The sequence below is a fragment of the Chanos chanos genome, chromosome 10, assembly GCF_902362185.1.
Source record: "Chanos chanos chromosome 10, fChaCha1.1, whole genome shotgun sequence".
Classification (NCBI taxonomy): Eukaryota; Metazoa; Chordata; class Actinopteri; order Gonorynchiformes; family Chanidae; genus Chanos; species Chanos chanos.
This window is the reverse complement of record NC_044504.1, coordinates 4,234,397-4,305,840: the sequence shown is the minus strand read 5'-3', so window position 1 is coordinate 4,305,840 and position 71,444 is coordinate 4,234,397. Positions and strand designations below refer to the sequence as shown.

Sequence of the window (71,444 nt, the reverse complement as noted above, 5' to 3'; positions counted from 1 at the left end):
CTGGCCCGGATTCTACACGACTGGACAGACCAGCGCAGCGTGGAGCTGTTGACTAAGGTTTACCAGTCCTGCAGGCAAGGTACAACACACACACACACACACACACACATTCACACACACATTCACACACACACTCACACACACACACTCACACACAGACACACACATTCACACACACACACACACACACACACACACACACACACACACACACACACATACACACCCAAACACACACAGGGCAACCATCTGTTGGTAAAGTAATCTTCAAACAGTGTAACACAAACAACAACCTCCTAATCTTACGAAACACTGCATAATCTATAATGCCACCTCAGCAGAAAAAACACAGCCCGATACAAAACACAAACGCTGCAACACACAAATAAAAAACACCCTTACCGCCACAACACACACACACACACACACACACACACACTAATCCATAACCCTGTAATACATATTTACACTGACTTGTGAACATGTGCAAATAGAGCTATCTGGATCCAGATATCCAAGTTTAGGATTTTTGTTCCCCCTTTTTTTCCCAACAAATCAAGAGAGTCCAGTCAGACGGGAGTGAGCGTAATAAACACGCCCAGCTCACTCACGCTCTCTCTCAGTCTTTGAGAACATTTTGTTTCCTCTGAACATGTGATGGATGAGTGCTGATGTCGTTTACTCGCGTGTTGAAAACATGACCCTTGGTCATGTTTAGGGGTGTGCTCTTCATGACAGGCTAAGAGGGGAAAAAAACGGCAGAAAACAAACGGGCCCAGGATGATGACTCAGCTCTGGACAGGCTAACGTCACGGAGACAGACTTCACAAACACTCTCTTCACAAATAAGCCCCTACTGCCCGAAGCTAAAATATTACACCAAAAAAAAAAAAAAAAAATGTTATTACATAATTCAAATGGAGCAGAGATGCGAGGATGGCGGTGTTGTTGTAAGCTCGGACTCAAACCCGTTTGGATAAATAAAAAGTGATCCAATTACAGTGGCGTCTCCAGACGGCAACGGCTACACAGACTACAGTTTCGTAAATCCTCTCATTATTCTTTTTTCTTTTAATTTACATTGTTTTTTGTTCCCATTTCTGTACTACATCCTGAGGGTTGTCAAATAAACATATCTATGGTTCCCCCTCGCATCTAATTTACACAAATTTAATTCCACATTCAGAATAACTAAACAAGTATGCCCCTGTCTCAAAGAATTATGGTACATGCTTAATGTACAGGAATGAGTAGTAATACAGATATAAATACATGTATGTTAAAGATAAAATACATTTTTTAACAATAATTTTTATACATAATGTAGTACGACATAATAAGGATATCTGAAGTAAAATATATCTTTCTTTGCAGCCAAATCTGAAGCAATGGCATATGAGTAGGAGTAAACTAATGACTGATTACACACGTCAGTAATTGTGTTTTTTCCTTTTTACTCCCGATATGGCACCTTCACCGTGTGTGACAGAGTGACACTGAGATAGAGCACCCCTGTCCACATACTGAAATGAGAATAACGGGTCTTTTTATCTTTGCTCACAGTTAGAATCACTTGATAAACCTCTAACAGACCAGATCTGTATCAAACAGATACCAGTATATATGGTAAAGCCGTGGCGCCTTCCACCACAGAGCAATCAAGAAACTACCCGGTGTCAAATCAGCGTCCAAACTTCTCAGTGGTTTGCAATATGGTGCATTTTATGTCTGGTTAGTCTGTAATTATTGAAACTCAAGGCTCTTAGCCGTTCTGAGCATGCTCACTGTGGAATACTGAACCCCTTAGGCTCTTCTGAGCATGCTCACTGTGGAATACTGAACTCCTCAGGCTCTTCTGAGCATGCTCACTGTGGAATACTGAAACCATAGGCTTTTCTGAGCATGCTCACTGTGGAATACTGAACCCCTCAGGCTCTTCTGAGCATGCTCACTGTGGAATACTGAACTCCTCAGGCTCTTCTGAGCATGCTCACTGTGGAATACCGAACCCCTTATGCTTTTCTGAGCGTGCTCACTGTGGAATACTGAACCCCTTAGGCTTTTCTGAGCATGCTCACTGTGGAATATTGAACCCCTTAGGCATTTCTGAGCGTGCTCACTGTGGAATACTGAACCCCTTAGGCTTTTCTGAGCATGCTAACTGTGGAATACTGAAACCTTAGGCTTTTCTGAGCATGCTCAGTGCAGTGAAGATAAGAAGGTACAAGTAGTGAGAGAATGTGGAGGGTACAGCGGTGAAAAGCTGAGATTTTTTTGTGAGTAGGATCAGTGTGAGGAGGTGAACAGCTCTCTCCTGGGGGTGTGAGTGTCACTTAGATTTCAGATTGAACTCCTGCTCTGCAGCTGCTCCTGCAGATGGTCCTCCTCTCTGATTAAACTGGAAATGGCACACAAACACACTCCACACACAAAACCACGGTCCTCTGGCACCGCTATGTTTACAGCCACACACTTACACACACAAAACACACACACACACACACACACACACACACACATACAAAACACACACACAGACACAAAACACACACATACACAAAACACACACACACACGCACACGCACACAAAACACACACACACACACACACATACAAAACACACACACAGACACAAAACACACACACACACACATATAACACACACACGCACACAAAACACACACACATAAACACACACACACGCACACGCACACGCACACAAAACACACACACATAAACACACACACACACACACACACGCACACGCACACAAAACACACACACATAAACACACACACACGCACACGCACACGCACACAAAACACAAAACACACACACATAAACACACACACACACACACACACACGCACACGCACACAAAACACACACACATAAACACACACACACACACACACACACACACACACATACAAAACACACACACAGACACAAAACACACACATACACACACACACGCACACGCACACGCACACAAAACACACACACATAAACACACACACACACACACACATACAAAACACACACACAGACACAAAACACACACATACACAAAACACACCCACACACACACACACACACACACACACACACACATAAACACACACAAAACACACACACACACACTCAAAACACACACACACACGCATAAACACACACACACACAAAACACATCCACTGACTTACATACACACAAAAACACCCACCCACTTACACAGACAAATACACAAACACTCACACACACACACACACACACACACACACAAAACACACACGCACACAAAACACACACGCACACAAAACACACCCACTGACTTACATACACACAAAAACACCCACCCACTTACACACACACATACACATACACAAACACAAACACTCACACACACACACTCACGCAAAAATACACACATACACACCCCATGCCAAAACTAAACGATAAGGACTCCCTCACAGATTCACAGGTCTGTGTGTCTGTCTGTAAAACGTGAAAAAGTCCATTTCATTTGGTTTTGGTGTTCTGTTGACTCATAGTCTAGTTTCACAATACCACCATACAGTCAAAATTTCATAGAAATACATATAACAAAATGAAATGAAAAAAGATTAAATAAAACTGAGCAGAAACTTGCAGGTGAAACGTATGCCTGACTTACAAAAAAACTAAGGCTGATAAGTGATCTTTGCCATAGCTTTGTACCAATCTTTTTAACTGTCATATGATCCCAAATTTAAGATGGGTTTTTCTTCCATTTTTTTTCTTTTCCAAGATAATGAATTTATATGTAACACATTCTGTCATTCATTCTTTTGGTATCAGGCATTCACAGACATTTAAACTAATATGATACCAACTGGATCAAGATTAGATTCATTATGGGTCGTTTGGGTGTTTCTGCTCCCTCCCTAAGGAGCCATAGTATGGACTGTGTGGTAATGCTGACTACAGCAGATTCCTCAGTCAAATCCCAAGACTTTGTCTCTGAATCAATAGACCAAAAGAGACATTCCCAGATTAAATATATATAAAAAAAGATTGGCTCTCTCCTCTCTCTCTCTGCCACCCCCCCAACCCCCCCCCCACACACACACACACGCACACACACACACATCAATCACACCTCATCAGACATATTCATCATGCAATGGAGGTGTTAAATATAATTTGTGCTGAATACATTTGCTAATAACTTCTTTGACTTTTTTTTTTTTTTAACTCGTGATACACCTGACTTCCAATTCAGTCTCTCTTTTCTGGTTTACATGTGAGATCCTGCTGCCAAATTATTCTTTTACAACCAATACCCATACCGCAACTTAATCCATGCATGGCAACTGCTGCCACCGTTATTTAGTTAGGGCTAATACGTGATAAAAATGTCTGGAATATGTGCACATATGTATGTGGATAAATAAATAAAAAATTGTCTTAATCTGCCCCGTACCATCTGTACAGTGCAGATATACACTGTAGCGTCATACGTGTGTGTATATGTAAGCGTATTTGTGGTTATCTGTGTTTGTCGATGCAGGTGGTGGTGTGTTGCTGGTGGAAGCGCTGTTGAACGAGGATAATAGCGGTCCCCTCACGGCTCAGCTGTATTCTCTCAACATGCTGGTACAGACGGAAGGCAGAGAGAGGAAAGGCTCCGAGTACGTGGGCCTTCTTACCTCGGCCGGTTTCACCGACGTTCAGCTCCAGCGGACTGGCAAGATCTATGACGCCATTCTGGCTCGCAAATAGAGTTTCTGCCGCTTACGTCTGATTCAGCGTTCCGTCTTCGTTCGGTCAGACGTTTTGTGAATCGCGAACAGTTTTGGAGGGGAAAAAAGTGACCTAGATGCCCTTGTCCTTGTCCTTTGCTGTTACAGTGCAGCGGAAAGCCAAGTGGTGTTTTGAGATAGTAAGTTGTTTCAGGATTTCGTCCGACTGAAAAATGTGGTTTGTATTTACAGTTCAACCCTGTCCCCTTCATTTTTAGTCATTTGTGGTCTTTTAAACTGGTCTTTAAACAGAGAACAGAACTGGCTCCCAGATGAATGATTCTATCATTTGTGTCACTGCTATAAAATTTTCTTTTTTTTCTTTTCTTTTTGATACATATTGAAACATTTCTTCATGAATGTGAAATGTGCATGGCATTCAATACCCCCCCCCCAAATTTGATGGCTGGTATTGGCTTTCTGAACATGAGTGATGAAATGAAATAAACTCATTTGTCTTCTTCAAAAGGGGGAGGACTCTCCACAGTGCATTAGGTCTCTGTATTTTTTTCTCTCTCAAAGATCATTGGAGGCTGGACACTGCCCACTGAGTGACCAGCTGGCTCTATAAATATAGTTTAAATGGGGCAGTGGACACAAACTGCAGAAAGTGCCAAACACACATCTATACAAGAACAACAGATACACAACATCTCTATGTCTGAGGCTGACAGAACCAAGTTGGTGCTGTGTCAGATTTAAAATGAAAAGAAAAAAAAAGCTTTATTGTTAAAAGCTTCCTCTGAGCGACAGTGCAGTGTTAAAAAAAACCCCAAAACAAACAAACAACAACAAAAAAAAACAAAAAACAAATCAGCTTAAAAAAATTGAATGTCTGTGTTTATACAGTTGATTTAGCAAAAATCCATGAAAAACTCAGAGCATCCATACAAGTTTCTTGAACCCAACAAAAGTTTCTTTCTCATGAAGGAGGTGAATGTGGTAAAGAATGTCATTTGAGTTTATCCAAAACGCCTCTGCAAAATGCATTTCCTAACCCCATAGGGGCAAGGTCAATAGGTCATAGAGAATGAGAGTAAAATTCAATAAAATAAGATAAAATACTACTGTGAGATACAACTAAAATACAACGTCTATATGCAGCGTGTATCCACAGAGTCCACATCCTAAAGTGAATGACATTCAACAGCAGTGAAAAGTAAAAAAAACCAAAATGTGCCACATTTAAGGTTGAAAGATAATGTCTTGCCGCCGAATGACACGAGCGACAGACTAGACCGGGCTTGTTGTTGTGGCTGAGGAGGTGAAGGGGTTGACATTTGACCTAAAACATGGTACCTGTACATTACTGTAGTGTACAGGCCTGGCTAACCTACAAACCCTGTCAGTGCTGAAAACTGATGGAGTTTCATGTGGAGGTGGGAAAACTCAGGGGACATCCATCCATTGCTGCATTAGATGTCAGATTATTAGAGGAGAGATCAGAGGAGCACAGCATGAACCTCAGCAGTCTTGTGAAAAGAAGTAGGCAGTGACTCCACATGTAGTGGAAACCAGCTTAGCACTGGTTTCCAGTGGCAGTTATTGTTAACTTCATAAAGTTTTGTTTAGAAAGCAAGAATGGAAAGGCTACGTACACACAGCTTGATTGGCTTGTTACACAAAGGAAAGGAAGTTGCCACAACTCAGAGTCTCACTCTAGAAGAGTCTTGCTCTAGAAAAGTTGCACTTCCTAGCATAACAAACATTATCATGTTAGTTCAACTGACAACGGGTTGAAGGTAAGTACAACCGTTTATTTACACAAGTTGAGTAAACAAGAAAAAGCTAATGTGAATTGCTGCTAAGAAATTTTACATTTTTACAGGTGGATTCAATTAAACTTCTTAAACAGTTCTCAGCTTCCTCAGTCAGACAGTCTCTTCAGGAAGCCTAGAATTAAGTGACAGGTAATCCTTTATTGCAGACTTATCTGTTATTCAAATATTCAAATCGATTTGTGATTACCTATATTTTTTTCCCTTGTGCTGTTTATCTTCATGACTGATTAGATGTCTTACTCTAAAGCATATTCATGATAAATGTATTCATGAAAAGTATGCTTTAGGGAAATGTATTCTTTATTAGTGATAAATATTCAAGGCCTATAAGCACTTATAGTTCTTGAATATCCATCACCAATAAATGAGACAGTTCCAGATTCAAGACCATACGTTTCTTTAATTAAAACCTCAGTGTCAGACAATCTTATTTGGGAAATCACTTGCAATCAAACACAGTATTTCACACGAGACTTATTCGAAATGAGATTTAGTCAACGATGAGGGAGTGCTATCCAAATTCTGCACTTTAAGTCAACAGCTGAGGAAATGATAGACAAACACTACCTGGTTTGTCTTATGTCACACAATGAGTTGCCGTGTCTAGTATTTCTCCCTAGTGCAGAGAGTTCCATTAAAGCTAGTTTTTTTTTTCTTGTTTTTTTTTTTTTTTTTACCCGGAGAGAGAGGGACACGGGGTGTCAGGAGGACAACGCTAATAAAACACAGTGAAAGGGCTATCAAGTCATTTCCATGCTAATGATCTGGCCTCCAATTAATTTCTACATGCTTAAATGTTATGCAAGCATGAGCTGAGTTTCAAAGCGCTTCATTTGGCGAAGTCCATTAAATTTCCCCGATGCTACCAGGTTAAAAAAAAAGAAAAAGTCAACACAGGGCTGAGAATGTTTTTGATTTTAATGTGCTGTGGAGGAGCATTCATTTCGCTGACCAAACGCTCGATTTCTGTCTCTTTTCATTTCCTCTCAAACACTGTACGTGTGAACTAGTCTGACTTTTCACAAAGAATGAGGTTTTTCATACGTGTTCTCAATTAGTGATTTTCAGACGAATAGTCAAAATGTTTTCAAAAATACAAAGGTGCCTTTAGCCAGAATTCAAAATGACCTCATCCAGTTGACACAGTTTTTATTTAGTGAAGACAGTCCTGATCAATGGCATTCACCACACTCTTACACTCAGACATACAGACCAACGATGTGTTCTGCGTCCACAGATGACACCTCTGTGAGGGAGAAAGCCTTCAGGGGAAAAGTCGGGTCAGATCAAATTTGGGGGTTTGTTCATGAGTGCCCACATCTAGGGGTGAGAGAGTCTCTGTGAACCAAGCCAGGCCTCCTGTAAGCCTGTTTTTTGGCTGTGTATGGGAACGGGAACAACTAAAATAAAATGATGCAGTAGTTTCACAAAGCTGTGGTTTTTCTAAAGGGATATACATCATAGTTCTAAATCACGCACTGTAGTTGTGAGGTTTATGCTCATCCAACTGCATAAATTGCCCCCCAAACAATGCAATTATGTTTAGACTAGTTATTTAAATGGTGTGAAAACTGCAAATGTCAAGAATACGGTATACATCTGAGTAATTACACTATAAAACTAATATTATACTATACTATAAAACTAATATAGCATATTACTAATGCTACTACAATGATGATTTATTAAATCATTAAATTGTTATGTATGTACATGAATTACATCAGCATATCAATAGAAAAGAAATAATAAAATGTTAAAAAGAAACAAATTTATAAATCTGTCCTTTTTAAAATTAATTTCTTAAAATATTCTTCACATTTTTTAGTTATACTTCTGTCCATGGCTGTATTTTATGGTAATTTTTTTTATTTGTTTGTTTTAAATGTGATAATCTTCTCTATATAAAGCCGGTACTTCACTAATACACAACCTTGGGCCTTTTCCAGTAGTTAAAACCGAGACTGAAAAAGTGAAAATGATTACTGTAAAAATGATCATAGACTGAAAAAGTGAAAATGATTACTGTTATCATTGAAAGAGTGATAGAAACGCTCTCCCAAACATCAAGGGCTGTTTTTAGCATACAATACCTAGCTAGGCACTATACACAGACCACAGCTGGTTTCTATGGTTCTCATCAGCTTCTTTTCTGTTTTTTGGGTTTTCTTGTTTTTGTTTTTGTTTTGTTTTTGAGAGGAACTCCAGTGGGGAACCTGGCCTCCCCACAGAATGAGAGCTCCAGAGGACAAGAGCAGCACTTCCAAAGACTCTGTCTCTCTCCTGTCTTCACCCTGGACATGGACAGGAGGAGGAGGGGGTTGAAAGGGTGTCTGAGAGAGAAGGGTGTGCAATACAGCTGGTGGGTGGTGGGCTGGGAGGGTGGGGGGCATGTATCACATGATGGGCTAGACATCTAAAGTAATATCATAATTGATCTGATGAATACAGTCCAATATGATGAAACTATGATTAGGCTAAAGCCATACCAGTACAGCGTGTAAACAGTGTGACGATGTCTTTTTGTGTCTCATTACGGGAACATCGGTACCTCCTGCCTGTAAAATGTGTTTTAGAAGGACAAAGAGGGCAGGTGTAAGCAGTGTTTGTGAAACGGGCTTTAGAAGGACAAAGAAGATGTGTGTAACTTTTTTCGAAGGACGGGGAAGGTGCGTGTAACTTTTTTAGGACACAGAGCAGTCAGTTGTTGGTGATGGATTTGAATTATGAAACACATCTGGCTGTAGAGACTGAGAATGCTGAAGGTTGTTGTTATTTTGTGGGACAAAACCACTATTATCTGACAAACGAAACATTTTAAGTATCACTCTTCAAGACCTTTCTGTCTCCTATAGTTCCCAGAAAATAGACAAAGAATTCTAACCTTCTGACACTTCATAAGCTCTAACCACCTGTTGTCAACCAGAGAGTGGCCTCTTTTATCCAGTCTTATTTTCTCGCCAAGGTTTTTTTATTATTATTAATAACCCAAAAGGAGTTTATTTGCTTTGCTACTGTGACCCTGTGGCTCTGTTCTCTGTGCTCTGGGGCCAAGGCAGGGTTCTGTAAAGATGATTTTGTCTACTGTAAAAAGAAAAAAAAAAAACACTGCACAAATACAAAGTGTACTGAATTGAATTGTAATGTATTGCATTGAATTGGATTGAACTAAATTGGACTGAACTGACCTGGGGCGGCACGGTGGCGCAGTGGGTAGCGCTGTTGCCTCATAGCAAGAAGGTTTTGGGTTCGGTTCCTGGCCAGGGCCCTTTCTGTGTGGAGTTTGCATGTTCTCCCCGTGTCTGTGGGGGTTTCCTCTGGGAGCTTTGGTTTCCTCCCACAGTCCAAAGACATGCAGGTCAGGTGAATTGGAGACACTAAATTGCCCTTAGGTGTGAGTGTGGGTGTCTGCCCTGCAATGGACTGGCAACCTGTCCAGGGTGTTTCCCTGCCTTTTGCCCTATGAGCGCTGGGATAGGCTCCAGCACCCCCCCGCGACCCTAATCAGGATAAGCGTGAGTGAGTGAGAGTGAGTGGATTGAACTGAATTGCACTGTGGTGCACCTAATGACTCATCATGTTTTCCCTGAAGCAGTTATAGAACCTCCATGGCATCTCGCACACAACCTATACAATCGGTGAAGGGCTACTCCAACCTTTCTCTTTCTCTCATTCATTCTGTGGGGCCTAGCAGAATGTTCTCTGGGGTATTACGGTCAGAAGAGGCACACACATATCCTCACATGACCTGTACGCATCCCCATATGCTCATACTCATATATCTACACATCCTCCCATTCACAGAACTAAATAGTAACTCACACAAATTGACATAAACCAGAGGGTTAAGTAGAGTGCACTGGCTCCAGTCTTGGGTGTGAGTCTGAGGTGCTTGTTATCTATGGCAGACAAGGTCAAAGGCCCTGTGGAGCATGGGAATATCTTTGCACGAGAAATTGTTTTCTTTGGTCAGTAACAACATGACTCAGCCACAGTAACATCTTGTGTGGAAGGAACAGCTCCTCTCCTCTCCTCTCCTCTCCTCTTCTCTCCTCTCCTCTCCTCTCCTCTCCTCTCCTCTCCTCTCCTCTTCCTCTCCTCTCCTCTCCTCTCCTCTCCTCTCCTCTCCTCTCCTCTCCTCTTCCTCTTCTCCTCTCCTCTCCTGTTCCTCTTCGTTTGTACCAAGACTGAGCCTCAGTAAAGAAGATTACAACCAAAAACCATCTCTGCGCCTTTCGATTATTTTACCAACAAAACGCAAATGCCAAAAAATTCATTCATTCATTCATTCATTCATTCTTTCTTTCTTTCATCCATTCTTTCTTTTTTTCTGTCTTTTGTTCATTCATTTGTTCTTGTCTATAATTTACAGTTATTTATATTGTAATTCCATTGTTATTGTATGCCTGACTGTTTTAGCCCAAGGAGAAATCTCTAATGAGGCATCTCTGACAACGCTGTTTGTTCTCTGGTACTCACAGTCCTCTAAAAGAGACTACATATATCTCACTTGAGCCATTAACCGAAAAAAAAAAAAAGACAAATGAAATCATTTTTAATAAGTTTTCCATCTCAGGTTTTAGTAAATGCAGCACGAACTACCAACGGTTAGGTTAAATTCTTTCGACCTTAAACCCTACTACAAAATCGACGTGTAGAAAAGTAATTTCACCTTCTGAACCAAGGGCTTATTTGAGGTGATAGATTGACAGGCGAATGTGTGTGTGCTTGTGCGTGTGACACACAGGTCTCACACACACACACACACTCACTTACAGAGAGAGAGAGAGAGAGAGAGAGAGAGACGGAGTCACTTACAGATTCTCTAGACGTTAAGACCTTGAACTTTTGGCCTTTTTAAGCAGTGGGTAATAACTGTGAAGCTTCGTGATAGAGATGGGCTATCTCTCTGAGTCCTGTGACATTAAAATAGCACGAACAGATCGTCCCAAAAAAAAAAAAAGAGAAAGAAAAGAAAAAAGGGATATATGAAAAGTCAGGCGGCTTCAGACGCAAGCTCCCTAAGAAATCCGCCTTTTATCTGTTTCCCTCAATTACCATAATAATTGCCGATACATGAGGCAGAGCAGAAAGACTCAGAGAGACAGAGAGAAAATGAGAGAGGCATGTCAAAAAGACGAGACTCATTTACTCATAAAATATGGATGAAGTAAACACCTGACTCTCCCGGTCCAGCTCCTTCCTTGGTCACTGAAGCGAGAAATACAGAGAAATATGGTCCCCTCTGCGTGTTATGTGGTACTTTCCCTCCTGAATGCATAATGTCTGGCCTGCAGTAGACTGAACAGGGAGGCTGTGATAAACTGGTCACCAGTATCATTACGGCTTAACAGGAAACAGGTAGTTTTTGCAGAGTGCAGATGTGGTAGGCAGGGAATTGAGTATAAGAGTATAAGAGGACATCATGACGTATTTTTACCCCCCCCCCCCCAATCATTTCTCGCCTGAGAGAGAGAGAGAGAGAGAGAGAGAGAGAGAGAGAGAGAGAGAGAGAGAGAGACGTGTGTGGAAAAAAAGACATCTGACATGCATTGTATCTCTGCACTTCAGATTGCACATGGCCTGAGGTCAAGTGAACACATTCTGTCTGATATATGAGACAGCCGTCTGCGTCTCACAGACCCTCCATCCCTTGTTTTTCTTATCTGTCTGGAAAAAAAAAGCCAACCATTTCCAAACCCAAAGGCCACATATCAGAGCGAAATGGCATTGTGGGATTGAAACACCATGTCACTCATCTATCAGCCCCCAAAAAAACATTCCCATACTGGAGTTCAAATGCATTTTCTATACACCCTCTCCCAGTATAATTTCTCTCACTCTCTCTCTCTCTCTTTCTATCCGATGCACTCGCCCCTTCTCTCTCTCTCTCTCTCTCTTGTGTGTAAATTTTACCCTTGTGCATTCTTGCATTTTAGGGGAAAAAGTACGCACTTACACAAGCAAAATTCTTCCTTCTACTTCCTGAACGGTTACAGTGATGTGACACACAGCAGAGCTCTTGAATGAAATGAAACATATGCAAATACTTATTTAAATTGCTATAGAATGGAAACGCGTCGCATGCATAATGTATCTTGCTGATAACGCCTCTTGCGGCTGAAAGGTTAATTTACTGCGATTCCGAGTGCGGGATCATTAGACTATGATGTGTGGGGCTTACACTCATACAGGGGATTTCTCCGGCTGACGTCTGTGGTACTGGAGGAGAGAGTGGCTCCATATCCTAAAATCCCCACCCATCCTCGTCTTTTGTCACCCCTGACAGGCTGTAGATTAAGGAGTGAAGGATTTGCACATTTTAAGTCAAGTTGTGCAGGGACATAGAGTCACATGCAAATGCATATATATGTGTGTGTATGTATACACACACACACACGTAGACACACACAGGAAAGATGCTCTCCTAATCAGACATTCGTCTGGAATCAGCTGGTAAGAAGATATTCAGAAAGAATGTCTTAAGGGACACACTCTCACTCACACACACACACACACAGACATACACACACACACACACACATTCACTGAGAGGATCATGGTTTATTAGGCTGTGATGGGTGCAGAGCTCTGGACAGAAATATTGATGAAGAATGTTCTGGAATGCAGTGGCAGGTTGTGACGGAGGACAGAGGCAATGGGGGCTGTGGAACTGATGTGATATTTTAAAAATTTATCTCCCCAGATAAGTCCTGACACGCTGGCAGATTTTCACTGAAAAATATGATGTATGACATATTTTGGTATTTTATTATTATTATTATTATTATTACTAGTATTAGGGTATGAAGATGTTGCTGTCAAATTTTGCTCTAATCTAATGCTAAGGGTAAGGTCATTTGACGATATTTCAAAAGATAAAGTTGGTTTGATGTGTTTGATGTCAGGTTAGTTCTTTTATCTTTGAAACGAGCAGAGACTAGACCACATTCTGCCTTCACATCGCCATTTTCACTCTTCAATTTTATATTTCAAAAATGCTGATCTGAAGTGAGAACAAATGAACGCTTTTCTCTGTCAGTGAGGCAAGAATTAAAAAGAATATATGAGTTTTACTTGAATTTTGGACAGAGGTCTAGGTTTTGGGTTGCGTATGACATGTGGTTGCTTGTACCCAAAACTAAACGTAAAAGGATACGTCTGTACCACTCGCTTCCAGCCAAACTGTGAGCTGTTATGGTGCCTTTGTCATCTACGTCTGAATCAGACAGATCATAAAAATATGAACTAATAACCTCAAAAGCCTCCAGGCTAACTGTTGTGACAGCACATTGGTCTCAAATAAACACACAGAGCATAAGTCAGTAGAGCTTCTGAGCACAGAGGAATGGACTCCCCAGAGACTGCAGTACTGAGGAGTGTTTCTGCCCCATGGCGAGAAGTCTTGGGGGGGGGGTTAACATTTTTTGCCTTGAATGCTTTGCTGTGTAACTGAACTCTTTGCCGTTTAAATATCTATTCAGTGCAGTTTCTCGTAAATTGCAGGCTTTCCTGAATTTCAAAACAATATTTGGAACGCTGAATTTTGTAAGTGAAGTACAGAAAATAACCTTACTTGCCAAAAATTTCTCATAGAGGCCTGCAGGGATCTAACACATATGAAACGCCAAATACGTGTGTGTGTGTGTGTGTTGTGTACGTATGTTTGTGTATGTGTGTGTGTGTTGGTAAGAAGATGAGTTTATTTATATATATATATATATATATACACACACATATATATATAGCCATGGCAGACCTTCAGAGGCTCTGAATCTGTTCACATGGCCTGAAGCTTGAGAAAAGAGCTGCTGAGCATTTTACAGCCAACATAACAGTTACCCTGAGGATCTCCCTCACGTCAGAAACACTCAGCTTCACCTGCATCGCTTTGCTCCCCTGTGAGCCTGCTGATCGATACCCCTCCGGCTCACGGCCCAGTCCAGGCCAATTGCCTCCGCTCGAAACTGTCACGGCTCCAGCACCAGACGCCTCGCGACCCTGTCACGCTCCCTGTTGTTCCCACCTCTGTCCCGGCCTCTAACGTTCTCAATTAACGTGGGATAACATTGGCACAATTAGCCTATCGTTTCAGGGGGCAGTCCCACCGGCCGTCCTAACGCGCGACTGATCGGTAGATGAGAACTGACAGGTGAGTAAAGGTCAATGTAATTTGTTTATCTCGGACGAACCCTCTGCTTCTTTGTGACAACATCCATTACTTGAATGTCTCTCGAGCGAGTGGCGGTAAGGAGAGTGACAGTAAACTCCCGACGGGAAGGAGACAGGTTTGATCTCTTAATGTTTTTCTTTTTCCCCCTTATGACCTATTAGCATTAAAAACAAAGAGGCCAAGTGATAAAACCCCATCAGTGCCCAATACTTAAAATGATTTCAGAGATGGACAAAGCCAAAACAAAACAAAAAGTCGGATTCTCGATCCAGGCAGGTTCTAGCACAAATTTTGAACCTACTGTTAATGTTAAAAAGTAACATGACATATGTAGATATATCTGGGTTAAATTTATGATTGAATGTCATGTTTGGATTAAGGGGATGATGGTCAAGATATGCTGAAGGCTTCTGTTCATTATTCATAAAGATAAACTGAGATAAACCTTGAGATTTTGTCCTTTGGCCTTTTTGGTACTCCAGAGCTGTCTGCGAAGTAATGAACACCAGTGGTCCAGTGATAAGCATTTTTTGTTGCTGTAGTCCTTTTTAGAGCAAGGGAAAGGTCTCTTGTATGAGTGCAGGGGCAGGGAGAAAAAGAGAGGGATTTGAGTTCTCTCGCTCTGCAAGGTCCTGACACACAATGATTAACTGGCAGAGCTATAGGAGGAGATGTAGCTTTATCAGAACCGCACAGCAAGGTCCAGGAGTCGGTAACAGTAGGGAAAGAGAACCATTGTGTGATAATAAACTAGAGAGAGGCAGTATGAGAATCTTTGACTACAGCACATTAGCTCGGTGAGAAGTGGAAAGCATTGCAGTGAAGCAAAATTGCAGGCCTGGTAGTACAAGACCGAGGGGGGGAGGGGGAGAAAGGCTACACGGTGCTGGCTTCAAAAATGATCTTCTTTGAACTCAAGTTGTGTGTCGAGTGAATTATATTACTTTGTGCTGTGGTTCTTGAGGCCCCGTTCTCAAAGGTAACAACTTGATGATAGCAAATTAGCATCCATACAGGCTAGCAAACACCGCTCCAGCTAAATGAACAAAAGCGAGGGAGAAAGCCAGCTGACAATGTTCCATATTTGTAATTCACATTGGATCAATTGTAATTCCCACTCAGTGTGGTATCCATGGATACTGCAATGCGGTCACTTGTCAAATATTCTACACACATACACATCTAATGACCTAGGCTAGCATTAGCTAACACAGAGTCTTGCTACCCATGATACAATGATGTGTAATCAATTTTACAGCACTGTAAAATTGAAAGGGCTTTCATTCCTAATGTAATCTTTTGAAACACAAACCCTCACACATTCAATTTCTCTCTCTCTCTCTCTCTCTCTCTCTCTCGCATGTACACACACATACACACGCACACACACATCACACATGTAAACGCACAGAATCATATCAACCTATAAATTCCACAAGTGCAGTTTATTTGGTCGATTTGTATTTTAGCCTCATCGGTTTGTGCCTGAACCACCTGGAGAGTTTGTTGTGCGACTATGTAAAAACGAAGTTTGAGTTTAGAACATTTGCATTACATGCCGTCAGAGTCACTGTGGGGCATTTATTGTTGACTCAGAGAGACCGTGTACTGGAGCAACTGTACTGTTAAAATATGAGTGTAAACGACATTAAACGCATCCATTGCCAGGCTGATTAGAGCTTTAATTAACATGCTCAGTGCACTTTGGCACGTGGGTGGCTTCATTTGTGATTGATTGAACCCTGCCTGGCATTCTGCCTGTTTGTGTGTATGTGCGTGTTTGTGTGTATGTGCGTGTGTGTGTATGAGAAACAGTGAATGCCATCCTAGCAGCAAAGTGATTAATCTGAAACCCAACTCTCTCTCTCTCTCTCTCTCTCTCTCTCTCTCTCTCTCACACACACACTCTCTCAGTCTATAATTTGAACTCTTCATTTTAATACCACACTCTTGAGTGTCAGGGACACAAAATGGTGAATACAATTAACCTGTTGCTCTTAGAGATGTTACTGTGCCGAATATCATTTGAGACCACTAAACACCAATACAGGGGTGCACGGTGGCCTCACAGCAAGAAGGTCCTGGGTCCGGTTCCTGGCTGGGCGGGCCAAGTTTGCATGTTCTCCCCGTGTCTGTGTGGGTTTCCTCCCACAGTCCAAAGACATGCAGTTCAGGCAAATTAGAGACACTAAATTGCCCCTAGGTGTGAATATTTGTGTGAGTGTGTTTGTCTGTGTGTCTGCCCTGCGATGGACTGGCGACCTATTCAGGTTGTTTCTCGACCTATCCTTTCACCCAGTGAGCGCTGGGATAGGCTCTAACAGCCCACGACCCTAATTAGGATAAGCAGCTTTGAAAATGAATGAATGAATGAATAAACACTAATACACCTTTACCAGTTAAAGCTGCTCCAGGTCTACATGGCACCAGAACAATACAAATGGAGCAGGTGTGAAAGTTGTCTGCAGACCGCTGAATGCGCACGATCTGAGTTAAGTCTTTAGCAGGCGAGGAAAAAATTAATTCTGCACTTTGATATGAAGAACTGTGATGCTGACCAGCTTTTTTGGGCAGTGTACTTTGCAAACCTTACATACACAGCACAGGTGTCCACAGAAAATCAGCTGTTTTCAAGCTTACGTCTGAGCACCACGGCTAAAAAAAAAAAACCCATCTACTTTTCATTTTGCCGTATTTGCTGTTCAGGGAACACGAGCGTCTAAAAACAAAACAAAACAAAAAAACAAAAAAAAAAACCCATGTGCCCTGTTTCTCTGCTGGGCTCCGCAAGTTTATCAGTGCCTTTTGGGTACTTTAAGACGAACTGTGGCTAGTAAAGAGCAAATATGCCAAAAATATATTTGGTTATCAATTCATCAGAGTCATATTTTAGCTTTGAGCTATATCTGTTATCTGTAACACATTGTGCTATAATCAGACACTGTATCTGGCACATCAGTAGATGATTAATGGTAAGTTGACTGGTTTCACCTCCATGAACACATCTTTCTAATCATTTAATCTCTGAAATTAGTCTCAGAAACTGTTTTGCTGATACTGACAAAAAGACTCTGTCTTTGTTCCAGATATTACACAGAGTAAGAGAAAGAAATGGAGCTATAAGCACAGAACTGTTCATCTGTAAAGATTCTTCTAGTATGGCCTATTTTTTCTTTAATAGTGTCTGTGGGTTGTTAAACTGGCCAGTCTCAGTACAGCAGTTATCAGCTCATCCGCATGTTTACACAATTGACCTTCTCCAACACTAATTACGACCCCTTGTAAAGAACAGGAAAGCCAGGAGGGCATCATTTCTCCACAATATAATATAAATGCTGAGTGTTTTTTTTTTAATTATTTCCACATACTGTCACAATTTATGAATGGAATAAAGAGCACATGTTTGGATTTCAGTCTAACTGTATTTAAAATGACACACGCGTGACCTTTCGAACATTCCAGGTTCAGTCCGCGTGCGCTTCGAGGTGTAAACGGTACAGAAGCAGGAATGCTGCAGAACTGTCCATATTGGTTCACCAGTAATTGTGCCTCGAGCGGTACATGTACGCTATTTATCAGACGGTCACACTTCTCTGCAGTCTGGCCGCGGGCAGACTACTGGAGCTATGGCCACACGCCCGTTTTTCCCATTACCATCAAAAAACAGACCATACATCACCAGTGCTGTTATCACAATAAACCAACCTCACTTCACTACTAGTGAGACCATTTCCATTTGTGCTACGAGTTAATTTAACAGGGGGGGACATGTTTTGCTTGTAGGTTTCTAACGCTGTTTATATTATAATCAGAGCATTTTGTCGTCATTGAATACCTTTTCATGTCGTGTCATGGCATATCTGAGACAAACTCACTTTCAATAAATGAGACATTTGAAAAACATGTTTGTTTGCAGCACGCTTGCTGTTCTGAACCTGGAACGGCAAGTTAACGTCTGGATTAGCAATGAGCTTGTACGTTTTTCCTAACGGGCAGCGTGTTCATCACAGGAGAGATGGCTGACTCATCTCTACTGCTTTCGGCTCATGTGTCCCCTGACGGTCTAAGACTGAACAAGACTGACATTTTCAGAGGGCATGTCACTTAAACACACGAGCGGTCTTCATAGCTCTAAAACTTAGTCATGGAACATTTAATGCAGCGACAGACAAACCATCACGTTGAGAAACAACGGATCTTAAACACGCTCGCAAATGCCTCATGATGTTACTCAAGCGAGGAAGACCCCCGAGACTATGCACAGCAAACAAAATACGTACATCTTACATTGATTTTATGCGCCTGTGTACAATCAACTGTTCCTGGATGGACAAAAATTAGAAATGGCGTATTGGTCATGCAACTTTCGTTTAAGGGTTTATCGTGGTTGTTATTCACACACACATGTACATACACAAAAAGGAATCTGTTTGAAAGTTTTTTTTGTGTGTGTGTTTTTGTTTTAGTGGAATTATGCTTGACAAGCAGCAGTGATTCACATTATAAAATGGAAAACAGCAGTAGACCTTCCACCATGTGGCTTCAATAACTCCACGAATATTCTTTTGGATGACAGATCACAGAGCGCAGTAATTCTAACATTGTTATGCACTGAATGATGTTAGAACACAAAATAAATGATATCCAAGCATGTCTCAAGCAATTTTTCCTCCCCGCGGGAGAAATATAATTGATATATAATTTTTTGCCACCTTCTACTTCTTCGTAAAACTGCGATGACCACTGAGATTTTGTATCTTTGGCTTACAGTTTGTAAACTATAGGGAGGGAAGACGTGACAGACTACTAAACTATATTCAACACGCCATCAGATTGACAGCGTTGTTTAAAAAAGAACAAAAAAAAAAGAAAAAGAAAAAAACTACATAAACATTATGTAATATACCAAACAGTTCAAGTTTTCCCTCTTTCCCTGATCAACTTTCATAATCTTTTCATGAATGTTGTCCACAGGAACACAGAGTTCATTAGAACACTATTAAAAGTAAACCACGAGCAATTACTTTCAGCCACAGACTGCTCCTCATAGAGCCTGGGCGTCCGCTCTGCTGTTTCAAACACTTCAATTAGCCTGTTTAGTCCATTCCTCTTGGTTTATTGGGAAGGGAAACGGTGCTACGGTACTAAAGAACAGAGCTGTAAAAGAAACCATGAAGTATTTTGTATTTTTTTTTTTTACACTTCACTATGTAACGAGGGTCTGCATAAAATGACCTGTACTCACTTTTGACACGGTTGTTTTGGTCTGACATAGGCCGCAGGTAGGTGACATTTTCAGCTGCTTGATTCAAGACCAGGCGGTTTTTTCCCCCCCCAACACTACGTCACTAGAATAACGAACGATGCACTTAATAACCGACTTCGACTTATCAAAGGAAAAATTATGCTGCCATTCTCTGGTTCATAGTCAAAAAGGCAAAGTTTAGCTGTGATTTCTCAATAGGAACTCCACGTTACACCTCCGTACGGACCTAACCAGCTGATAGCTCTTACATGTGCCATGCGTTAGACATTTCTAATCGCGGCTGTTGAGTACACATAATACTGGGGTATACGCTTGTTGAACGTAATAGTCAGACATTAAAACATATAAACAGCAGAGAGAAGCGTTTAAACAATTGCACGGCGTGAGGGAACTCTTAAGGGAGCACGAGGGGCAGGCCAAACGAGAAGCAACATCTGCCTGAGTAAGTGAACGCTGAGCCCACCATCTGTTTCATTATACAGAAGAAGCACTAATGACATTGTAATTGTTCCTTTTTCCCTGCGTCTGATTGCATGGTATTGTTTGCAATTACGTAGGGGAGCCAGTAATTAATTGTGCCAATGCTTTAGTACGAGCTGTAGTTTTTGAAAAGAAGCTATTATGAATGTTTAAATAAGAGAACACCGGAGTTGGTTTTAGCGGCGGGGGCTGTTCTCTAGAGAATAACGGGCTTCTCTCCGCTGAGCTGTCTGGCAAATGCGTTTGTCTCTCAGACGTCTCCGCGGGCGGCGTCTATCAAAGCGCCGCGCGTGCAAGCTGCAGACAAACATGTCACTCACGGGAATCTCATTTCACATAAAGTTTCTGATTGAAAGTGTTCCTTCTTCTTCCTCTTTTTCTTCTCCTCGACTGCCTCCCCTCCTTATTCTGCATCCGAAGGGTACTGTTTCTCTTTTGTCGTAGATGAAAGTACCACACACACACACACACATCCAAATATAGCAGTCATTACTGGTGACAAACCAACACTTTTTGTATTCTTTTCAGAACAACTGATAGCTGTCCCCGCTGGGTGAATGGATGAAAAGTCAAATTTAACATCTGGCTTTGGGGAAGGAAAACAAGAACAAAAAAACACCAGTAAGGTTCTGTTAGGTCGACATGATGTGTCAATTAGTCTATTGGTACATGTTACAATAGAAATGAGAACAGAATAATCAGTGTTTGTGGACTTTAAAAAAATCGTTTGCAAAAAGTGAAAATCAGTGATTTTTGAAAGTCTACGTGAAATTTGTTTGCCCTAGTAACAAAACAAACGAATTAAAAGCTTAGCAACAACAACCACAACAACAACAACAATATAAAAACAAGGACAACAGACAAATTTGCTCTGAGTTGGATAGTTGATTTAATGTTTGGTATTCACAGTGAATAATAAAGTCTTCAAAAGGTTGACTGCACAATGACGTATTTTATATTAGTTTATTGGTCCATGACGATTCCATGCTGGCTCAATGGTCAGTTATGTGTTCCATGATAGCATGCTAGCTCGTCGGTCAATGACGTGTTTTACGTTAGCTCATTGGTCTCTTGTCCCGAAATAAAAACCTATGCAAATCAACACCATTTCATACTTTGGTTCAATCATTGGTGTAAAATGCTCCCAAAGGCTCCCAAAAGAAAGAAAGAAAAGAAAAGAAAGGTGGACCAAGGGGTACAAGCAACTTACTGTTTGTCACACAGTAATGCAACTTTGTCCCAAAGACTGCTCACCCTGTAGTCAGCTGATGAGCTAAGTGACAAAATTCAATCTTTCACACATAAATGGTGATAATAATTCACATATCATTGACTTATTCTATTAGAATGTCACACACACACACACACAAGCTGCACAGGACAAGGGGTGACAAGACTTGAAACTTTTCACATTCCACTTCCCTCTAATTTCCATCCACATCTTTTTCTCTCTTTTGGTTATGGAAAAATAATTACGACAATTTAAAACAGCAATTCCAAAATGCAGTATGGCTATATATGTAATAATAAAACCCCTTCAAAGAGCACTTTAGCATAGGAAGTGATTTCACGCATACAAAATAATTTGCAAACATTACAATGACTCATAAGGCTACGTTCAAATACCGTGTTGTGTGCAACATGTCCCTGAACAGAGCCGATGCTGTAATTCTCTTGTAAAACTAAAACAACCTAGACACTAGCATTTAATAGAAATGTTGGTCCCAAAGATGAAAAATAAGATCGAGCTTGTGCTAAAATCATTTACAACTTCCTCAGCGCCTGGACTCGGACAACAACTTAACTGGGGAGGGAGAAATCGTCATTTATTTTATTAAATTATTCTCCACAGAGCGGCAGCGATGCGTTGTGCTGAAGGTCATTTTCATGCGAGCGCGTGTCGTATGAGAGACTGTTTGACAGCTTGCATGGGTGAGATGGCCAGGGTCCCTCAGCCGTTCCTCGCTGTTTTGCAATGATCTGTCAATCAAGTTCGCCGGAGTTGACACCATAGCGCTGTTTTCAAAAGATCTAAATTTCATGACCTTGAACACTGTCGGTGGGTAAAAGGAAAGATTTGTTGTAAAATTCTACGCCAGTTTTTTTTTGTTTATAATCACTTGAGGGTAATACCGTGGTTTGATGTGTGTGCGGTTGCCTAAACCACCTTCACAGTGAAATCACAAAAGGCTGAAACGTGATCCAAGTTGCAGTTATGCCTCAATCTTCAGGTGACAATAAAACAAAGCTCCCGAATCTATCAACAGGCTTCTGGATGACAGGACAGTCTAAACTGGTCTATATAGTCTTTTGTTTTCTATTTCAAAGACAAACTACCTATATGTACACACACACACACACACACACAGAACATCTATACCTGAATGCATGTTTTACACTGATGGGGAAAGTGAACAGGATCATTTGGGAGTCACGTTCTTTTCTTACAAGAGCATTACACAGCCTGTGTGTTTTACAGGTCTGTAAAGAGTGTAACACCGTCTGTGTGGTTTACAGGTCTGTAAAGAGTGTCACACAGCCTGTGTGTTTTACAGGTCTGTAAAGAGTGTAACACAGCCTGTGTGTTTTACAGGTCTGTAAAGAGTGTCACACAGCCTGTGTGTTTTACAGGTCTGTAAAGAGTGTCACACCGTCTGTGTGTTTTAAAGGTCTGTAAAGAGTGTAACACAGCCTGTGTGGTTTACAGGTCTGTAAAGAGTGTCACACAGCCTGTGTGGTTTACAGGTCTGTAAAGAGTATACACAGCCTGTGTGTTTTACAGGTCTGTAAAGAGTGTAACACAGTCTGTGTGTTTTACAGGTCTGTAAAGAGTGTAACACAGTCTGTGTGTTTTAAAGGTCTGTAAAGAGTGTAACACAGTCTGTGTGGTTTACAGGTCTGTAAAGAGTGTAACACAGCCTGTGTGTTTTACAGGTCTGTAAAGAGTGTAACACAGCCTGTGTGTTTTACAGGTCTGTAAAGAGTGTCACACAGCCTGTGTGTTTTACAGGTCTGTAAAGAGTGTCACACAGCCTGTGTGGTTTACAGGTCTGTAAAGAGTGTCACACAGCCTGTGTGGTTTACAGGTCTGTAAAGAGTGTAACACAGTCTGTGTGTTTTACAGGTCTGTAAAGAGTATACACAGCCTGTGTGTTTTACAGGTCTGTAAAGAGTGTAACACAGTCTGTGTGTTTTAAAGGTCTGTAAAGAGTGTAACACAGCCTGTGTGGTTTACAGGTCTGTAAAGAGTGTCACACAGCCTGTGTGTTTTACAGGTCTGTAAAGAGTGTAACACAGTCTGTGTGTTTTAAAGGTCTGTAAAGAGTGTCACACAGCCAGTGTGGTTTACAGGTCTGTAAAGAGTGTCACACAGCCTGTGTGTTTTACAGGTCTGTAAAGAGTGTCACACAGCCTGTGTGGTTTATAGGTCTGTAAAGAGTGTCACACAGCCTGTGTTTTACGGGTCTGTAAAGAGTGTCACACAGCCTGTGTTTTACGGGTCTGTAAAGCGTGTAACACAGTCTGTGTGTTTTAAAGGTCTGTAAAGAGTATTACACAGCCTGTGTGTTTTACAGGTCTGTAAAGAGTGTAACACAGCCAGTGTGGTTTATAGGTCTGTAAAGAGTGTCACACAGCCTGTGTGTTTTACAGGTCTGTAAAGAGTGTCACACAGCCTGTGTGGTTTACAGGTCTGTAAAGAGTGTCACACACCCTGTGTGTTTTACAGGTCTGTAAAGAGTGTTACACAGCCTGTGTGTTTTACAGGTCTGTAAAGCGTGTAACACAGTCTGTGTGTTTTACAGGTCTGTAAAGAGTGTCACACAGCCTGTGTGTTTTACGGGTCTATAAAGAGTGTCACACAGCCTGTGTGTTTTACGGGTCTGTAAAGAGTGTCACACAGCCTGTGTTTTACGGGTCTGTAAAGCGTGTAACACAGTCTGTGTGTTTTACAGGTCTGTAAAGAGTGTCACACAGCCTGTGTGTTTTACGGGTCTGTAAAGAGTGTCACACAGCCTGTGTGTTTTACGGGTCTGTAAAGAGTGTCACACAGCCTGTGTTTTACGGGTCTGTAAAGCGTGTAACACAGCCTGTGTGTTTTACAGGTCTGTAAAGCAGGTTTTTGTTCTTTTCTGTCAGATGTAAAATGACAAAACCATCTCCCACAGACAGCTTTTGGAATAAAAATGAAAGTTACAGTGTTTCCTGCTGCTTGCTTGTTCAGTGAAAGATGAAATGCATCACCACCAAAAAACAAAACAAAAAAAATGAAACTAAAAAAAAAGAAAAAAAAAATCACATTTCTGAGTAAAGTAGGATAAAATAAAACTTATAAGTATGCTTGTTTGGACTCCTCTGTGTACGCTGAATAATTATCAACACTTGATGTTGATTTTGAAACAAAACAAGGCAAAACATCATTCTTGCCTGAAAAAAACGACAAGCACACTATTCTCCCATCTTTGGCGGTGAATACCTGTCATGTTGAAATGCACTAAGACAAAGACATCATAAAAAGCAGACATGAATGAAAGCATATTACTACTTAAGGACAGAGCTGGTGGTGCACTGCTTCCCTCTGTTGCTTTCTATTTCTTTCTTTTGATTTTTATGAGGGGGAGAGACCACAAACACAAGACCATAAGGGAAATGACAATTACACTGAAGTTTCAACTATCACCATGATAAAATACCAGTCCATTTGTTTAAATATATTCACCCACACAAAGGACTTAGACTCAAATTACACCTTTTATCACAATAGTAGAGGTGAGTTCATCTTGTTCTGGGATAATTTTCTGTTATGAAAACCTCGTATCAACAAATTGCTGAAGGGACATAACAACAATGATAATAACAAACAGTTCTTAAGGGGTATTTGTACCAAAATGTCGTACGCTCTTCCCAGCGACCAGCGGCTTTGTGTCGCACAGGTGACGTGTCTGTGTTTACCGTGTTCTTGGCTTTCATTAAAAGTTTGTCCTGGCTAAGCCAGCGAGTTTTGGAGCAGGGCTGATAACATTTGTTAGGAGCTTGCTTGTGCAGATGGAGGGTTTTGCCAATCCTGTCTTGATTACCACCGTTGGGAAATCTCAGCCTGATCCAAAGTCAGGAACCCATCCAGAGAGGCGGGAGCGCGGAAATGAAACCAAACGCGGCTGCCAAAATAAGACTTTTTTTTTTTTTCCAGAGAATCTCAAATACACAGATGACACAAACCTCTATTTCAGGAGCCAATTAAGGATAAGGATGCCCAATGATCAGTTGTAGGCTGTGGCTGCGAAAACAAATGCGTAATATTGTGTAAAGACACTAATGACTACAGGTTGGAATCAGCCATTAAACAAACATACTGCCCAGTTCAAATGAACTATACTGGCTGCTTACTGGGGTGCTGGTACATGAGGAGGGGCAACGGACTCTTTCCAGCTGAACAGGAAAGCACCATAACTGTGCTGTTTCTGTGCTGTTCTCAGAGGTTGAGCTTGACAGAACAAAACCAGATGAAATATTAAAGCCAGAGAAGAAATATCCACTCAGCTTCTAAAGAATTTATTGTTGTTGTTGTTGTTTTTTCATATTATGAATGCACAACATGATTCAAGACTGAACAAACGATGACTTGTGCCATTGCAAACACTGTGGGGACAAAAAAGATTTTGTTTCTTTTTGAAAGAGCTTTAGGCTTTGCTCTTCTGTTCACATCACTCTGTCACACAGTCAGAGAAGAGATGAAGTCACTCAAAACCTTCTCAATGGGAATGTGAAGGAGAGTCTGTCTGGGTACATCAACAAGCCTCGAACAACACGATGGACAATCAACTTAAATGACAAAATCGTGCCATTACAGAAATGGACATCTAAAAACCACAGTGACACACCACAGAGATGACAGTTTGACAACGATCGCAGCGAAACATGATGGTCATAATGGGGAGTTTTAACGCAGGTTGATATACCTGCTCAGGACAAGGTGCTTTTCACTTTGTGGAAGATCAGATGGCGGCAACAGCACTGTATTCGTCAGGGCTCCTCAAACCCGGGTTCTGGAGGTCTGGATTCCAATTGGTTTTTCTTCGTTCTCACCTCATAAGTGCAGGCAGATTTTTAAACACATTTCTTTTGTTTGCTTGTTTGTTTGAAATCTGGGACACTAGTGTGCGCACTCTTCATCTAATGAGGAACCACAGTGTGTCTGGTTTATGTGAAAATCAGGAGTACCCTGGAACTCCAGAACCAGATTTGAGGAAACCTGGTAAACCCAATCACAGTGGAGAGAGGACATGGCTGTGGCAACGCCAACAGTAATCCTTCCTATTGCAGCGAGCCCTTCTTCTATTAAAGTTCACAAAAATAAGGAAAAAAAAAAATCCAGTAACACAACGTGAGGCATTCCTCTCCAGATTTACAAGGAGCGTTACATCATCTAATAATCCAGCATACTAAATCCATCACGATGGAGAAACTGCAAACCCCCACGCACTCTCTCTCACACACACACACACACACACACGAATGCAGTACAACTGCTCAAACTCTGAAAAAGCAATAAAAAAAAACTATGCTGGGTAACAAAAAAAAAAAAAGGGTTTTGATGAAATTTCGATCACAAAAATCCATCTCATTCTGTGATGAATGATGACAGAAGAGCTCTAAGTTTTCGACGTTTTCAGTTCTGCTGATGTTTGTGTTGATAAGGTAACGAGTCTGCTGTTAGCACGCTAGGCTAACCAGGAGTCCCCAAGCCCAAGAAGACGGCAGCTCTTTTTCCACAGACGCTCCTGCAGCACTTCGTCGTAGGAGGCCAGTGAAGACTGCGTCCGTTGACCATTGTGCAAGTAGCAACCTCCGACGCCTTCCATATCTGGGGACACAGCTGCATAAACTCCAGTCGCTGCTCCTTGGGCAGGTGTCTGAGAAAACAAACAAAAAAAACCCCCAAAACATTATTTATTCAAAAATATGATCTACCTCCAACTTGAGGCAACAAAATAAAAGCAAAACTGAATCGACTGTAACCTGTGACTGTTTTTGCCAAATGATGGTGGGGGTGGAGAGAGAGGAAATTTATCCTGTCCTCTCTAAAAAAAAAAAAAGGACTAAATTTAACCTGCAAACTGTGATGGCGTTGCATCCTGGATTTCAAAGCCTATGCTATATCTGCAGCGTGGCTTCATTTGTGCTGTATCAAATGGATTTTGTTTTTTAAAAAATGTATTTTTTATTCAACATAAATGCTGTATAGTCCCTCCTATACTTAAAAGGGAGAAAGAGCACGAGAGAGAGAGGCAGAGAGAGAGAGAGAGGCAGAGAGAAAGAGAGAGAGAGAGAGAGAGAGAGAGAGAGAGAGAGAGAGAGAGAGAGAGAGAGAGAGAGGCAGAGATGCAGAGATGCAGAGATGCAGAGAGAGAGACAGAGAAGTGGATTGTGAGGTTTAGCTAAAAACACGCCTGCATCTCTCTGCTGTGTCTTCACAACAGGATCCTCTCCAGAGGTGAGCTGGAACATAACAAAATGCTACGTCTAACGAGCACTTTCTTGGAAAGCAGTCGATTAGGAGCTACTGTGAGAGCTTTTACAACTCGCCCTAATCAAAAACATGCCCCGAGACCCCCGTTCCTGAATGAACAATGATTCATTCTCAGAGCTTGGTTTTTATAGACTGCCTAACACCACGCCACAGGTGGGCTGATTTAATTCTCCTGTTCTTTTAAAAAAAGGATCCTATACACCCTTATAGTTCCAGTTTTGTGCAAAAGGCCAACACACACTGATGACAAGCAGATGAACATCAGATTTGGGAACTCCGCTTTGTTTGCTAGGTACACAAGGTCGTGGCCCTTCGTACACACGTGTTTGGACTGAATGCTGCCTCCAGCACACGTGATACACGCAAACTACAGACGCATGCACACGCATGCACACACACATACAAAGCAGAGTTCACAGCAGTTCAGTGGCTCTTTCATGTATAAATTCGGTTGTGAGTCAAATGTCAATGTGCAGGTAATTTTACAGACACACTACATCCTCTCTCTCTCTCTCACTCCTTCTCTATCCATGGCTCGACTGGTATTTCTTTCACGTTACATCAAACCAAATGTAATGTTGAAACTAGAAATTCATGGTGAAAATGTCTTGACCTGAATTACAGATGAAACAATAGCTCACACACAGAAGTCTACGGAGAGAAGAAAACAGCTGAGGACGGGATGCGGAATATTCACTCGTCTGTTTTTCTTTTTTTTTTTCTTTTATGGTCTCTCTCTCTCTCTCAGCTGGCGCTAACCCTGAGGTTGAGCGCGCGGTGCGGAGAACACATGCAGGGCAGGGTGGCATCTGGGAGCAGGTTCTGTGGGGCCAGAACCAACTGTCTGGCTGTCAATCAAAGCCTGTCACAGCTGATCTCCTCTGACATCTGCATCGCAGCAGCTGTGACAGCCCTCAGCTGCACTGGGACACTTGTCTGGTACACTGGGAGTATCATCTGTACTGGGACACTTGTCTGGTAGACTTTGAGTTTCATCTGCACTGCTGGGACACTCGTCTGGTGGACTGGAAGATTCATCTGTAGCCTTGGTAGAATCGTCTACGTAACGTGTCAGAAGCTCTAGGCGATTTGTCTGTTGTAGCTAGATATTCGTCTGTGGTGTAAGGAAATTTGTCTGTACTGTAGGATATTAGGTCTGCACTGTAGTGTATTTGTCTGTACTGTAGAATATTTATCTGTACTGTAGAGTATTAGTCTGTACTGTAGAGTATTTGTCTGTACTGTAGGATATTTATCTGTACTGTAGAGTATTAGTCTGTACTGTACAGTATGAGTCTGTACTGTAGTGTATTTGTCTGTACTGTAGGATATTTATCTGTACTGTAGAGTATTAGTCTGTACTGTACAGTATGAGTCTGTACTGTAGTGTATTTGTCTGTACTGTAGTGTATTTGTCTGTACTGTAGAATATTTATCTGTACTGTAGAGTATGAGTCTGTACTGTAGTGTATTTGTCTGTACTGTAGGATATTAGGTCTGCACTGTAGTGTATTTGTCTGTACTGTAGGATATTAGTCTGTGGTGTGATGTATTTGTCTGTACTGTAGGATATTAGTCTGTGGTGTGGTGTATTTGTCTGTACTGTAGGATATTAGTCTGCAGTGTGATGTATTTGTCTGTACTGTAGGATGTTAGTCTGTGGTGTGGTGTACTTGTCTGTACTGTAGGATATTAGTCTGTGGTGTGGTGTATTTGTCTGTACTGTAGAATATTTATCTGCACTGTAGTGTATTTGTCTGTACTGTAGGATATTAGTCTGCAGTGTGATGTATTTGTCTGTACTGTAGGACATTAGTCTGTGGTGTGGTGTATTTGTCTGTACTGTAGAATATTTATCTGCACTGTAGTGTATTTGTCTGTACTGTAGGACATTAGTCTGTGGTGTGGTGTATTTGTCTGTACTGTAGGACATTAGTCTGCGGTTAGGTGTATTTGTCTGTACTGTAGGACATTAGTCTGTGGTGTGATGTATTTGTCTGTACTGTAGGACATTAGTCTGTGGTGTGGTGTATTTGTCTGTACTGTAGGATATTAGTCTGCAGTGTGATGTATTTGTCTGTACTGTAGGATATTAGTCTGCAGTGTGATGTATTTGTCTGTACTGTAGGACATTAGTCTGTGGTGTGATGTATTTGTCTGTACTGTAGGACATTAGTCTGTGGTGTGATGTATTTGTCTGTACTGTAGGACATTAGTCTGTGGTGTGATGTATTTGTCTGTACTGTAGGATATTAGTCTGCAGTGTGATGTATTTGTCTGTACTGTAGGACATTAGTCTGTGGTGTGATGTATTTGTCTGTACTGTAGGACATTAGTCTGTGGTGTGATGTATTTGTCTGTACTGTAGGATATTAGTCTGCAGTGTGATGTATTTGTCTGTACTGTAGGATATTAGTCTGTGGTGTGATGTATTTGTCTGTACTGTAGGATATTAGTCTGCAGTGTGATGTATTTGTCTGTACTGTAGGACATTAGTCTGTGGTGTGGTGTATTTGTCTGTACTGTAGGACATTAGTCTGTGGTGTGGTGTATTTGTCTGTACTGTAGGATATTAGTCTGCAGTGTGGTGTATTTGTCTGTACTGTAGGACATTAGTCTGTGGTGTGGTGTATTTGTCTGTACTGTAGGACATTAGTCTGCGGTGTGGTGTATTTGTCTGTACTGTAGAATATTTATCTGCACTGTAGTGTATTTGTCTGTACTGTAGGATATTAGTCTGCAGTGTGATGTATTTGTCTGTACTGTAGGACATTAGTCTGTGGTGTGGTGTATTTGTCTGTACTGTAGGATATTAGTCTGCAGTGTGATGTATTTGTCTGTACTGTAGGACATTAGTCTGTGGTGTAGTGTATTTGTCTGTACTGTAGGATATTAGTCTGCAGTGTGATGTATTTGTCTGTACTGTAGGACATTAGTCTGTGGTGTGGTGTATTTGTCTGTACTGTAGGATATTAGTCTGCAGTGTGATGTATTTGTCTGTACTGTAGGACATTAGTCTGTGGTGTAGTGTATTTGTCTGTACTGTAGGATATTAGTCTGCAGTGTGATGTATTTGTCTGTACTGTAGGACATTAGTCTGTGGTGTGATGTATTTGTCTGTACTGTAGGACATTAGTCTGTGGTGTGGTGTATTTGTCTGTACTGTAGGACATTAGTCTGTGGTGTGATGTATTTGTCTGTACTGTAGGACATTAGTCTGTGGTGTGGTGTATTTGTCTGTACTGTAGGATATTAGTCTGCAGTGTGATGTATTTGTCTGTACTGTAGGACATTAGTCTGTGGTGTAGTGTATTTGTCTGTACTGTAGGATATTAGTCTGCAGTGTGATGTATTTGTCTGTACTGTAGGACATTAGTCTGTGGTGTGATGTATTTGTCTGTACTGTAGGACATTAGTCTGTGGTGTGGTGTATTTGTCTGTACTGTAGGACATTAGTCTGTGGTGTGATGTATTTGTCTGTACTGTAGGACATTAGTCTGTGGTGTGGTGTATTTGTCTGTACTGTAGGATATTAGTCTGCAGTGTGATGTATTTGTCTGTACTGTAGGACATTAGTCTGTGGTGTGGTGTATTTGTCTGTACTGTAGGATATTAGTCTGCAGTGTGATGTATTTGTCTGTACTGTAGGACATTAGTCTGTGGTGTGGTGTACTTGTCTGTACTGTAGGACATTAGTCTGTGGTGTGGTGTATTTGTCTGTACTGTAGGACATTAGTCTGTGGTGTGATGTATTTGTCTGTACTGTAGGACATTAGTCTGTGGTGTGGTGTATTTGTCTGTACTGTAGGATATTAGTCTGCAGTGTGATGTATTTGTCTGTACTGTAGGACATTAGTCTGTGGTGTGGTGTATTTGTCTGTACTGTAGGATATTAGTCTGCAGTGTGATGTATTTGTCTGTACTGTAGGACATTAGTCTGTGGTGTGGTGTATTTGTCTGTACTGTAGGACATTAGTCTGTGGTGTGGTGTATTTGTCTGTACTGTAGGACATTAGTCTGTGGTGTGATGTATTTGTCTGTACTGTAGGACATTAGTCTGTGGTGTGGTGTATTTGTCTGTACTGTAGGATATTAGTCTGCAGTGTGATGTATTTGTCTGTACTGTAGGACATTAGTCTGTGGTGTGGTGTATTTGTCTGTACTGTAGGATATTAGTCTGCAGTGTGATGTATTTGTCTGTACTGTAGGACATTAGTCTGTGGTGTGGTGTATTTGTCTGTACTGTAGGATATTAGTCTGCAGTGTGATGTATTTGTCTGAACTGTAGGACATTAGTCTGTGGTGTGGTGTACTTGTCTGTACTGTAGGACATTAGTCTGTGGTGTGGTGTATTTGTCTGTACTGTAGGACATTAGTCTGTGGTGTGATGTATTTGTCTGTACTGTAGGACATTAGTCTGTGGTGTGGTGTATTTGTCTGTACTGTAGGATATTAGTCTGCAGTGTGATGTATTTGTCTGTACTGTAGGACATTAGTCTGTGGTGTGGTGTATTTGTCTGTACTGTAGGATATTAGTCTGCAGTGTGATGTATTTGTCTGTACTGTAGGACATTAGTCTGTGGTGTGGTGTACTTGTCTGTACTGTAGGACATTAGTCTGTGTTGTGATGTATTTGCTTGTGGTGCAGAGTATTTGTGCTGTTATGCATTTGTCTGTGGTGTAGGATATTTGTCTGTGGTATAGTTTATTTGTCTGTGGTGTAGGATATTTCTCTGTGGTGTAGGATATTTGTCTGTGGTGTAGGATATTTGTCTGTGGTATAGTTTATTTGTCTGTGGTGTAGGATATTTGTCTGTGGTATAGTTTATTTGTCTGTGGTGAAGGATATTTCTCTGTGGTGTAGGATATTTGTCTGTGGTGTAGGATATTTGTCTGTGGTATAGTTTATTTGTCTGTGGTGTAGGATATTTGTCTGTGGTATAGTTTATTTGTCTGTAGTGTAGGATAATTGTCTGTGGTATAGTTTATTTGTCTGTGGTGTAGGATATTTCTCTGTGGTATAGTTTATTTGTCTGTGGTGAAGGATATTTCTCTGTGGTGTAGGATATTTCTCTGTGGTGTAGGATATTTCTCTGTGGTATAGTTTATTTGTCTGTAGTGTAGGATATTTGTCTGTGGTATAGTTCATTTGTCTGTGGTGAAGGATATTTCTCTGTGGTATAGTTCATTTGTCTGTGGTATAGTTTATTTGTCTGTGGTGTAGGATATTTGTCTGTGGTATAATTTATTTGTCTGTGGTGTAGGATATTTGTCTGTGGTATAGTTTATTTATCTGTGATATAGTTTATTTGTCTGTGGCGTAAGATATTTGTCTGTGGTATAGTTTATTTGTCTGTGGTATAGTTTATTTATCTGTAGTGTAGGATATTTGTCTGTGGTATAGTTTATTTGTCTGTGGTGTAGGACATTTGTCTGTGGTATAGTTAATTTATCTGTGTTGTAGGATATTTGTCTGTGGTATAGTTTATTTGTCTGTGGTGTAGGATATTTGTCTGTGGTATAGTTTATTTGTCTGTGGTGTAGTTTATTTGTCTGTGTTGTAGGATATTTGTCTGTGGTATAATTTATTTGTCTGTGGTGTAGGATATTTCTCTGTAGTATAGGATATTTGTCTGTGTTGTAGGATATTTGTTTGTGGTGTAGCAAACTTGTCTGTACTGTAGTATATAAGTCTGTGGTGTTGGATTTTTGTCTGTGGTGTGTGATATTTGTCTGTGGTGTAAGGATATTTGTCCATTGTCTAAGTTATTTGCCTTTGGTGTAAGGATATTTGTCTGTGTTGTAGGATATTTGTCTGTACTGTAGGATATGTGTCTGTGTTGTTGGGCATTTGTCTGTGGTGTAGGATATTTGTTTGTGTTGTAGGATATTTGTCTGTAGGATATTTGTGGTATAAGGATATTTGTCTGTGGTGTAAGAATATTATTCTGTGGTGTAGGATATTTGTATGTAGGATATTTGTGTTGTAAGGATATTTGTCTGTGTTGTTGGGCATTTGTATGTGGTGTAACAATATTAGTCTGTGGTGTAGGATATTTGTCTGTAGGATATTTGTGGTGTAAGGATATTTGACTGTGGTGTAAGAATATTATTCTGTGGTGTTGGATATTTTTGTCTTTGCTTTAGGTTATTTGCTTTTGTGTAAGGACATTTGTCTGTGGTGTAAGGATATTTTTCACAGAGACCATGTAAGATCATTAGGTATTCTACGAAATACTGAATCACACTTTCAGTATAAATCAACAACACAATAATCTCCATAACCTCACTGACAATAGCTCAACAAGTTAAGCATTTCTGCTAAAGCGTTCAGAGAAAGAACAGCAAGCTTTTTCATCAGTGATTTATCGTTCGTGCAGTCCCTCCCTTAAACGTCTTCTCAGTATTACTATCATAGCGTTATAATTGAGCTCTGAACATTCTCCGCTCTCAAAGCAAATCGCTCTCGTTTTCTCTGCCGTTTATGGTCCTCCTCAGCATACATTCCTAAGAGTAAACAGCAGCTGGCTGAATCACACTCGGGATAATTGCATCTCTTGATTTAGAGGAGACAATGTGACAGCCCCCATTAATGGATTCCATTCATCATCGGTGAGTGAGATAACAGACGTCTCGGGAAGCAAATGCAAGGCTGCTGTATCGTTCGTCTGAACGTGTGGGACTTTTGTCAACATGACAGTGGTCCCAGATAACTCTTCTCTTCTCTGGTAGACCTACTTGTCTCTTTATGACTGGTGACACCCTTTGAAACAAGTTGACTTTAGGCTAACAGCTCATGTATGGTTGTAGGGTAAGAAAAAAAAAAAAAAACCCACCCCAAAACGCTACTCCACAAAAGGTCACTTGTTTAAAGAACTACTTTGAATGATTCATAATAAACAAAGATGTGTCCTGGAATCAGATCTCTTGAACAGTCATGCTTGCTGAGGGCAACTCGACTGAAGATAGGAAACAAATAACTCTATGCGTCTTTTGGTAGAACGTTAATGATCTTTCCTTCCCCAGAAAGGCGGGGGCGGGAGATCCTAACCGAATCTTAGATGAAACGGCTGGGACTCTGACTAGGTGTGACGGGCAATAAACATGCGTTGCATCTTGATTTATGTACACCTTCCGTTTGAGCAGTTTTTAATGAAATCTTTATTCTGATTCTGCAGTGCTTTGTCATGGCCTAATCTGGAATGTGGCCTAGAGCTACTGTTTTTTAAACAGAGAGAGAGAAAGAGAGAGAGAAAGAACGAGAGAGAGCTAGTCAGACAGAGAGAAACACAAACAGAGAGACCGGGAGAGCACAAAGCCAGGCAGAAGCTCCCGTAAATAGTAAAGACGAATGTTATCAGTCGGGAGAGGATGCCGGTTTGACTCGTGCAGGCGGCCTACCCTGAAGAGAAGCCAGGCCACAGGTCTCTTGGCCAGTCGCGCGGGGCTCCAGAGATGGCGGTACAGATCCGTGTCGACCATGCCCGGGTCCACGGCGTTGACCGTCACTGGAGCAGCTGAGGCTGTAAGCATCTGCTGCAGGCGATACGTGAACAGGATCTGGGCCAGTTTGCTCTGGGCGTACGCTGCATGGGCACTGTAGCCCTGCCTGGGGACACACACACACACACAAAAAAACAAAGCGGGAATCAAACGACTCGGACAAAAACAAATTTCTCCAAATGCTTTCCTACACGGTGCTTTACGGCAACACACCAAAGTTCAAGAGCTGCCAGAGAACAAAAGAAAAAAAAAAACATTAAAAAGCTGATTTTTTTTTTCCCTCTAAAAAGAAGATTTAAGATTTTATTTTTTATCATAAAATTATGTTTTGCTTTGCTATTCAGTCCAAAGAAAATGAAATGGCACAATCTGACTTAAACCCCTTAAGAGTCACTTCTGGTCTTATTTCTGCCCCCCCCCCCATCTCTTTAATGAATGAACAGGACCAGTTCACTGTTTAAAATGTATTTTGTTTCTTTGTGTGGGAGTTTTACAGAATCTGAAAAGAGAGCTGTAATTCTGCCTTAACTAAAATGCGGTTTTCCAATAGCACGTCTTAAAGCAAAACAAAACACGGATTGATTGCATGGGCCAGAGAGAGAGACCCGGCCAGGCTCTGACTCTGAGCTGTAAATACAACGGAAACACCCTGGAAGAGAAGCTGCAAGCATTACAGGGTGTGAGCGAAGGGAGTATTTTTTTTTTTGGCAGGTTTTTCCGTCTCTTCACTTGGTCCTGTCTCACTGACACATTCGAGTTCACACGCCAGACACGTAGTCCTGTCAGTGTCCCAGCAGCCTCCAGTCACCTCCACTTAATGGGGCTCTCAAAAACACATCACTCTGCACTGGAGGGAGACAGAGAGAGAGAGAGAGAGAAAGAGTGAGAGAGAGAGACAGAGAGAGGAAGGGTGAGAGAGAGTGAGAAGAGTGAGTAAGAAGAAGAGGAGAGAGAGAGAGAGAGAGTGAGGATTGCACAGACAGAGAGAGAGAAAAATAAAACAGAGGGGCAGAGAGAAAGAGAGAGAGAGAGAGAGAGAGAGGAGAGTGACTGAGAGAGAGCACTTGAAAGGCTGGAGAAATATGACTGCTATTAATCTACCACCTCCCAACTTTTATGCAAATTGCTCCCACTCTTCCACGAGGAATAATCTGGTCTGGGATTTTTTTTTTTTCCATTTCATTTTAATTGCTGGTCTTAAATACCATGGGTAGCTCTTTTTTTTTTAGACTTTGTCACAGAAGACATGCAGCTCTTCATTTGAGTAGAGTGAATATAACTGACTGGTCATTCTTACAGGACAATGAAGACAGGCAAAAGGGATTTGAGGGGCAGAACATGAACATGACACTATTCTGCAGTGCTCTCTATTTCAATAAGGCTTCATGACTGATAGAGGTTCAGACACTGCCTCTCTGTGCGGGCTGAGTTCAGTGATGTCATGCGAAGATTCACCAACGACACGGTCACATGACCTCCCTGCCACCTGAATGATCTACGGGTCAAAGTTCACTGAACCACTAAACATTCTGTGCGAATGCTCACGAAGCATTATTTCAAAATGAAATCTTAGAAGAGAAAGAAACAAATCAATGAAAGCAAAGCAATAAGTCATGATACAAACACGGATGGTGTATAATACAGGACGTGATAAAGTGTAAAATGCTTTTGTACCATGTGCATGTATCTGAACTGCAGAGTCCCATTAGAAATTCAGTAGCACTATCCTCTCATTGTCTATCAACGTCTTCATATCCTCAACAAAAAAGACAGATTATTACACTGTCGTTATTATTATGTTGCTACAAACTAAGCTACTCTGTATAAAATTTCAAATATTCCACAATTTACAGTTCATACAATTATCTGTTTACAAATACATGTGTATTAGCGACAGGGACCAAAGAAAGTGGATGCTTGAAAATTGTGTGTGAGTATGTGTGTTACGTTATGTTTGTGTGAGTGTCTTAGCGTAGTCTGTCACCTGTGGAATTTTCCTGATGAAAACAGGTGTTGTAATGTGAACAGGTACCTGTAGAGCAGTTATGAGTCATCCAATTACAACAAATTAACATCCAAAACTTTGAACCCCGGGTTTCATTCAGAACAAAGAAACACATTTTTGAATGTTCCTAATTACACCCTCGCATGCCAACCTAGTCTGAACTTGTAACACATTATAAAAGCAATTAACACTTGACTGGATAATTTACACCTCCCCCTTTTCCATCAGTTTGGCAGTGTCTGTGGTGTCTTCTTTTTTCTCTCTTTAACACACCAATGTTTCGGATGAGCGGTCTGCCCTCAAGTCCGAGACATCCTCTCCTGATACCAACCACACTAGACTCTATAATCCATGTCAAAAGCTGCATCGTGATGTTCCAGAATGTTCTGATCATATTCAACATCGGGGTTTAAATATCTCACGCTGGCAGACATGACACCACTTTTTAGGAAACAAACAAACTAACTAAAAACAGAGGGGTATTCGCCTGGGGTATTCATCACTGTGTATCAACATTACACACAACCAGCCAGCCAGCCAGCCAGCCAGCCCATGGCTTAAAAGAATACACACCTCAACACAGGTTACCTGCTATTGCAGGGATGTTCTAAAATGTCACATTTAGACAGCACACAAGAGAACATTAAGAAAACCAATTTTACGTGTTTTCTGAACATGAAATGTTTAGCCAGCAGCAGAACTGATCCTACAGAGACAGACATTCAAAAGAAAAAAAAAAAACCCCAAAACTTAAAATATTCACTAGAAACTGCCAGAGCTGTTCTCTTCACAGTTTAGTCTATAGACTTACGTGCTTTGGAGGTCCTCCAGTGTGAGGTCACCAACATAGTGAGCGGAGGACGAAATGTTGATGATCCGAGCAAACAAGTCATCTTTCCCAGAATCCCACAGACAGTGTAGCAGGAGGTTAGTCAACAAGAAGTGGCCCAGGTAATTGACACAGAAGTGAGATTCAAAGCCGTCCTCTGTTCTTTTCTCTGGTACCAGCATAACGGCCGCTGCAGTGGAGATATTTAAACATAAACACGCAAACATATACACACACACACACACACACACACACACACACACAGGAAACATAAGTAAAATGTTTCCTAGATACACCATTATCAAAATGGTCATATATGCAAGTTTGTGCCGTGTGTTTTGAATTGATCTCGTTAATTAAAAAGAAAATAATGATGGGAAAAAAACCCTTCAAGCAGTGCTCCCATTTTCACAAAAAGGCTAAGCATTATGCTTTGGTAATATCATTACAGTCACCTTGACAACAGGATAAAGAAGGCTAACAGGATGGTCTGGAGACTTCGCCCATCATTAATCAACTCTAAAATGGTTTCACCCCCCCCCCCTCCCTGAATCTATGTGAGCACCAGCTAACTGCAAATAACCTCTTTCTTACAGAAAATGACCTGTCAGTCACGTTTTTGCTAACTGACTCGGTTTGTAACGTTTCTTTTCTCCTTTCAGTCATGAAAGCAGGAGGCAGGATAATCGGGATTAATTCGCAGCAATTTCTAATGGACATTAATCAGAAACAGCTTGTTATTAATCAAAAACAAACGTTTCCCGATGAGTGATTGAGGCTATTGCTCTAATTATTAACAGATGACAGGATACACGTTATAATTACTCAAAGAAAACGCAGACATTTACTTTAAACTCTTCAGCTGCAACACATACAGTGTAATTGTGCTAAGGGCCTGAAGAAGATAGCTTTTAATTTCAACACAAACGATAAACGAAAGCTTTATCAACAATAATGTTTGCATTTCCAGCTATTCGTTTCGCAGTCGCTATTATCCAAACATGCAGAACGTTCGTGCCGAGAAATCCATGCTAATAAATTAGCATCGATTTTTGTTCATTATGGAAATCTACCAGCTACGTTAGCAAGACAATGAATGACACTGTTACTCTAATATGTATGCATAGGCAGTTCGTGTGTGCTGATCGTAAAACACGCACCATTGTTGATGAGGACGTGTAGCTGAATGCCCCTTTTCTTAAAGTTCTGGGCAAACTGCCGTATGGACTCCAGGGAGGCGAGGTCAAGCTTCAAAAACTCAACTGTGGGGAAAAAAAGCGAACACATGAGCATGAAAACACGAAGAACCCACACAACTATCCCCCACCGTATTCTATGGTTTCCTCATATTTACGAGAAAGTAAACATCAACAGTTTAATGACTCTTTGTAGCTATTGCCTATGTAAACTGGAGTTTAAAAGACGACATAATCCGATCTTTTCTTTTTTTTACCTAATATGCAAATTTCTGCGTATATCGACCTATATGGCCTAAGAAATCAAGTAGCATAAAATAGGGGGAAGCTGACTTAGAACTATTTATGGGAACTGAATCATCATGTGACCATTATGTTGATTATGTGCATAACTGTAGCCTATGTGCATTCATGACCAGAAGATTATTTAAATGGCTAAAAAAGAGAGAAAAAAAATCACAAACTGCTCTAATCATCGGCCCACTTTGTAAAGGGATTAATTTCAGACCAATTTCTCAGTTACAACATCAAAGCGCCCTGTGCGTGCGCATTCATCTCTTAAAACGAGGCGCTTGTACAAAGCAAATACAGCCGGCTTGGCTAACACGTCTCATTAAATAACGACATTACTTTCTTTCATTCTGGAATCTTTTTCACTTCTGAATACGAGTTTCCAAAGAAACCACGAGCCACTGCGTTTCCATTTCCTCTCAATACGTGTGTAACGTCACCTTCTGTAGAAATGACTGTCTCGTCTCGAGTGACACGGTGGAAAACATTCAAGACAACTGTTAAAACGGTGAGACACAAATAAAAGATATTTTCTTTTTTAAGTAAGTAATCCGTAAATGGAGTTGAATGTGTTTTGAATAGTTGATTATGATGCAAACATCTCTGGGGCACAAAGTGGCAAAAGGCATTCCCATGACACTTGAGTGAGTTCATTATGTTCTCAAATACATTGAATTGAATTTCTGTTGCCGCAACAACATACGCGTCAGAGTTTTATGCAAAAGGAATCAAATTACGTTCATATATTGGTTTTCTATGGGATGCCATTGTGTTGGACTGAGAAAAAGAAATCACCCACATGCACAGGGTTGGCTTATATTACCTGTTATTCTCGGTGCCGGGGGGACAGGGGCACAGAATCTAAGACAACCTAATAGCAAAACGTCACTACAGCTTGTTCCGTACAATGTGTTCAACTGGACGCGCTCTCCCTTGTGAACTGTCGTGCATCATTGTAACGTCATGAACTGACAGAGGACGCGCAGTGTGAGAAAACCAGAAGACCATTCAGTGATGTCGAGCTGATGAGGCTTCAGATTCTATAAATAGTTGTAGGAATTCCAATATAGAATCTTACTGATACACACATTAAAACACACAGACATTTACATTCACTCGTTTAGCAAACACTTTTATCCAAGGAGACTTCCAAGACAGGCAGAAAACAAACCAAGCATATAACCATTAAGGAGATGCCTGTTGCATAAGTGCCACCGCCAAGTTCAGGATCCGACCACATGCAAATACAAAAAAAAAAAAAAAAAAAACGTTGAAGGAAAATGAGAGAGTGGACTACAAGTGGGCAAAAAGCTCCCATAATATTAACTGTCAAGAACCTCTGACAAGCAGAAGTATCACGTTTAAGTGCTAGGTGGTGCTAGTCATAGAGAGAAGGAAATCTACATTCGAAAAAAAAAAAGAAAAAAAGTCAATGTACACAAGGCAGTATCAGCGGCATAAATGTATGGTAATAGTGAGGAAGTGCTGTGAAGTCTTCATCATAGAATGATGGGTTGGAAATACAAAAAGCTATATCCAACAGTTACTGCAACAGAAAGGCTCTATTGTGTTTGTCTCTTGTTTCAGCCTCTGTCTTGCTTCTCTGTTCTGAAGTGGATACCAACTCGTAAGCTGTTTTTTTCACTGCTCCATGTGGGGAAATAGAAGGCCAGTCGCTTTTTATTCAGGCTCTGAGTTCCACATAATGAATTCACCCAAAAAGACATAGTAATTGCTCATCTCCAAAGTCTACCAGACACTGAACATTCACAGCAGTGTCACTAGAGCACTGCAGAGACTGGTGCTACAGGGAGTTGCTCACAGCTGTGGTCTATCAGTAGAATGTTAGCAGAGCTGTTTTAATAAATCATTACGGTGTCGAACGCAATGACACACTGTCTTATCAACTCGACTCCAATGGCTCCCATTTCCATACAAATGCAATACAACACAAAATTGTGCCTTCAAGCTTCCACATTGGACCTGGCCAATTGCGTTTCACAGTCATGGATGTGTGTGTTTGTGTGTGTGTCTGGGGTGGAGAGGGGGGTGTATATTATTTAACTGTTCAGCTTTGGCACATATTTTACAGTATGTAAAGGCAGAGGGCCGTTCCCTCTTTTGCTCGCTGAAGGGCAAGGAATTCCAGGCTAGGCAGCAGTCATTAACCTCGGGAAACCCAGCTTAAAATGGCAGCCAGACCCCAAGGGCAGCCTCCTCACTCCCTCTCTTCTCACACACACATACACACACACACACACACACACACACACACACATATACAGACACACATACAGGATGAGTGAAACCGGCTCACCCAGCGAACAGAGTAGACAGGGCTCCCTAAGCACTGTCCTCTTCTCACACACACATACACACACACACACACACACACACACATACACACACACACACACATATACAGACACACATACAGGATGAGTGAAACCGGCTCACCCAGCGAACAGAGTAGACAGGGCTCCCTAAGCACTGTCACAACACATGTGTAGACGCCGGCGGAGGAGTGTGGAGTGGTGACTGGGAGGTGCTGGGAGGCACTGGGAGGGAGGCTGTTAAAGCTGATGTTACTGACTTGCCTTTACTGCCTCTGGGACAGAGTTAACCTCATTTATGCTTTAGCACTGCCCAAAAAAAAGAGAGAGAGAGAGAGAGAGAAAAAAAACAAACCCAGACCCGTGTCTAATAAAGTAGCGGGGGAGCGGAGGTTCGTGTAACTCAGAGGTAAAGTGCACGTCTCATCATTACGCCTCACACGTTCGCACTCTCTTGGGCGAACAAACAGATCGACTGACTTCAGGCTCGCGCTTGGTTTTTGAGGAGGAAGTTGATCACTCTTGAATTACTATAGAAAATATTTACTTGTATAGAAACATATTTTTTTTGGTGTTCAGTGCCTTTTATTTAAGGTTACAATTAACATAGTGGTACAAGTACTTATAACTGCATTTATAAGATAAATAAGAATGTAAGGGCTGTCAAAGTTAACGTGTTTATAACGCGTTAACGCAATTTTTTTAACGCCGAATAATCCAAATCCTAATATGACCCTTTGAATCACCCGTAGTTCAAGGAAGGCTAGAAATCACCTGCCACATCAGTACCTTGTGAGAGGTTGTCTTCCATCTCTGGGCATGCTGTACAGAAATCAAGCTGCCTTATCATCTGAAAATGGAAGTAGACTTGTGTTTCTAAGCAACGTGCTTGGTGCAAAGGAGTAGGAAAAGTACATGTGCAGTATCCAAGAGTAGTATTTAAAATTTTGGAATCAGTCAAAACGCACAAAATCCAAAATGGCCAACCTGCTGTTGGGTGCAGTTAGTGAATGTGATTGGGAAAGTTGCTCTTATTGAGTAGACCAATCATTTTGGCCGCTTGATTTTGAATTGTTCTATCTTAAGCTGCTGTTGTAAACTCCTGTTGGCGAGGTAGGTTTTTTGTGAACTGCTGGAAAATAATAAATGGATCTGGATGAAGCATATTTTGTCCACTCATGTTTATAGACACATTGCACTTGGATAATCTTTCATTACGGTAAAATTTGAGTAGATCAAAATGTGCGATCAATTGCGATTAACTACACAAACTGTAGATCAAAATGTGTGATCAATCGCGATTAACTACAGAAACTCATGCGATTAATCGGGATTAATTATTTTAATTGTTTGACATCTCTAATGGATATTATTTTGAACTCTGCTCCCTGTTTCACCTCTATCAGAAATGACCTGGTCAGAACGAAAACATTAAAACTGAGCGTCTCTCTTCAGACAGTAGCCATGTAAGACTGTTTGGTAGATAAGTTATTCACTTTGTATCAGGTAAAGAAGATGAGCATAAATTAAAATAAAAATCAAAATAATTATAATTAAAACATTCACCGCGGGACGAAGGCGACCACTCAGAACAGATCTGTCAGGCGCTGGTGTTAATCTTACCCAGCGAGGGGTTAAAACGACCTAAATCACACCAGGGAAATTCAACCCATTCAGACCAGTAAGAGAGCAGCCGGAGCCCCTCATCGCTGAAGATGAGCCTGTGGCTTTGTCTCGTCGTGCGCCGCACGTACGCGTTCCCGGGTTGTCGAGAAAGGGCTGGGCGAATGACTCATGTGACCAGAAGACGTCTTCCCAGAGCCCAGTGCGCCGCGGCCTCTGTTCCGCGCATCACTTCACTTGAAGACGTGCCTTTTTAGCCGTAACAAGAGGTTTGTGAACCGCAAACACACCATACTATCCCTCTCTGTTAGGTTCTTGATGAAACCGTTGGCTCACGCCCTGGTCTGACATTTGCTGTTTACTTGATTCAGAGTTGCTTGTTTGTTTAGGTTTACATCTAAAACAGTTTGCTTACATCACGATTGAAGAGTGTGGACAAGACTGTTAAGGTTTTGCCACAGATTTCCATGCCAACATCACCTGTCTTTCCTTGTGAAACATCAACAAGTTGAACAGTCTTCATCACTGAGGCCCGTGTCAGACATACCATAATCACCAGAGTCTTCCTCAGATCTTTTCCTCTCGTCACGGTAACCAAAATAACTGCTGACTGGGCCTGTACAGCATCTTTAATCATGACACTAAGCATGATGGGAAACCTGCTTCATTACTTAAGTAACTCAAGAACCATGCCCCTAAGGAGGCACCAGCTTCCAATATACTAGACATCCCCACTCAAAGGTTTACTCAATATACTGCACATCCTTGCTCATCTACTCAAAGGTTTCTTCTACCTAACAAAACAAAAATGGCTGTGATTCTAGAGATCATTTACACGCTGTGTTTTGCAACAGATACACATCATTTTCAGTAGGTCATTTTCTAAGGCAATCTGCTCATGTCTTGGTGGAGACAGTTTCGGAGAGATGAGACAGAATGACACGCACCGCTGAGTGGACAGATGAGTTCGAGATGGACCTATCAAAACGACACACTCCGCTCATTTCTCCCGATATCAGACCGAAGCTCTGGCAAGGTCGGGAAAGACGAGGAGGGATCATTCAAATTTACACCCTGTCCTGATCTACCATAACTTTTCGAGGAACCACCATCATGTGCCCCTGGCGCAGCCGGCGAACCTCTGCGCAGAAACGTGCTTAATCGAATTAACGAGGTGGACAGCTGGGCGACTGAACAGTCAATTCTCCTTTAAGTGGTTTACAGACCATACAAATATCCAAACATCCACCGAAGACGAGCACAAGAAAGTGTCCACGTACAAACGGCATCAGAAATTAAATGTGAAATGACAGATTCGTAATGGAATTCCTGTCATTATAGTTGCCCTCTTGCTGAGACGAGCTAAAATGCAAAGCAAGTAATGAGCATCGTTAGTCGTTCTGAATTTGAATCAGCTGCATCTGAAATCGAATAAGGCCCAAATGGCACTTTATTAATCCCTCTGTTCTGAAAATCTTTTTTTTTTTTTTTTATTTTAATATGAGGTTGACATATCAAGGATTATTAAATTATCTTTTGTCTTCCATGTCAGGGATCCTTTGACAAATATGGGGGGAAAAAATGAACCGTTCACACACACAAACAGTATGAATCTATTTTTTTAAACATATATTTTTAAGTCTATCACGCTGTATGATGCCAGTGCCATACATGGAGGAGTAATTAATGATCTAATTAAGATGCAGCCTCAATTACCATTACAATTAACAATTAATCCTGCACTGCAGGGCTCAGGCAGAAATGCCTACAGGTTTGAAAGCACTTTAAACATCTGCGTGTTACAAAAATAAATAAAAAAAAAAAAAAAATACAGTGTCAGTTCTCTGACTCTTTTGTTTGTATTAGCTTGTCTGCGTCATCAACCCACAGACACAGACACGTACGCAAAGAGCAAAAATCTCCCCACAACTCTAAAATTCACTATCAACATTTTTAGAGGGAGGGGAAGGCAGGCATTCTTTAGGGTTTTTTTTTTTTTTTGCATCAAGCTTGGTTGGAAATCACGTATGAAGAACGTAAGTGACGTGTCACGTCCAAAGACACTCTCACACTGTGTCTTTCATCCTCTTTTCCCCCGGGGGGAACAATGTTAGGCTGACGGGAGAGTATTCCTCTCGGAAACGTACACGTGACTGATTTCTTACTGCTTTGTAAAATGCATCGTTCTTTTTCGGTCTGTAGCCGCAAAGGAAAGGAGATAAGGACGATCATTTGGGCACAAGCTAAAGATGGTTTTTTTTTTTTCCCCCCTCACCCCACTAAATTTGCTCAGTAGCTTATTTGCATTTGACAGGACACACAAATGTGTCCTGCTGTTGTCGGGTTGGTTGGTTTTGGATTCTAAGAAGTGTCAGTCGGTATGTAGAGCCAGGTTTGTCTTCTTTGTTCAGATGCTTCAGAGGTTTAATGTAATTTGGGAGGGGAGGGCGTGGTGGCGGGAAGCTAACTGCTCCTGGTCAGAGTCACTGAATGCGAGGCTGCCTGTGCCCGGCTGCACGCTGGGAGAGTGGAAACCAGTCAGGCACATTCTTTCTGGCCCGAAGCTCAAAGAAATCCAAACGTGGAGCCCGCTGTGCGCTCCGCGTTTGGTGCCGACGAGCGGGGCTTTCATCCTAAAAAACGCCCCGGACTGGAGCTGACCCGCACTGCCTTCTGATGGCACTCCACTTCCACATCCTTAATGCAATCCCACCCACACAAAGCCCAGCTCTGTTTTATCTATCTAGTCATTAAATACTTCCTGTTAATGCAAGTGTCTCATACTCTCCCATTTTTCCCCTGCCTCAGGACTATTTACTCTTTTTATAATATTATTAAGAAGCTGTTTGTTTATTAATATTTAATGATGAAACACAAAACGTGTTAGCATATATCTGATACTGTGTGGTTTAACCTTTCTCATACACTGCTATGCAAATTCACTCCTCTTCCTTGAAGACACTGGTGGTTCCCACGACCAGTTTATTAGCTGATGAAAAAAAATTTTTTGAAGGCATATGTTTGCGCCTGTCATTTGCCTTCCAACGCGAGAAGAAACCTTGTCATCACGCGATGATTTATCTTCTGTTTGCCAAGGCCCTGAAGCCTCCCCTGACAAACTGGCAGGGGCATCATTCCCGCGCAGCTGTCGTAGTTTCACGAGGCTTCACCCACAGGATGATTATCATTCTTCCCATGCCGAAGACACGGGGGCTGGGGCTGGGCGGGTGGTAGATGGTCAGACAGGCTCTGAAGATATGTGTTATTGTGCCGTAGCGGAGGAGGAAGAAATGCATCAGCGGAAAAGACGGGAAAAGACGTAGCGAACGATACCGCGGCGCGACCCCGTGCGTCGTTTATCAGCGGGCGAACGCTCTTTAGCCCCGACGTGACGGGACGCTCCGACTCAGAGAGGCATCAATGGTCAAACCACCTCCACACGTTTACCCCTAAACTTCACAACAAAAATTCCACTCGGATTTATTTGTGAAATGGTCTTTAACACGTGCTCTAAAGAATTCCCTGGGTCCGGGGCCCTTCCCGATAATCAGTCCAAGGCAGTGAGGCCGAGGTAAACGCTCCCTGAGTGGAAATAAAAAGGAGAGACGCCGCGAGAGGAATCTTGATTGGGTAGCTGACTGCTCCCCCATCCTGAGTCAGAGAAGTATTCATCACTGGACAGGCAAACAGCACTTTGCTTCTCTCCACTGGGTTAAATATTTATCTCTTTTCCACCCATTTAAACACAATCTGAGCAGAGACAGGGGAATAAAAATCCCCTAAAGAGAGTTTGGACTGATTTATGGCTGTCAGAAACACACAGGGAAGAAAACGGGCGTAGAGCAAACACGCGATATGACTCATGCAGACAGTTTTGATGTCTGACTGGAGAAAGATGGTCAGGTGAAGACTCTGTCTGAGGGCTTGAGCCTCCAAACCCGACGGCAAATAATGTTGTGACGGCCACTGTTTTTCTCTGTCAGTCCGATGAGCAGAGAGAGGCCAGGATATCCAAGGCTCAGTGTCCAACGCTGTCTTATCCGTTAGGCTGTGTGCTCATTCTAGATATAGATAAATCCAACTTAATCTAAGAGCTATGCCAGCTAAAAGAACCTGAGACGTTGGTATTCATCACTTCTTAAGAAGTAAGTTGTTGTTGTTGTTGTTGTTCTTGTGTGCAAGCTTAAGTTGCACTCCAAGTAAAAGTCCCTCTGGAAATTCAATGACTAACGCAGACTTTACCTTGAGCCCATAAAGCCATTAACATAAAATCTATTTACAACAGCAACGAGTGGGCAGTGCCTAGAGGCATTCTGGAAAAAAACCAATCAAGCTACATCTCCACCCCACACCCCTTTACCCTACACTGCCAACCCCCCCCCCCCCCCCCCCCCCCCCCCCCCCCGACACACACACACACACACACACACACACTGTGACTATCCTCCAACAGTCTGTGCCACAGCTTAAACAAACACAGTCTGACAATACACACTTATTAATGCTCTTCGTACCCATCGGAGATGACTGTGTGCCACACTATATTGGGTTTAAAGGGACAGCGTTTCCCCCTTACCGCATCGGGCCGGGTCTACTGCCCACAGGGGCTCATGGGAAAGCTGCTACACTTCTTGGAGAAAGAGAGAGAGAGAGAGAGAGAGAGAGAGACAGGGAGAGGCGTGCTAAAGTTGCACAGTAGGAGGGTTTTTTTTTTCTGCTTTGTTTACAGACCAGCAAACCCCACTTCTCATTTTTATCATAGAAAACCAGCATGACGGCTAGAAACACTCAGGAATGTGTTTGGACAGCCAAAACATAAAATAAACAAGCTGGATGTTTGGGAATAAGACATAAAAAAAAAGGGGGGGGGGGGGGTAGAGGAAGGAATTTCATGGCAACCAGTCTTTTAAGGGCATCTGTGTTATTGCGGCCTCGTGAGATTATAAAAGCGTGGAAGGAACAAGCCCTGAGATCCCCACACCCCGTACTCGTAACAGCATTTTCAGAGTTAGCCGTTCTTCTTTAACGGTGAGGAAAGCACAGCAACGGGATTAAAAATTCTATTTTAAACGCTGCATTTTACATCGGAGTCAAGAACAGACAAAACATAAAAAATAAAAGGAAGAATATCTAAACAAGATGTTGCCACAGTTTCTCTGCACTCTTGTACTGGGGAAAAAAGAAGAATAAATCAACATTTAATTTCAAGGTGCTGGAACTTCAAGATGTAAAACGCCTCCTTGATCCTGAAACCCCTTCACCTTGATTTAAATTTCTAAGGAACAACCTCTGTCCTTGCTTTTGGGTCCTTTTGGCGTTCTCTTGCTTTTGGAGAGAGTACACAATGTGTGTTTTCTGGCAGTGCGGTTTAATAAACAGTGTGGGGTTTTAGCTATTTCTGATGCAACACGAACACGTTTATACTACTTCCAAGAAAATGAAACCTTTTCTAATATTATTTTGTCATAACCGTTATTTTTTTTTTTCCTCCGTCAGTTCACGTTGAAAAATGGAATTTGGCATGATCGAGCGAGTGTGCCAAAGCAATGACGTTTGTTGTTCGATCAAAAAAAGGAAAAAAAAAACAAAAAACAAACAAACTGACATCATTCCTCCAGGGCAATAATTCAATACTGTAATAAAAAAAATAAATGAATAAAAATAACAATAATAAAATAATAATGAAAAAAAACCCCACAGCTCTTGGCATGTTTGAAGCTTGTGAGTGATTGTGATGTGTTTTGCCCTGCGCTCTGGACCTAACTCAATCAGTCAATGTATCGGAGCATCTACCTGGAGATAAGACCCCGGCTCTTAACTATAATGGATTGGGTCAATGACTCTTTCTTTTCTTTTATTGTGAAGAAAAAAAAAAGACTGACACAAAAGGTTACAGAACAAGCCCTTAAGTAAGTAAAGGCTAAGGCAGGTCTCCAATCTTAATTTCAGGTAGCTTCAACCTTGGAAGGAAACTAAAACTGCACTCAGGCTGTCAGTATGGACCATAAGGTATTGTACCGCCAGGCTAAATACGTTTCATGGCTTTTGGACGGCCTCTTTGAAAAGCGAACATACATTTCTTGTTTGGTTAGGTTAAAAAGGTGTTAAAATATGTTTTAAAGCAATTACGAACGACTGGCAAATGTTTGTTCACGCTGTGACTTAGGAGATATTTCAGATTCCGGAATATTCCCTAAAGCTCCGCTATTAAACACACGCAGAGTTCTACTGAGTCAAGCCACCACTGACGTCTTCCGCATTAGAAAGCAGTGAGCAACTGGTCGACGTATGTGTCCTTCTGTTATCCCTGGCAAAGCTATGGCTTTTCCCATGTCCAAGGGAGATGAGTGAAAATGACCTTCAGCGTGTTTGTCCATGCAGAGAAGCTAAAGGCTTTGTGTGCAATGCTGATATGATGATACAAGGGACAACACGCAGTGTGAGACAGGTTAATGAGACATTGTGTAGTCTACTCAGCTCTGAGTCTATAGAGCCCACTGTCCTCCTACTTGACCTTCTAAATGCTACTTATTGACATTTTCGCCTGTTCAACACGATCGCTGAGAAACAAGTGTTTGAACGTATTAGCATTCACCGGACGGCTTCCTTTTTTTTTTTCTATTTCGTTATTTTTTTAAGGCCTCTTTTCTCTGAGGAAGGCTCGTTAGGGCCTTGTTTCTCGTGGTCCCTACATGACTTGAGGAGATTCATCAAGGACGCTTGGCGTGAAGTCCACACGCTACATACCAATGAGCGAGCGGGGCCTCGTTCTCATTTCGGACACGACCGCCTGAAAGAGTAGAGCTATACATCTTCATCTAAAACTCCACTGAAGCAGCTGTACAGTGCAAATACGGATCCTTTATCGAGAACTGACTGCAAAAAAAGGCAAGAAAAAAACGGATCCTTTATCGAGGACTAACTGCAAAAAAAAAAAAAAAGGATTGAATAAAGATTCATCCGCAGAGTACATCAGCATGAAAACTGAGGGTTTTTTCTTTTTCTTTTGGAAGACAGTTCCTTTCTCAACCATATTTCCATATCTCCCGAGAATGAATACCTCCTGTGACTGCTAGAGAAAATTCCAAAGAGGTTAAAAATTATATATATATATATATATATATATATATATATATATATGCACGCATATGTAGTGGCTTTTCAACTTGGCCTTTTTAACATTTAATGCTGAGGCAGTAACATATTTTGGTATAAAAGTACACATTTTCCAGGAAGCATGCTTTCAAGAATGATTAAACAATGCTGAAAACAATCCTTGTTTTTGAAACATCAAATCACATTGCCTAAAACTGGCTTTACTTCAAGTCTAATTCATCCCCCACTCTTTCTGTTCATTAAACAGCATTGAGTAGAGAAGGCGTCGACAGTGCCAACACTGACCGAATATAAACTGACACCATGATTAATCAGACAGGCTTACTTCAAGATTGATTAAAAAGACGTCAAAGCTCTGAGAATTTGCTATAAACCTATTTCACTGGTTTCCAGTATCAAGGGTTAGGCAAAAAAAGAGAGGGAAAAAAAGAAAACATTTGAGCCAGGTGTGGATCTGAGAGAGCTTACTGCTTCAAAGGACTGTAATGTCTTTGTAATCGCACACAATTCACAGTTGTGATGTTTGAAATTCCAAACTCAGCTGAACACATTTTTCATAAAAAAAAATGTGGGCTTGACAAATTCCAGTAAAACTAAAACTCTGTCAGTTGAAGGACCATGAACAACAGTTTGCCATTCTAAGTCAGCTCCTCTATGTTTTTTTTTTTTTCTGAAACTGCATTTTGGTGCCTTGTGAATGATCCATGACACACAAATTTCCTGACCAGTGAAAAAGAAATAAACTTCCGCTATGAACAGGTATGAGCACCGTCTTTGCGAGAGGACTAATTCAACTGAACTGGAATTAAAACACAGATAATATAGACCAGAGACACAGCTGTGACACACCTACTTAAAAAGAGTCTACACAACACGGCAGGAAACTATACCAGATTCTATACTGGTGCTGTAACTATTTTATGGCATTAAAAAAAACTATTTTTTTTCCCTTAAACTTCTTTATCTTGCTAAAACCCCGCTGACAGAGTGTAGTCTGAATACCTTTTCTGGGCCTCCATCCACTTCCCTCTTGCTACAGACAGCAGCTGAATGGAAGTTAATCACAAAGCACAATAAGAGGAACACATCTTTGCCAGTGTGGAGTAGAGTGCTGATTATCTCTCTGGGGGAAAAAAAAGTAGGGGAAAAAAGAAGAAAGAAAGAAAGAAAGAAAGAAAGAAGGAAGAACGCACCCTTTCTGTCCTTACTCTCCTCTTGGATCCTCTTCACTGCTGCCAGTCCTTCCTCTTCGTGACTGGAGGCTAAACAGAAAGGAAGGACAAACAGATCGTCTACTAACGGCTTTCACTCAGTGCGGTTTCTATGCCTGTCAGTCATCTGGTGTCTATCTCAGTACCTGCTAAACCTCACAAACAACTGTCACCATCTCTCTCAACACGAGTATGGGGGGGGGGGGGGGGGGTGTTACAGTTCAGTCAACTGAAATGAGAACTAAGACTTACAGGAAGGTCAAGTCCTACGGAGTGGTCCCAGAACAGTATTTATTTCATTACAAAATGTGCCGGGGAAACACTGCAGACAGATGAAGGAAAATACAGGCTTCTGATGGTTTTTAACATCTACCTGAGTCAGCTCCTTTGAAATGAGTGTTGAAATGCATTTCAATGCTGAAATATAGTCCTGGGAATGACAGAGTGTGACTAGGGTGTAAACAGCTAGAGATATATAATATAAGAGTTGGTAAGCATGCTTACTTCATCAGGTAAATTACTTTGAATAGATAGTAAACAACAGATGAACAATGTCCGGTGATATAAAATACTTTACATTTGTTATAGCCGAACAAGGAAATTAGGGAAATCTAATTTTAGGGGGACGTAATAGCTAAATATAAGAAGGCTAAATCAGCTGAAACATTCAGAACTAAATCTGTTGCTTATCTAAGACACAAAAGAAGAAGAAGAAGAAGAAAAAAAAAAGACAACAATTTGGTGTCAAGTTCGAAATAAGAAGAGTCGCCAAACATGAGATATGCCCAAAGGCAATAATTTGTCTGGTAATATTTTTGGCTTCTGGGAATTAAAAGTATAAGCTAATTAACTAATCCTATTAATGATACTACTGCTGAGTGAGAGAGGGAAGCACAGTAAGAAATCATGATCCACTCTCATGTATGAGATATGCTAACCAACAGAGAACGGCAAAGACTAACAACCTCCTACTTTTGCTATTGCCTCCACTATATGACCATCCTAAATACATTTCAAGACCCTGAACAAGGTACAGTTCCTATAAGGTGTGATTTAAAATGTATTTTTTTTAAATGATTTTTTTTTTAAAATAAATAGATAACTGTGAAATATTGTTCCACACTGTGTGACTTGAGAGACGTTTCACATTTCAGTTTCCAGAACATTCCCTAAGGCCAGACTATAAACAGACTGCATAAATTCAAAGGTGTATGATCGGCACGGAAGGGGAGGAGTGTGAATACACTGACGATTGCAGAATGGTCAATTTCCTCTGAAGTGCAAATAAAACGAAAACACCACGGAGGGATCGGTGAATTATAAAACGTGGAGGGCTTTTGACTTGAGCACGATGAAATACAATGGGAGGAAGGCTTGAGAGCGCTGATAGAACTTAACATGTAATCTCCTTAAATCTGCCAAATAAGGACATCCACAGCTGCCTGCGAAAGATGTCAAAATGCCCAAAGCAGTCGCGTTGACTGTGAAAGTAATTATTTGTTTGAAGATCAATATTTGGCATTTTAATTGATATACCATCGTTTAATGCCTTATTCTCGTGAACAATAAAAATGCTGTTTGTTTCTCTGTCTTACTGATATAACCTGGCTGTTGCAAATTCATCGGCCCTCGGTGAAAATACTTCACGGCTCGACCAAAGAGAAGTGGCGAACAAGTCATTAAATCAAAGCTCCGTGATTCTCATTAATGGCTGACAAACGACTGATCATGATGTTACAGTAGGCCTACATCGAGTCCTGTCTGTGTCTGAGACACAGGTTCTCCCACTGAGACGACCAGCGTTGTCAACAAAGGTTGTCTCTCACTGATTTGTATTCTGGAAGAGACGCCGTCGCTTTAGTGTTTCACTGTGTCATGCCTCTACGGCAGTTAAATGCCAGTAAATCTGATAGCCCTACACATGTTAAATATCCACCAAGGCCGCTCACTACTACGCATTCCCGGGATAAGTGAGACTTCGACCAGTGTGAGAAGTTCATGGTTCGGAGCAAAGGAGATTAAAAGAAATTCCGAGACGTAGGCCTACATTCTGCCGAGTCACGCTTTCTGGGTCGGATGTAACTGAACACTGTTCGCTTGGCAGTTTTTCTTGGATACCGTCTACTTTTGCTGGACCTTTGTAAGTGCTGTTTAACATCATAAAAACAAGACCCTTTCAACTAATCAGTCTTAGATGGACTCTTAACGACTATTACTATGAGAACAGAAGAGTGGTTTATTGATTGACTGTATCGGAAGGTGATTTTTTAACACTGTACCTATGATCACGTGCATTCCAAGGCTTGCCAACTGCCTGGCGGTCTCGTATCCCAAGCCTCGGGAACCCCCGGTCACTATGGCAACCCTCCCGTTTTGTCTGGGCAAAACTGTGTGAGGCAAAGGAAAAGAAACGGACATCTGAGACAGATGGTCGCTTTACGTTATCGCTTTATCGTCGCTATAATTAGCCAATACTGGTGGGATGATCTATGAAACATTCAAAAAGCATTTACCGGGACTCACTAAAGATCACTTCATTAAACACTCCTCACTGTATTGTCCTTACACAAAAGGTTCCGGTAACAGGAAGAGAGGAGTTCACATGGGTGAAATGCTAAAATAAATAAATAAAATAAAATAAAAATAAAATGCCCAAGAGCGAGGATGACGCTGATATATCAGGAGAGGTAGTCTGGATTTGGAATGCCATTAAAATAATGAAAAGGTTTTAGGCTGTACTAAATATAGGCTATTTGACCTCCATGTCATATTTCATGATTTTAATGTGTGTAAAGATGTGTAACGCTCTCAAAGCGATTTTGTTGGGTGGGGGGAGGGGGGGGGGCAGGTGAAGGGTGGGAGTTTGGGTCTCTAGCGTCCCTGTGTTTGACACATTCTAAATGAATGAAAATCTATCTTTCAGGGATTTTTCTGTAGGGACGTATTGTACCGCGGGAGGTTTCTATGGCCCTCTCATGCAATAAAAACCAGGATATGAGCTGAGTCATTTGTGACAGCTCAATAAATGGGGAAAACCCCCCATTAAATTACCTTGGCATTAATCCTACTTAAACCTTGGCTCATTTAGAATGATGTTTACAGAGACTATTCGGCATTAAGACAGTTTTAGCAAGCGTAATACATCAACCTTTCTGAGCGACAACAGTGACTCATGCCAAATTTGTAAGTCAGGGAGGAATAGTGACTCATGCCAAATTTATAAGTTTATTAAATCCTTATAAAAATACGATTTTTTTTTCTTCTGAGTCTATTTATAGAACCTCCAGACTCACCTTGACCGTGCTATATTTGATAGCCATTTTGACAGTACCAAAAAACTTCAAGAACAGTACCAAAACCAGCCAGACCAGTTCCAAAATCAGATCCGCGTACTGCACATCAACTCAGGCTGATCAGAACGGCAGGAAATCTGACAGCCTCTTAAGCGTAATTAACTGAAACTGCTTCTTCGGGGTTTCTCAAGCTGTTCTAAGAAACTGACCTTGTAGCCGCACAATTCAGGATAAGTAGCCTAAATTAAACACACTAACTGACATTTCAGTGGAAGTATTAACCTTAAGGACCATACGGGGCACAGGAAGTGTGACCTTACGTTCAGTTTGAATTTGTGTCACACGAAGCATCGGGATAACAATACGTTTTAAACTATGTACTGTTTACATATTTATTTTAGTGAGGAGCGTATTCATGGTACAGTGAACACGTTATACGGTATCGCATAACCTGGAGGGTCCGGTTTATGCTTTCTCTAAACTGAAAAGCAGAGTGTCGCACGCAAACCTGGCAAAGTGAAGGCGCTGTTTAGGAGCTGGTGTAGCAGAACTTTTACGCCGATTAAATACAGCCTCAGCAGCGGCAGAATGTATGCTAGTACCGACATGTTTTCGGGGGTTTTACCACTTATCCCCGTAATCACACTGATCAATGGATTTCCTGTTGCCCACAGTAGACCCACACGTGTAGCAGGCTTTCACTTCCCCTCCTTGTTCTTCCCCTAAGCCTCACAGAGCTGTGAGGAAACATCGGCTTTGTTGATAGTTCCGCTAGAAGCAGAAGTAGAACTTGCGTGTCCGTTTCTTCACGAACCATCAAACGTTTAGAATGCGATTCGACGAAGAGAAGTTTATAACTGTTAGAACAATACTGAATATGTCTCTCAGTTTAAGTCATATCTCGATATGAGTATGATACACGATAAGTAGCTACCATATAAAATATAACCGCATCTTTGATCCTTATAGCTTTTCCTGACTGTTAGCCAGGATAAAAGTATTATAATTAGCTTCTTTCACCATTATCCGGGATAACTTAGAAGCCAATACTGATCCACTGCTACAGTCTTTGTGACTCATATAAAACTCTGGAGGTCAGTTTCACTGAAGAACTGAAGATGTTCTCACCACCAAATAATTGAGGCTTAGTCAGCACAAGTTCAAACGTCGGTCTTATGGAAAAGCCGTTCTGTGTATCTCTCTGATTTGCTGATTTGTTTAGAATCACTGAAGCATTGTTAGGCAGCCATCATTTGAGGAAATTGCATTACACAGTACAGTGAGGCATTGTGGGAGGCGATGGGACAAAGTGATTGCAACAGCAAACATTTTATGTGTGGAATAACTGAATTTCACCCCAGTTTTACTGTTTTAATTTGAATCACCTTTTCGTAAAATCAAGGGCAGAGGACAGAGCGAAAAATTAGTCTGAAAGGTTATTGACATAGCTGAAAGTAACTTGTCTGGCATTTCTGAGCAAATTCATTGATTGATTTCTTATGAAAAACAAGAAATATCAAGACATTTCCACTTCTGTCACATTATGATTCCTAAAGCAGGGGGCAGGGATCCGTGCAAGTTTGCCTCATAGAGGAAAAATGAGTTCAAAATCATTTATTTCCAGAGGGAAACAAAGCACTTAGCAGTGCAGCACACGGTTTGTACACAGAACAGAGCATATGCTTGCACAAACATGGTTAATCTGCTTTCTTTCCTCAGTGAGAGACACTATAAGAAAGGCCACAGGAAGCTCCCTAGCCATGGAGTTCTCGCTAAAATAATCCAGACAAGATCTGACATTTAAAAAGAAAACCATAACAAGATGCAAAAAGATTGCCTTTGGATAATTATTACCGAGTTATGCCTGTTATATTCTGCTACCTGCGAAGTTGGAACATAATTCCTAAAGACAATATAATTCCTAAAGAAAATAATCCAAGAAGAGACTGTTTGGCAATAATCTGGGAGGAAGCATTGAAGACTCAGATGTGTTTGATGAATGAAGAGGAGTGTTTACAGAGCTGTTTAAGAAGAACAATGAAATTAAATGAGGGTACATTTCATTTTCTGTCACAACGTGGAACAGCACTTCAGTATCAAACAAACAAGCTTCAGAAATCCAGTGTTAAACTCTTGTGTTGACTGACTAGTCAATGCAGGGATATCTAAACCAAAGATTTTACACTGCATAATAAACTGCACTGTAATTCCAAGGTTATTACACAATTAATGCCTTTGTAAAACTATCCCCATATTTGCAGTTAATATATGTGATTGTTCATTTAGCAGATGATTTTTTTTTCATCTATTAAAACCACTCGCTGGAGATACAGACTCTGAAAACGAAAGCGTACCCAAACGCAGCAGCCTGCCCCTGCTGGGACAGTTAGCCCGTCCTGTGTTCTGCGTCTCTGTGCGTGAGGCGGACGTTTGCGAGACTGAAACCTTGTGGTTTTGGTGGAAGCTGATTAGCATTCACATCCAGTGAGGGGTCACCTTGCACCAGCCCGAGAGGACAAAAAAAAAAAAACCCAGCTCCTCTTGCCTGGAGTAACTTATCTGCTTTCTCTATCTGCTAGATGATAGAATGGGTGGCCTTGCTGGCACTCTAGTGTTGATAATTACCTTTCCTGCCTCCTTTTGCTCATGATTGCTTTTTAGACTGTAGGTCTGGGGCTCAGAGAAGCCATCTCTCACCAAAATGTTCAGATCTATCAATTGTGCCAGCAAGTCCCCTGTGCTCCTTTCTCTTCAACCGTCCCCTCTCACAGAGAGAGAGAGAGAAAGAGAGAAAAAAAACCCCATCTAGCTGAACATGAGGGTTTTCTGCTTCCCTGCTCATAAGGGTACCATACCGTGGCACACGATCCCCCAAAACACCAATATCAGGGTCTACAAAAAATAAGCGGAGGAGAAAACATCAAGCCATCTTAATCTGCTCAATCTCATCAGATGCGAATTACATAAATTGCTCCAAGCAGTCCACAATCAGAAGTGAACTTTTACATAAGAGGGATGACTCATGTTGTCTATTTATACTCTCTCTCTCTCTCTCTCTCTCTCCTCTTTGACTGAATGATGGACTTGATCATATTTCCTTTTGTCATGGGTAGCAGCCTGAGTAAGAAGGATTCGTTCCGACAGCCGAACAACACGCTCGGAGGTTGTGGGAACTGGAAATTTGTGTTTCTGAATATCTCTCCTGGGAAGTATCCTCCTAGCCCACTTTCTATGATTGTCGCTTTATTGCATTTCAGGAAGTTCTCAGCACGCCCCCCCTCCCTCTTCTCCACCACCAGCAAACCTCACTTCACCTGTCTCCCCCACCAATCCAGGCCAGGCATTTCAAAAACGGATATCCAGTTATCTGCCCGCACCCCCCTCCCCTCTTTGTCTGACGAATCATGGGTAGCTTCAGGTAACTGAAAGGCTGTTTCATTCATTCACTTGCCGCTTGCTGTCATGTGTGAGCTATGTGTGAGTGATATTATTAGAGTTGGTGTGAAAGCTAGAGAGAGGTCTTTTCCATTCAGCGAGGGTGGTTTTTTTTTTTTGTCCTTTAAGGCCTTTTGTGCAGATGCGCTGGGGTGAGCTCTGTGTAGTGTGGGCTCTGTTTGTCAGGAGGGGTATTTGATTTGCAGGTCAGGGAGGGGAGGTGCACGGTACCTCCCGTCGCTCTAAAGAGCAATACGTCTCCTGTCGGCTTTCCACTCCAAATCACTTTTCACTCCAGCTGCTGTCACTGTACGGCACACCAACACTGCTCCTGTCTGTTCCCATTTTAACTCTCTAAAAATGAACCCTGGACCAGGAACGGCCGAGAAATTACAGAGATGTTGACAAACGAGGGAGCAGCGCTACCCTTGCTTTATCTACATCTGGTTTGTTCTCTTTTGTCCAAGTGAACATGCCTCACCACAGGGATCTCTCCTTGGTCTTATTTAATTAACCCGATATTAATAAACCTGCCTAAATGTTGCATTAAGACCTGCTGTTGTATTAAACTGTATACATTTGTAACACTGTCCTTCTGAAGTGCTGTGGAGCGAGATGCAAACCAGAGCATCAATTTAACAGCATTTTCTCACACTCCGAGTGGGGCGGGAATAAAAATATCATACGTCTTGACATGGTAAACTTTTTACATCCGTCACTTTTATGAGCGCTTTAAAGTTAAAACACGTGTGTCCTTTCTCTAAGCAGGAATTTATGAGGAATTTCCGGCTTGTCCTTGATTTGTCCTTCACCGCTCCTTAATGGTCCGTCTGGCCACCAGTACAGGCTTCTTAGTATACAGGACGTATAAAATGTATACTGTGTAGGCTTTTTTTTTTTTAATATACACACATTGCAGAATCAGTGGAGAGAAAATGCATGCATGGATGGACAGTGGATGTAACTGCATCAGCCCTGCTTCAGCCAATGGACTTCAGATCTGTTTAAGTTAATGGGTTTCAGCTCTGTTTAAATAAAGGCGAATGAGAGGATGGATGACTTCACCACACCACTGAGTGTCTTTCATCTGTTGCAAAATAATGTCATTATGCTGCATGTTTATACCGTACTGCAACCGCATTGCTTGCAACGATGCATCAATATTACCCTCTCAAAGATTATCCTATCACAAGTTTAGGATTTATTGCCTGCCTGATATTCTGTAAAAAAAAAAATGTATGTAAAGTTAGTTAGTACATGAATATCGGACCAGAGCCCGTGCGGTGAACGATAAAAAGGAGCGAATATCAGTAGTAATTCAAGTAGTAATGTGTAATATTTGTTGCTGGGCTGAAGCAATTAAGGTATGTTTAAAAAAGAACAGGGCTAAATTCTGCGCTTGAGATAGTATGTTTGTGTAAGTATTTTATCGCTTGAGTAATCTTAATGTTGCTCTTTATGAAGTATAAGACAGCTATATGCTTTAGTTAACTAGGGATAAAAGTGGGAGCGCGGTCAGTACCAGCGCCGGCTTTGGAGACCTCACAACGAGCCGTTTGTGCGCTCCGGAATTTTTGCATGCACCATGCACGGTTAGCAAAACGATGGCGAAAAACACACACGGACACGGATACGCACACAAACACGCAAATACATAGCCGACCAAGATTCGACTGTTTTGCCTGAGCTTGTCTGAGCGAAGCCGCTGTTAAGTTTAATAATATGAGTCAGAGATTCGTTTACCTACACTGCCACACATTTGATCGATTATTACGCGTGGATGACATGCAAATATATTTCCTAAATTTAACTGTATCTTCGTTAACCAGGTTCGTTGATCAGTCTTTACGGTTTATTTGACCCATTCTCTGATACCGTTTATTTCGCTCATTAATCACTCTATTACCTTTCTGCTCTGATAAGCGCAACGGAAAGGGTAAAGCCACAGTTTCAGACAAAGCAGTAGTAAATTTTCTGTGTGTTTCTTAAAGATACACAGATGCTCTGTGAAAACAACAGGGGGCATTTCATAGGTAATCTACACTGTTTCACCTTTGGTGGACTACTTCAGCATCAAATAACATGTCAGTCCAATCACTTCATTCGATAAACCACAACACAAACAACCGTCATCGGAACTCTCGTAATTAGCCTACTTTATTTTTCACAAAGATGCTTCCATAAAGGGTTTTGTGATGTTTAGGGCAACAAAACATCGAGGGGGAGCATGGACTTACCGGGGTCACCCTGACTTCATAGCCAGCGTTTGGGGTATTCTGTTCCAATGATCCTGACTCAGTCTCCAAATCAAATACCGTGATCACAATCCACGTCTCTGCATATATACCAAAGTATAACATAAAGGATGAGCAAAATTGCAAAAATAAACAAAGCGACTAAAATAGCCTTTGTCACTGGAGAAATGAGAGACTGCATGTCAGCAGCCTGCGCAGGAAACGGAGCACAATTCGCAATAATACTTAGAGGCGCATTGATGGGATTCGTCTGCCTCCGACAGTTGAAGACGAACGCCTTGATATCTGCTCCGATTCGTGATGATGAGTGGAGTCCAGAAAAGACGCATGGATTCCTTCGTGTAAGGTTAATTAAACGGCCAGACGCTCTGTGCTTCGACAGACATCTCAGTGTACACACACACAGACTCTGACACATGCAAGCGGCTGCACTATGACACAGAGGAAAGTGACAGCGCGCTGATGAGAGATGCTATGCTGAGTTCTCAAACGACCTGACAACGCACTGTCGCTGCAGTACCTTGTCCTCTGACACAGACAGGGATGCAACAGTTTCCCTTAGACCCCTTGACAACTTCATTGCGCTACAGTGCCTTTGGGATTCTGAAAGTGACTGCATTGTTTCCGTTAAATTCTCACAGAAAAGGTTTTGATAACAAACTGTAAACATGAGGTATAATGATGATGATGATGATGACAACAACAACAACAGCAACAATAACAACAACAATAATCATAATAATAACAATAAGAAGAAGAAGAAGAAGAAGAAGAAAACGAAGAACATCAAGAAAAAAACATGACGACTGTGCCAGCAAAGAGACATTTTTGAGATTTTACTTGATCATCCAGTTGTCATTTCACAAAGTCAGACCAAGTAGCATTCGTGTCCCGGGGGTGACATTTGATGAGACGTAGCAGTTTGGTTGATTAGATCTATAAGGAGAATATTCTAAGTTTAAAAAATGGGTTACACGCGTTTAACTTGTCTGAGGACCTTCTAGGCTATTGAGGACGAAGTGCTCATAATTTGCTACACGTTTAGCTTGTGGGTATGTGCACGTGCAAGCAACAGTGTTGGGACAGTTTTGGTCCACAGGACACGACGTTAATTTTATCACCGCTAGGTGGCACATTCGTTCCTACAAACTTCTGCTGGGATTTGTGTTAATTCCTGCCTTAGGCTAATTTGTTTATTAACCATTTGTTCACGATGTTAGACTGGTTCCCCTTCTACCCTTTGAATATGTGCCAGACAAGAAGTCTGAACGAATTTAGGTACTTAATGAAGTTCCGATTTTTTTCGAAACATGCAAACCATTGTCCTGTAACACTGACGTTTTTAGCTTGCGCATGCCATGTTTGACCATTAACAGCCAATTCTCGAGATTTTATCCTTCGCTCTACTGTTAGTATGTCTAATAAAGAACGTTGTAGGGGTCCTGCACTGTTTGAAACCAGAACATTTCAGTTTAAAAAAACGCCTGGCACATTGCCAAAGCGTATTCTCACCTAGGAGTTTGTTTTAAACGTGGTATAATTTTTTAAACAAATAATGTAGCATAGCAAAGTTTACTTCCAGAAGTACCCTTGGGATAATGTATGACTGAACTTTTTTTTTACATGATTTCATCATTTCTAGAGAAATTCTTACAAGTTCACGATGTTCTCAGCGACGCTCTTATGCTTGGTACACCTAAAGACATGCATCCCGCCCGGCAAACCTCGAAGTGGGAGGGGCCGTAAGTGTGCACTGGCAGAGTTTCTGTAATGTTCAAACAAAAGGTTGCGTGAAAGTTCCAGGCGAAGTGTTTGTTTGTTCGCCTTTTTTTCAGCAGTTGACGAAAAGAAATCTAAGTTATATACTTTTCGCAACTTTCTCATTTTCTTATATCAAAGTGAGTTAGTTATAGTCAATTCAGTCACGATGATGTCATGCTTTTGGATTTTTGTCCTTGGAGGTCTTCTAGCAACGGGAGTGAATTCACAAGGTAAGATTCTCAGAGTACGCAGTGCTTAGAGAAACGGACTTTGTATCATTTTTATAACTTAATTAAAACCCCTCCTTAAATAACATAGAAAAAAGAATACAACAACGGCCATCAGACAATTTAATTCGGTTTTTTTTTTTTGAGGGTCATAGTCTACTTGCTTAATGACATCATAGTTAAACCATTGTTCTCATCCAATATATGCTTAGATCAGAGTGCCTTTAGTTTAAGCTAACCTTAAGCTTCTGTTGGCATCTGAGTTTATACATCCCTTACATGTTCTCAAAACTGAACAACCAAGCGTTGGGCAGTTTTGTGCCCACACATCATTAAGAACAAGCAACAAAGTACTGCACATATTGTAAATCCAATGGTAAATGCTATGTTCTTTGGTACTTTGTCCTCTTCATATGTACTCATACGTATACATGTATGTAGGTTCTCTTTGGATCATGTTGTACAGGAGATAATTATCTCGCAGTAAAAGCCCAGGAGACCCCTTGTTATGCCAAACATGTGAGACATAGGTTCACTCCCCACTCTATCATCACCTAAGCTTGTTCCTGCATTGGAGCCTTTTGAACATTTTGTTCCTGACTCGTAGCACACGTTGTTCAGGGTCCCCTGTCTGTCCATAGATCCAAACAGTGACCTCTGAGTTAATATTAAGTCAAATGAATGGCCCTTTTAACCAATTAACACATGCAGCTTAAGTTTGGGTTTTGATACGTGAAGTTTGAGGTTTGAGGTTTGGGGTTTGGGGTGGGTGGCAGAGGGGGCGGGGGGGTTGGGAGGGGGGGGGGGGGGGGGGGGTTGGGGGGGTGACTGGCCACCCCACATTCATTTGGTGTATGAAAAATTGGAAATAAAAGGGAAGGTGCAGCTGGAGTAACTCAATCTTAACCCATCTGCAGACCCCACCCTTTAGGGACAACGAGTTTCAGTTACGAAAGGGATGTTTTTTTTTTTTTTTTTTTTAATTTTCCCTCAGGAGTTTGCGTCTCTCAGTCACAGTGCACAGGGGCTCAGTACTAGATATGGGCCTCATGTTTTTGGGAGGGGACGTGGTGAAGAGATGTTCTTTGTTCAGTTCTGTTGTGCGTGCGCCCTCCTTCATGTGTGTGTGTATGTGTGTATGTGTGTGTGTGTGTGTGTGTGTGTGTGTGCTCAGTGTTGGCCAAGTCCATTGTCAGCACTCACGTCATACAAATTGCTTAATACAAAACATATAATACAAATCTGAATATTCACATCAAACATTAACATTAAACATGGATTGAACTATAAAAGCGTTGTTTTAAGGGACTAGAAATACTTTGACAAGACTTAATGAAACCCCAAAAAACAAAACGTAACACTGGAAGAGATATCTTTCAGTGAATCCTTATTTCTTCTAAAATGTGCAACAGCGGACATCTGAAAACGATCCACTGTCCGAATTGATAAGATGCTTAAGGCTTGTGTGCAAACACTTAAGTGCTTCCAGCCGCTATTTGCCACTGGCCTGGCACTGTCTTTCCTCACAGTGATTGTCAAGGCCTCTTCCAAAGAAGAGACCACTGTGTTCTTATTTATTCAGACAACAAACACTTGCTCTCCACATCAACAACAAGGCAGAATCAAAGGACTGGTTCTGAAAATGCATAGCTACGGGAAATATGCGTATAGGGCAAAGGTCTGTTTAGCTGTAAGTGTAAGTGGTGTTCTCTCCGTGTTGTGCAAACAGAAAGAAAAAAAAAACACAAAAAAAATAAAAAAAAGGGGGGGGGGGTATAACTGGAGTGAGGCAGGTGGATCACTCAAGGCATAGAAGCATGCTAAGCATTTCAAGGAAATCTCTGAGAAAAGCCCAGTTTATAACTTCGCATACTTTGTAAATGTCTTTGTGGTTTTTAGGTAAAAACGGACAAAGTCTATCAGGAAAGTCAGGGGTGGGGGGTGGGGGGTGGGGGGTGGGGGGGGGCAGTTGTAAAAGATGTTTTCTTGGAGAACAGTATGTGACAATAATTTAAAGTGTGTCATGTGACACTCACCTGGGAGGATATGTATCACCAAACCTCACCAAACAAGGGCCAAACCAATTTCCCGCCACCAAATTTGCATAAAACTGGTCCAGTGGAAAATTCCACACCTGAGTCACAAAGTTTCCCTCTTTGTCGACCAGCGTTATCTCGTATGTAACATTAAACTCAATTCAGTCTCTTTGTTTGCCTGTTCTTCAGCTGTGTTGATTATTTGCCCAGATGGTCCGCATTCATTTCCCGTTTTTGTACATACATATGTTTATATTTCTTTCTTTCTTTCTCTGTGTTTCAGATGGAGAGGATGGCGAAGCGCAGAATGCAGGTATGTTTGATCGTCTTTCTTTGGCGGCGCTTGCATGACTTAACCCAGCAGCACTTGTGAAACCACACCCGTTTAAAGGGGCTGCCAACTCTTTTATTAACGCTTTTCCCACATTCTCATCCCTCTGGCTCTGCAGGGCCATCTGTTATGACTTAAAACAGCCAACGTGTTTCCTCAACCAGTCAACGAAATACACACAAAAAAAAATTATTGGTAATATTCAGCCAGCTGTAAGAGTAGCAGCCAGTGTTGGGATGGCATGGAACCAGTTACACCTGATAATACACATGTTTGGTACAGCTTCAGAGTGTAATTATCCATGGGAACTGCCCACTCACTTCCTCCAAACTGCTCTGGAAATCGCTTGTGTAATGCAGACTACCGCAGAAAAACAAGTCCTTCCTAATCTTATGTAACGTCACCCCACCACCTACACCACCACACTCCCACCTTTCTTTTTAAACGAGTGATCGGCGAATTTACATCGACCGAACAGAGCTGATTTCCCTTACGGACAGATTCCCGCAGTCCAGACTTAAACGTGGCTTTTCTTATTTAACCCTTCACGTTTAGATATTTTACACGTTTATGTTTATGTTTATGTTTGCGTAGTTCTTCACTGATACACACACATTATACAAACATACATTTTAAAAAAAGTGCGTGATGTGCTTATATGTAAATGATGCTGATTACAGTACAACTGAACTCTCAGTTGGTGTCAGCTTCCCCTGAAGTTCGTGCCAAGTTGTCAACACTTCCATCTCTACGGCTAATTCCTCATTGTCGGATTTTCACAGCTCATTGTTCTAAATCTTGTCGAAGGCGAACGCCTATAGATAAAGTGACATATGATACGTTACCATTCTCCTTCAGCTCTGTTATCTTTGGGGGCCCCCCCCCCCACCCCACCTAAACAGGTCTGTACCGAATGAACTCAGCCACAGAAATTTTCTCTGCATTGATTCATTCACGTGGAAATGTCTCAACATGTTCCACCTGTGAAATGGTCACAATATGCAAGAGACACTGTTTCATTCTTCTCGTATAGTACACAGTGTTCCCCCCCCCCCCCCCCCCCATATGTATCAGTTAAGAGAAAAAACGACTTTGTTTCCGTGACAACACAAGTTTGTTGTACGTGCAGTGGGGTCACCAGAATGCAGAAATTAGATGAATGTGTGAGATTGTTGCCTCTCCTCATCGTTTTTTTTTCTTTTCTTTTCTTTTCTTTTCTTTTCTTTTTTTTCAGAAACCGAAGAAGTGGGTTCGCCCGCGGACGGTGCTGAAGAGGTAGCCCCGGGTGAGCGTATTTTACAGTCTTTATGGGAGATTTGAGTCTGGAGAAGGGTATGTTGCAAAGGCTAAGGATTTTTAAGGATTTTTTTCTTTAAGCGAAACACCCAGTGAAGGTTTATGTGTTTTTGTTTATTTGATTTGACAATAGTCTTTGAGGTTTGATGGAGTCAACCGCAATCGTGTTTCAAAGGCACTTTCAAAATGGTCGAAACCAAACTTCAGAGACACTGACTGACATTTTGGAGATCTCGTTTCACGCCCAGATGCGGCTTAAGGCGTGTCAGAAATGGTGGTGTTTATCAAAACAAATTAATATGTTTTCCATCGCTGAGGTGTTTCTTTCAGCATATGGACCATTGAACACGTACCAAAACCAATAACGAAGCTCTTAATTCTAATGTTTCATTGATTTTATCCGAACACCGACTCATTTAGCGGCTCGGGTCCAACATTTTTATTCACTGTGTGAACACAGCCCTTTGCAGTTTTGAACATTTCTTCCTCCTTTTTTTTTTTTTTTTTTTTGTCAATCTTTTCATCAGGAGATGAAGCTCCAGAGAGCGATACAGCAGCAGGTAAGAATTTGGTGCTTTATAACCACAGCATGCATATTGGCATTACTCTGATTAGACAGTGCCTAAAGCTTGGAGTCAGGCCACAAATCTGTATGCTATAAATTACATACTGGGCACTCCAGACTGTGGCAAAAAAAAAAAACCCCACTATGTGACCTGTTAAAAGAAACTTTAGTTTTTATTTCAAAGCAATTTTGGGAGTTCGTGTCTTTTCTAGTGTTTCTTTCCCGTGTTTTATTCTAGCGCCAGGTGGTTCCACACCCTTTTGGCAAATGGACTGCTATCTTCTTTTTACAGTTTAGTCACTCTGTAGATTTATGGCTTAGAGTTACAGGGAATGAGGCAGTCCTTGTGTTAGACGTCTCCACTCTGTTCATTTGGGAGGTATCAGTTCTCTGTTTAGTTAAGAGACTAATACGCACGCACACGCTGATACATAAGAAAAAAATTCAGTAGTTTGGCTCTGTGAGAGACTGGAAGCGGTGCTGATCCATGTTCCTTTTCCAGAGACTGATACAAACCCGCCTGCAGAAGAAACTGAAGACACAGCCTCAGGTGAGTAAATTTTTAAAGCTTCAGTGTCAGTGTTCAAGATGCAAGCAGACAGTCACACACACACACACACACACACACACACAGACACAGACACAGACACAGACACACATACACAGACACAAATACACACATGCACAAATACACACAAATAAACACACGCACACACACAAATACATACACACACACACACACACACACACACACAAATGCACACACACACACACGCACACACACAGACACACACACACACAATGTCATCTATTAATGTTCTCGTTTGTTTTGTTTTTAACAGAGACCGGTGAGGGTGAACCTGCAGGGGGTAAGGATTCTGTGTGGAATATTTTATAATTGGTTTGGTGTCGTTTGGTTGTTGGTTTTATTTGAGTACTTGTGGTATGATGGTTGATATATCCCATTGGATTGGTAAATGGATGTTCTTTGTTTTGAGTTTCAATTAAATTAAATTAAAAAAAAAACCTTTCTCAAGTAGTTTGCCTTTTTTTTTTTGTCAGAACCTGAGGGAGATGCTGCTCCACCTGCAGGGGAACCTGAGGAAGAAGCACCAGGTGAGCATGTGTAAACTTTTAGTGTTTGGATTAGGAGATTTTTACTCAAACACACATTTAAATATAAACCCCTGCTTGTTTACGCTGTTCATATTTTCCATTCCGACAGCTGAAGAGGATGCAGCCGCAGGTAAACACAAAACACGTCATCCTCCGCAGACCACAGCTTTGCTTTCATTCAGACAACATCCTAGTGCTGTCCTGATTTCTCATGTAATCTGGGCTCTGTATTCAGTTGAATATACAGTAATTGTCACTAAATGGCAGCGTCACACCATAAAAGCAGCACTTAAGGTTGTTGGCTGTCCTCTCTCTCTCTCTCTCTCTCTCTCTCTCTCTCTCTCTCTCTCTCTCTCTCTCTCTCTCTCTCTCCCTCTCTCTTTCAGAAACTGAAGGAGACACAGGTTCACTTGCAGAGGGAGCTGAGGAGCCAGCACCAGGTGAGCAGGTGTTTCATGGTTCTAATGTGAGATCTGATGGTCTTCACTCAAACACTCAGTATAGTTTACATTTGTTTTTGTTTTTTTCATTTGTCTTAAAACATTTTTGACACGTTTGTTTCTTTTTATTACATTTCTTTTTTTTTTTTTTTTGACTTTTTTTAGCTGCTGGAGAGGAAGATGGTGCCGTGACGGAGGAGCAGTCGCCTCCAGAGACTGCGGAGGAGCCTCAAGGGGAGGCTGAAGGGGAGGGTGAAGGGGAGACGGAGACGGGGCCTGCAGAGGGACCCGCAGGTACGTGGATATGTGGTCAGATTTAAAGTGTACACACACCTCCTCCTACGAACGCACGAGTTTACACAATGCATGCTCTTTATTTATTTCTTAATTAGTTCTTTTTAAATTTGTAGATCCTGCGGGTGAAGACACAGCTACTGAGCCAGGTAAAACACATCGTTTGGTCTCCATTTGAATATGTGTTATTTGGTTCCATTTTAGTTAGTGTCTCTGGTTTTTAATGTTTGATATTATTGTGATGTTTAACTGAAGTGTCCATGCCCTGTCTTCTTTGTGATAATGACCCGTAAAGGCGTTACAGATGGCCTAATTTCATAGTACTGTTCTCGGCTGCGTTTTGACTGGGTGGTTTCCGTGCTTTAGCGATTCTGCCAACTGCTAAGTAACTTCATCACTGGTCTCTCAGACGTAACAGTTATAAATAGACATTGGTGACAAATATATATATATATGTGTGCGTGTGTGTATATGTGTGTGTATTTGTGTGTATGTGTGTGCGTGTGTGTATATGTGTGTATGTGTGTGCGTGTGTCGATATGCACACGCACACACACGATACGGAGACAGTGACAGTGCCGCTGAAAACCTTTGTCTCTGTTTGTCAGAGGTGACGGCAGAGAATGCACCAGAAGGACCTGAGGCTGAGGCGCCCGCAGAAGGTGGCATAATAATCACATTCATTTGACTCAGAGCCACTCAAAGTCACCAACGTTCATCTGAAGTTTACTATAATGTGTGTGTGTGTGTGTGTGTGTGTGTGTTTGCTTTATCAGGCGAAGCCACTGAAGACAACACTGAAAATGATGCAGGTGCCCCAGGTAGCATTTTATGGTCCTTAGTTCTTCTAACAAAGCTCTACAAAACACAGTCTACCATAGAAAACAAACTAAAACACCAACGTTAACGTTCTGCTGTTTAAATGACGTAAAGCGTTCTTTGCTTTCAGATGCGGAATCCCCCCCAGCCTCAGAGGATGATGGTACGACCTGGGAAGAACTGTCCTCTTAATCTAATCTTATCTCAACCTAATCTGTATGGGTGTAAAATTTTCAGGGAATGTGCCCTGCCTGTCTTTTTCTGAAATGACATGTTCTGCTCTGTGTCCTCTCTCTTTTTTTCTCCTGTCTCTGCCAGGTGGACTGAACCTGGAGGACGCTGTCAGTGAAGGTAAAGCTGAACTTCAACAGGGCTGTATTTCTGGTTCTAGTGAAATGGTTAAGATCAGATGTTGATAAATAGACCAGGTCTCCTTTCTAGAGCAGAACTCCACTCCATCTGTGAATTTGCCCCTAAAGCTCATATTTGCCACATGTAAACATACGTACTCTTCTAACGTTCTTTAAGCACTTCCTTCATATTAACTGGACCAACGGAATTCGTCTCTTTGTTAACACTGAGGGACGTTGCTGAATAAATTCAGGGGTTTTTTTTGGAGGGGGAAGATAAACTAAATGAAAGAGTTGCTAGAGACCAAGTACACAGATGGTAACCACCGGGTTATGTGTGGTGACCGCTTGATGTTCTTGATGTATTTTGTCCAATTTGTAGAAGAACAGCCAGAAGTCGCTGCTGAGGCCCCACCCCAAGAAGAGGACTCTGGTGAGTTTCAGTGAAGTGTTTCAGTGAAGCTTTCACTTTTCCATTGAGTTTTTCAGCTCCACTGAGTTCTCAGCTATATAGATAGACAAGTCAAGATAGGAGACCTGTTCCTTACAGTGATATAATAATAAAAATGTACAGTATTGTCACACTGTAATAAAAATCACATTCAATCTCTAAGTTCAAGAACCGACGTGTGTGTGTGCGTGTGTGTGTGTGTGTGTGTGTGCGTGCGTGCGTGTGTGTGTGTGTGTACGTGTGTGTGTACGTGTGTGTGTGTGTGCATGTGCGTGCGTGCGTGCGTGTGTGTGTGTGTGTGCGTGCATGTGTGCGGGTGTGTGTGTGTGTGCGCGTGTGTGTGTGTGTGCGCGCGTGTGTGTGTGTGCGCGTGTGTGTGTGCGTGTGTGTGTGCACGTGTGTGTTTCTAGAAGCTGCGGGGGATTTTGAACTTCAGAACGCGATTGATGAGAGTGACAGTAGTGACAGCGCAAGGCCAGGCTCTGGTAGGTGTTGTCTCTTCCCTTCACGCTGTTATTTCGTTTTATAACTGAAAAGCTGTAAAACTTGAGCTCGGGCCAGTTCAGTTGACTGTCTGATAGTTTGAACATACACTATGCACAGTCAGGCGGTTTGTGTTTTGTGGACTGATATCAAAAGCGAACGGCATCGAATAACC

At 41.6% G+C, this 71,444-nt stretch overlaps 2 protein-coding genes across 2 annotated transcripts in view; one reads left to right on the top strand and one right to left on the bottom strand.

Annotated features, from left to right (window-relative positions):
• Nucleotides 1–4,762, top strand: part of asmt (acetylserotonin O-methyltransferase) — a 24,926-nt gene extending 20,164 nt beyond the window's left edge. Inside the window, exons 7-8 of the mRNA XM_030787043.1 lie at nt 1–79; nt 4,551–4,762. The exon at nt 1–79 is cut by the window's left edge and continues 44 nt beyond it. Coding sequence (XP_030642903.1) covers nt 1–79; nt 4,551–4,762 — 291 coding nt within the window. The remainder of the gene's footprint in view (nt 80–4,550) is intronic.
• Nucleotides 4,763–27,201: 22,439 nt separating this feature from the next.
• On the bottom strand, nt 27,202–56,039 carry LOC115823192 (dehydrogenase/reductase SDR family member on chromosome X). Its single transcript, XM_030787220.1, has 7 exons — nt 55,919–56,039; nt 54,397–54,504; nt 52,100–52,168; nt 39,508–39,609; nt 38,330–38,537; nt 35,412–35,619; nt 27,202–27,393 (listed from the first exon to the last, which is right to left on the bottom strand). Exons 1-7 carry the CDS (start codon nt 56,016–56,018, stop codon nt 27,202–27,204), a joined length of 987 nt encoding a protein of 328 aa, XP_030643080.1. The 5' UTR covers nt 56,019–56,039.
• Nucleotides 56,040–71,444: the final 15,405 nt, after the last annotated feature.

Bases quoted from the DNA above. Each gene is read 5' to 3' on its own strand.
- LOC115823192 (XM_030787220.1), bottom strand. From the start codon at position 56,018: ATGTCGGTACTAGCATACATTCTGCCGCTGCTGAGGCTGTATTTAATC. The intron at 54,505-55,918 runs GTTTGCGTGCGA...TGCCTCACACAG, and splicing joins CAGCGCCTTCACTTTGCCAG to TTTTGCCCAGACAAAACGGG. The intron at 52,169-54,396 runs GTACAGTGTTAA...CTTTCTGTTTAG, and splicing joins TGGAATGCACGTGATCATAG to CCTCCAGTCACGAAGAGGAA.